At 39.8% G+C, this 72,089-nt stretch overlaps 1 pseudogene; it reads left to right on the forward strand.

Moving 5' to 3' along the window:
• The first annotated feature begins 25,329 nt into the window (after positions 1-25,329).
• LOC126453915 (corepressor interacting with RBPJ 1-like) lies at positions 25,330-38,399 on the forward strand (annotated as a pseudogene).
• The last annotated feature ends 33,690 nt before the right edge of the window (positions 38,400-72,089 follow it).

Below are 72,089 nucleotides of genomic sequence, written 5' to 3' on the forward strand. Positions count from 1 at the left end.
CACACTAATCAGGGAGCTTAAATATCTGCCACATTATTGTTATTAGTCCATAGATCGTATTATTTACTCGTATTGCCTGTATTAATACTCACTGATTTTAATATTATCTGTCATATGAAAATAGTTATTTCTTAGGTACTATGATGTAAAAAGATGTTGTGAGTGTGAAACCACTGTCCGATGTAAGAGAAGGTCTGATGACCCTAATCATGTCAGGTTAAATGAATTAACAAAAAAGGGAAATACATCAATAGCCATCATCCAGGCTTGAAGACTTTGTAACTAAAAGTATAAGAAGCCGACCGTGCCTAGGGCATTGGACGGATCGTGGGTGGCGGATTGTGAATGTACCTCCAGATATGATGGACAGCTGCGAATACAGATTAAGGAGTCCCAGAGAAAGGCAAAATAAAGCTAAATCCACTTGGCGTCTGTCTTGTAGCAAGCAGCAAAGACGTCAGTGTCTGTTCACCAGTAGTGCAGCTGGAATTTGCATTTTGGAACTAACCCTTCCAGTAACTAACACTCTGAGTTCACTCAATGAGTCTACCCAAGCACACCTGACTCAAGGCAAAAATCATCGTGGAGAATTTTGATAATCACTGTATTACCCCAGGTGGTCCATCGACCGCCAGTATTACCTGTGGCCAACTTGAAAACAAAAGAAATACTTTTTTGCAGCACTTAACATACAAACACTTTTGCGACCAAGTAAACTCCATAACTTGGGAGAGACATTAAAAGAACAGAAGATTCAAATATTAGCACTTCAAGAAACACAAATGACAGACAATAAAGCTGTGGATTTCGGTGATTATTGTCTTTTTAAAAGTAAAACTGATAAAAGAATACGTGATAATACACCAAAATTGGGAGTTGTTTTTGCAGTCTCGAAAAATATTTTAAATTCAAAACCCATTAATACTAGACTAATGACAATTTCCCTTAAATGTGTAAATAAGGCCTACTCTTGCCAGTCAATGAGAATAACTGCAAGAACCTGAAGAAGTTAACAAAACCTGGGAAACGTTAGAAAGAATCATCTCAAAAATTCCCTAAAACCAAGCTGCAATTTTAATGGGTGATTTTAATGTTCCATTAGGTAAAGAGAAAAAAATATAGGTAAAAGGTGGGTGCATTTCCTGCACATAAATGGACAAACCAAAACAAACCAAACTGATTAGAGACTTTTTGAAATGTGCTAAAATTTTAATCTGTATATCATCTCAACACGCTTTGAAAAGAAACTTCCTAAACAAAAAACTTGGTGGGCACCCAATACATTTACTGGGGATTTTCTAATAGATCATATAACAATTTCATACCCTAACTACAAAGAAATTTTATTTGTCCAGGTTAGGAAAGGGGATAATATAGATTATGTCCATAATTTAATGCTAATAAAAGTAAAACTTCAACCTCAAAAATCTTCAAAACAAAAATATTTCCCGAAATTTCACACTGCTGAAATAACCCCAGCTCTAACAAGCTAACTTGACTAAAAATAATCCAAAAATTGGCAAAGCCTAAAAGAAAAGTTCATCACAACAGCACAAAACTGAATTCTGCCTCGAAAGAAACAAACGCCATTGGTGGAAAGCGGATTGTGAAGCACGAGCTAAGTCTAGGCATGAGGCATTCAAAAACTGAAGTAGTAACAAAACTGATAACACATACAACACCTTTCTAACTGTAAGAGGAGAAACATATAAATTAATCTGACAGACTGACAGAAACTACGAAAATGTCCGTCTCTTAGAAACTGAAAAAGACTTCCAAAAGAAGAATACAAGAAACTTTTATAAAATATTCAAAACAAAATTGACTTCTTAGCAACATCAAAGTCTTTCCTTCAAAAATCAAAATGGCTGTTTGGCTCTTAACATCCAGGAAACTTGTAAGGTACTTGCTAATTATTTTGAACATCTATTAAATATCCAGAACAGCGAATAAATTCCAGCCACAGCAAACTAATAACACCAAACCCAACTCTAAAGTATCTGACAAAATCGAAAGAATTAAATCATTTGAGAGATTTAAAAACAATGTAGCATCCAGAGAAGAATGTATAATTGCAGAACTACTAAAATCATCTGGCCTTAATACAATAGCAGTGGTCACTCAACTAATAGGACATATCTGGCGAACTGAGAAAATACTCAGGGACTGGAAATGTGCCGTAATTCATCCACTGCATAAATAAGGGGATAGAACCGATGTTAATAATTACCAAGGAATCTCTCTTCTACAAAATTCGCTCACGTTGTTTCTGTGATCTAGCACAAGAACAGTCAGAACCTAAAACTGGTGAATACCAAGCAGGCTTAGACCAAACACATCCTATCCAGAACAGATTCTTAACTTAAAACTAATCGTTAGGCACCAAAGGATTTCTGGTAACAATAGCGTATGTGGATTTGTGGATTTTAAATAGGCCTATGATTCAATTGATCGTGAATCTCTTTTCCAGGTTTTAAAGAAGATAAGGCTAGATAAAAAACACCAACACTGATTAAGGAAATGTTAACTGACACTGACTCTAAAGTTATATTCGTGGGAGAAATTTCTGAACGATTTGATATAAAGACTGGTGTTAGACAGGGAGATGGGTTCTGTGTTTTGTAAAAGGTGATTACAGAATGGCGAGAGCCAAAGTCGAGTCAAAATATAGATCAATCAATCAAGTTAGACAGAAGTAATATTAGAGTAGATTGCCTTGCCTTTGCAGATGATTAGACAATTTTAGCTAGGGATGTTACCACAGATCAAAAACAAATTAAAATTCTTAAAGAAACGGAATATATGACATACCACAAAAAAGCACCATAGTATTTGAACACAACATATAGAAAAATAAAAGGGATTTCTCAGTTTAAATGCTTAGGGGAAATCACACAAGAAAACATCTGGAAAGAGCTGCAAATGAAGATTGCTCTCAAAAAGTAATAACTGCATTCAGATTAACACAAAATATTTATAATAAAAATCACTTTCTAAATTCAGTAAACTTAAACAATGGAAAATCCAGTATGGAATGTAACAATATTATGAAAATGAAAGTTGTAACTCACCATATAGTGGAGCTGCTCTGCTGAATCACAGATAGTCACAGCAAAAAGACTCTCACGAGCCAAGCTTTTGGCCATTAAGGCCTTCTTCAACAATACAAAACATACATACATACACCCCCCCCCCAAACACACACACAAACGCAAGTCACACACACAACTGCAGTCTCAAGTAACAGAAAACACACTGGCAGTGTGGTTTCAGTGTGGCAGTGTGTTTTCAGTTGCCTGAGACTGCAGTCATGTGTCTGAGTTGTGTTTCTGTGTGTGTGTGTGTGTGTGTGTGTGTGTGTGTGAGTGTATGCCTGTCGTCTATTGTTGATGAAAACCTTAGTGTCTGAAACCTTTTATTGTGAGAGTCTTTTTGTTGTGCCTATCTGCAACTCAGCATCTCCACTATGTGGTGAGTAGTAACTTTTCGTTTCATAAAATTGTTCAGTATAGTTAGGCACCACAGTAGTTTATTCACACCTAATTGTCTTCGTGGAGCACAAACTTTAATTTTAAATACAAAGAGCGCTACTGAAGAAATTCAAAAGTAGGAGGGAAACAGTATTAGGAAAATATTAGGGTCAAGAAGAACTTATGGGGGAACTTATAGGCTGAGAAAGAATTAGCAAATAGAAGGAAATACAGACATACATGATGGCATGAGAATAAGGAGACTTGAATTTTATGGACACATTAAAAGAATGGCACGCACTAGGTTCACAAAACAAATAGTACAGATCTACAAAAACAGAGTTAAGGACAAAACTGTGCCAATTAAAGGAACTGATGCAATTAAGGAGTATCTTAATGTAGAGAGAATAACTCAGGCAGGCTTTACTGACAGAAAAACATACGGGCAAAAGATGTTTGCTTGGAAAGTTGGTCAGAGGAAAATTAGAAAATGTCCTGAAACACCATTGTCTGATAAACAAAAAGAGTTCATTACGCAAGGTTGAAAGAAATTTGTACGCAAAATAAGGCGAACCATAGAAAGTGTCATTCAAGGATTGTACCTCGCATGATGCTATTGGGCTCATAATTGAATAATAATAATAAATAGCCATTATACGTTCTGAATTTGGGAGTCATAAATAGTTATCGTTTACTAAAGCAAGAGCTATGAAGTAGGTATGAGCGATGAGAATTTCGCGAATCGATAGTGACCATCAGGTTTCTATGAGTAGGTGTATCATTTGGGACTTGTGATTTCCCAAATATGTCAGCAGCAAATATTCTTGAATATGTTTGAGGACTCACAATAATTAATGTTATTTGACCTCTGGAACTTCTCTGCGACTATTTGTGAGGGATTGAACTTGTGATTATTAACTGGTTTGCAAATGTGGAACTTTGATTTAAAAACATACCATGAATGAACTTTAATTTCTGTTCGAGTTTGTACTGCAAATTATTACATGATACATAACGCGATATACTGCTCTGGTTTTCTTTAAGATCTCATACAGGTGTACCTAATTCAGTGACAGAGAATTATTAAGCTCAGTGTTAAGGGGCAGTGAATAAACTCACTTCTATTTCAGTCATAAAATATTGTGACTTGTGAACAATGTTTTTCACCACATATTCCTGCCTGGATATTTTTGAACTTTTGTAAATAGTTTTTGAGGGTGAACATGACAAATATACTTGATCGGCCCCTGGACACTAGTGTAGCCAGATTATAAAAATCCAATGACATATTCTGAACCCCAGGAACATCATTATTTCAACTACTAATTCGTGCCGTCGCAAATGGGGGCTTAAGAGCTAAAGCAGAACAATTTATGTAGCACATTAATTTTTTAAATAACATCTGTACAATCATAGTATGGCTGGTCTCTCCCAGTAGCATTTGTACTTTATTTAATGTCAGTCATGTCACAACAAGTCTCCTGGTGTCGAATGTTAGCGTATGACACAGATCGGCAATGGCGAACTGCACTCGATTAAAAATCAAGCAGACTTTATGCCAGCCATTACTGACTTTTGTCAGCAACTTAGTGCATGACTAAACGATTTTCTTACAAAACCGAATGCACAAGTACTCTAACACAGTTCAGTAACTAAAGTGACAGAGAAGAACTAAAAAATTTTGCTATTGAAGATGAATACGAAAATATTCCAACTCAGTTCAAAAAATAAATACAAATTTTGCTATTGCTGCAGAAGATTATCGTAACAACATATGTAACATCAATCCAACTCTTTATTATGCTTTAGACAGATGTTGTGTTCTAGAAATGAAGGTATGAGATAAACAAGTACATGAGTTTAGATTTAACATAGGGCATGAAGTACAGAAGCATGTATTTTGGTACGCTTTCACACTGAATATGTTTTTTATTGTAGATACTGAATTTACATTTAACAATCGTTATATCGCAATAGGTTATTCTCGTGTTAAAATATATGAAATAAATAATAATGGTCAATGACAGTTAATAAAGGAAATTTTCTAAATGTAAGCAATTAAACGTTAATATTTATCTCAACCTATAGCTGTAAGAATAATTTAATTTGGTGAAATTTAATATATGTAAACGGATGATCATATCTGTGTTTTAAGTGAAAAATATTATAGTGATACATCCCCTTTAAAGAGTAACAACTGAAAATGGAAGACAAAGAAGTGCAGATCTTTGCACAGTAGTGAAAACTAAATGAATTCTGGCAGTTTGAAGGAATTTCTAAAATAAATAATGGTTATATATATTTAACAAGTGTAAGTGATGTTTTCGAAAATTTTCTTAGGCTATCCAGAGAAGGATAAAAAATAAAAATAGTGTTGAAAGAAATTTTAAAAGAACTAAACAATTAATGCTAAAGAATTCTCTAGTAAAGATTTTGAAGAACTTGTGAAAAAATGTAATATTAATCATTACTCAACATTTACTGTATTCAAAGTATCTGTTGTGATAGATCTAACAGGACACTTAAAAAGATAAAATGTGGTAAACGTTTGGCTTACAAGGAAATATATATAGCACTAGTTGAAAACCTGCTTGCTGAATACAATATACAAAATATTTAACAATAAAACTGAACCCAATAGAGGTTAGTGAAAAAAATTTGAAACAGCTGTCATTATATCTAAACTGAACCTAAATATGAAGTTGGAATAAAGTTATAGTCATCAAATTTATGGAATTCTTAAAAATGTTACACATCTAATTGAATTTTGGAAATTGAAGATGTTATTCCCTCTAATCCAATCACATAAATTAAAGTCACTGGATGGAGAAAAAAGTAAAAGAAAATTCTTATGAATGTGAACTACAGTATCCTGAAATATATCTTAATGAGAAAGTTTTGAGAAAGAAAGGCGGATCTGGTAATGCACATAGCAGTTGGGTTGTTAAGGACAATGTTATTCTATAAACAATTTCTTACATTTTGTGAAAGTTGTTGCTGAATGTACCCATTATGTAGAAATTAATATACTGATTCAATTCTCCTTTCATTTTATTGTAAAAATTAATTGAGTTTGGGTCATGTTCTGTTATTCTTATTTCTCCACAGTTTGGATGTATATCTACAAGTAGATATAACTGTGTTTGAAGCTTTCTTCTTTGACGTCTAATCACATAGTAATCATACAAAAAGACATCATTGAATAATTGAAGAATAATGAATTGTTTCTCATAACAGTATTTTCAGTTGGAAGAACTTTATGTGCATGATAGTACTTCGTTCTACAGGCAGTTCTTCATATCTTTTTAAGTTTTGAATTTTTTCTCATATTTTCTTCAGCACACAGACACACACACACACACACACACACACACACACACACACACACACACACACACACACATGTAACCATTCTTTATCATTTTGTAAATTTTCAATTTGCTCTTGTAAATTTACAGTTGTTGATTTTAGCTTATATTAAATATGTTTTCTATTTGATGGTAAAACCTCTTCATAAAACCAATCTTGGAATTGTTCAGGTAATTTCAGTTTTGACTTACTAATTAATGAATACAGTTCTGGTTCATTAACAAATATAGTGTGTAGTTGCATGTTTCAAGGGGAGCAAATCTTTGTGCCCTTTGTATTTATAATTTTTGCTTTATTTTTCTCTCACATTAGATAAAATTGCTTCATTTGTGTTCTTAAATTCTAAAATTTCAACCACATCCTTAGCTTTAATCAAGGATTATTCTCTTTATCAATTATCACCGCTACTGATGTGTTATTATAAGCAATTCTGCTGTTATTCTGAAATATATTCATTAACGGTGTTTCTCATCTAGAGATAGCTGAAGCAGATGTACTTGGAAGTGATTCCATTACATTTTTATACACTGTAGGGCCAAAGAAACTGGTATACCTGCCTAATATTTTGTAGGGCCTCTGCAAGCACACTGAAGTGCCACAACACAACATTACATGGACTTGACTTATGTCTTAAGTAGTGCTGGAGGTAACCGACATCATGAATCCATAAGAGTTCAAGGGGGTGGAAATATCTTGCGAGCAGCACGTTGCAAGGATCCCACATATGCTCAGTAATGGTCATGTCTGGGGGCTCGGTGGCCATCAGAAGTGTTAATACTCATAATAGTGTTCCTGGAGCCACTCTGTAGCAATTGTGGACGTGTGGGGTGTCGTATTATCCTGCTGGAATTGCACAAGTCCGTCGGAATACCCAGCAGGAATGAATAGATGCAGGTGATCAGACAGGATGGTTGTATATGTGTGACCTGTTAGAGTCATATCTAGATATATCAGCAGTCCCACTCCAACTGCACATGCCCCAAGCCATTACAAAACCTCCACCAGCTTGAACACTCCCCTGCTCACATGCAGGGTCCATGGATTCATGAGGTTGTCTCCATACCTCTACACATCCATCAACGCAATAGAATTTGAAACAAGACTTGTCTAAACAGGCAACACATTTCCAGTGGTCAACAATCCAATGTCGGTGCTGACAGGCCGGGTTGGGAGTAAAGCTTTGTGTTATGCAGTCATCAAGGGATCACAACTGGGCCTCCAAAAGCCTATATCGATGATGTTTCGTTGAATGGGTCTCACACTGACACTTGCTGATGGCCCAGCACCGAAACGTGCAGCAATTTGTGGAAGGTTCGCACTTCTGTCACATTGAATGATTCACTTCAGTTATCGTTGCTTACATTCTTGCACAAACTTATTCCACCACTGTAATGTTGTAGATTTGATGTTTTACTGGATTCCTGATATTCACAGTACACTCGTGAAATGGTCATATGGGAAAATCCCCCCTTCATTGCTACCTTGGAGGTGTTGTGTCTCATTGCCCTTAGGACAACTATAATGTCACATACAAACTCACTTAAATCTTGATAATCTGCAATTGCAGCAGCAGTAATCAATCTAAAAAGTGTGGAACTGTGTCAGCCATTTATTGTCTTTTACAGGCGCTGCTGACAGCAGCGCCTTGTTCTGCTGGTTGACATATCTCTGTATTTGAACATGTATGCCTATACCAGTTTCTTTGGCACTTCAGTGTATATATACAAGAAGGATGAGTAAATGAACACTATATGCATGTTATCCTAATGATGGTGATATATCCATATCATAGATCACTTAACTGATAAGAATGTGATTTACTTATACAATCTGAACAGAGGAGAAACATGTATTTTTTATGAACACTTTAATAAGGAATGTAAGTAATTAAAATTTATTTGAGCTTCTCTTATAATAAGAGATATAAATCACATTTATTTTTAAATATAGTGTTTAGATCGATCTTCCAGTGTTGATATTTTCCACCAACTGCTTAATTTTTTACTGTTCCTGAAATACTTTCCCTTGAAATGGAGTATTATAGCAACTCAAAAATGAGCATATCCTAAAACACTTGATTTGCATATATTGATGATGTATTCTTTCTATCAATAATAATACACACTTGTTTATTGTTACATTGAAGCTTGTTGTTGACAAGATGTACGACTGATGCCATTTAATAAAAATAATTTTTGTTAGAAATACAAATTTTTTCGATTTTATAATTTTTTAAGTCAATATAAATGAAGGAACTTTTATTATCATTGATTGTGAAAATAGTAGCTGGACATGACAGGTGTAGTGCAATAATATATTTAAATGCTTCCAGCAACAGAGGAAAGAGCTTGAGTGAGTGATGTATTTAGATAAGCATTAATGATATTTCAGGACACACAAATTCTTGAAATCTGGTGAGTGAGGTGAAGAATATTTAAATTTTAATTATAAGTGTAGTTGTATCATAAAAGATATACATACCGACTATAGATTTAGTATGTATAAATTGAATATAAAAAATATGAAATGGTGTTGTAAAAGGGCAACTGAAAAGGTATTACAGGTAACAAAGGCAACATGTCGTTTATTTACGGAAAAAGTATGTTCACAATTCATTGCATCAAAATATTATTAATTTTTTCATTAAATCTGTAATCTGAAAAAGCTCAACAACACCAACAATACTATTTATTTAAAATATTAGTCAGCTACAAGTAAATGTATTCTGCATCATTACACTTTATGAATATTAAAGTATTAGACATGGATAAAAAATATGTTTGGTACTAAATAATGATTTTAAAATTATTTTATCAGACAGATATTTGCATTTAATTAGGCACTGGGATTTTTAATTACTTGAAGGTGGCAATTTTAAACTGAGACATAAAGGGAACTATATACTTGAAAATAATGATAAATTTCATGATCTGGAAATTTTCATTTGCACAGTAATTTAGTGTTACATGATCATTCAACCGAATTTGATACACCAAAATGAGATTTAGAAAAATTAATTTTACTGTACTGAAATGCCTGTTCCTTTCAACATAAATTTTATTTCATCTTCTTAACATTATTTCTGGATTTTAAAAAGTTATTATTAGAAATCAGCTGTAATATTTAATGTACTCAAATATGGTTTGAATTTTTATGTATAGGCATAAGTGTGTTAAGCATATTGACATATTTCTAATGCACAACCTTTTTCAGATTAGTTGTATTGTATGACAGAATTAATCTAATTTAATTAGTTTACAACATGGTTGTGTATTAAGAACATGCCAAGTGTTGCCAATGTTCCCATTTTCTACTCACAAAATAAACACATACACAGATAAACACACACAATTGAGTGTTTATAAAGTAGTATGTGGTATATGTAGAGGTCTCCATGTAGGCTTAAGTCCGAGAGACTTCCAGAAAAGATACAATAAACATATAAATGTCTATCACACCAGCAAGCATAATAAATCAGCAAAAGCCACCCACATAAACCACAGTAGTCATCTACTCCATGATACTGTATATGAGTATATATTACATAAAATAGACAAGAGAGACCGAACAGACTAATATGAAGAATTAGAAATTTTCGTTCATGGCACATTACATGGTGACACATGCCCAAATGATAGTATAGAAAACTACCAAATTAATTTCTTCAAGATTGTCTCCAATGCAGAATGCTAGAGAAATTGACTTTACCACATTAACATTTATCTATTTTGTGTCACAACATATATACATCAAATTTATGAAGGTTTCATCTTCACTATATGCTACACCTTAGCAATTAAAACTATTATATCTTATCAATGAAGACTATTTGGAATGATATGAAGATCAGTATGTGTGTTAAGCTGTGATGTGTTTGTTACTATGCTCTGGAAACTGGACAACTAAATTTCCAACAAAGGTGTGAGTAAATGGACTAATTAAATGATCTAAACAAGCAAATCACTGAATCAATACTGTTAAAGTACATGTGTTTATCTGTACAGGATTGTCTTTCACCTTATAATCTTACTGGCACACACAAGAAAGAAAATAATCACACTTCAAGTTAATATAATGTACATGTAACTGAAATGCACATGACAGTGGCCGCATGCTGTCAAAACGTGTTCTGTTAATTAAATATCAGCAAAAATGTGACTGAAGCAGCAGAAATTATTTCACAAATTTACAGTACATTCGCAGTCTTCAAAACAATCTATATAATATGGCTAATTTTGACGACTAATCTGACATTTTGCACATACAATAGGGTGACATTTTGCAGGTACAAAAGTGCATATTGGCCTAAATGAGTAGATTACAGTTAAAGTATGTGTCAACATCTTCAAAAAGGTATTGTAACATGGGAAAAGACATCCTGACAGGGCACACATTGGGTCAAATCCAGATTAGTAGAAGGAACACGACAAACAATCATTAAAGCAGTACAACTGGAGCATACTATCAACGAACTTAGTTCAACTGAATTAGATTTTTGGAGCATTCTGGTGATCCTACTATTTCGTTTAATGACCTGTGTACCTTGATGTGAGATATTGTATCAAGTAACTGATATTAGACAATCTTTTTTAGCAAAGAATGTAAATCATGTCTTTGTGTCATAATGTGGTGCAGGTTTGCAATATTGGCCTGTGTGACAGACCACAGTGTGCAGAAGCTGTAAGTTATATTCTTGTGTAAGTTTGTAATTCATAAATTGTGGGTTTATAGAATACAGTACATCGAATACTTTATTTGAACATTCAAAACGACACTCAGTTTATGTGAATGATCCATTGTTTTGAGTGCTATAAAATACTGTAATGAAATTTGCACATATTCCTAAACGATGTTATTATTTTACTTCTCACTGAAAACACTAATGGTTAACTTTCCCCAGCGAATATGGACAGGGCATATAGCAGGGCCTGATGCTGGGCATTGCAATATGGAAAACATGCCTCAGTTATACTTTACTGGAGTGTTTGGGATTTACAAACTGTGTATTATGCTATCTGTGATCTTTGGACAAATGCAAAATTAATTTTGTATGATTTCCTTATTTTCTTTGGAAACACTCAACAATCTTGTTGAGCAACAGTAACAGTTACCTGGTCGAAAGTCATTAATTATGTTAGCAGGCTTTCAGCATTGGAGGAGAGTTAGGGTTTAGATATTCGATTAATATCTTACGACTGCGGGAACCAAACTGCAGCTAACTCGTACAATGGGACTTCCCTGTCAGAAACGCTGACACAATGGAGAAAAGAGGCGCAAGGGTTTGATCGATCTATTCAGAAAGGTTTCGAGTTCTTCACCCTTGCAACAGCTTCGCCTGTAGCCCTTCTGAGATCGTCCTCCTGTGCTCTGGCAGTAGCCATACGACGCTGCGACGCGGAAATTACCAGATATCAGTTTTCACATAGGGTTGTAATGCATCAGTAACCATGTCAAATGGAAGGGAGTGGAGTAATGCTCCCAGCATAACGCTTCACTGATGGCTTCAAGTAATATTGTCACTATGAAATCCAGTTCTTCGAGAATCTGGTACTAATATTTTCTTTCATTTTGTAATGCCGGAAATGCATATCCTCCTATTTCCATCTATTGCACTGCAAATTTTTTCCTTATTTTGTTACTTGAAGAGATGACATTTCTGTGTCTTTATAAATTGTAATTGTTTTACTATATGTATATATTTATTTATGCATCTATGTCGATGTATAATTGGTTTGTTTTGTAAATATTATTTATATTTTTACGCTGGGTCTGGCCTAGGGAAAAGTATGCTATCGAACGATTACAACGATAGGTTGTGTGGAGAACCAAAGTGTGTAGGATCTTTGGGAGTGTTAACTCTGCCGCGTGGAGCGCGGGCAGAGCAGCGGGAATCTGGCTGGGGTGGTGCAGTGGAGCAGGTGTGTTGTGTGACACTCCCACGAGTAGCCGCACTTTCGGGGTTGGGCAGCATGTAATTGCGCTCGACTTGCTATGATAGTTTCTGACACGGTGTCGTGGACGGGAAGCACTAGCTGGCATACATCAAGAGCCCGTTTCGCCTGGTGACCATGTCGAGAAGAAGGCGCGCCAACATCCAGCTTCTGCAACAGCGACGGCCGACAATAAGTGACTGTCGCCACCTCCTCGATCGACGGCTTCAAACCTTCAATCAAGCAACAAGGAAGACTGGAAGTACGTGAAGTTTTAGAACTGTATGGCAGACCTCAGCTTTTCAAACTGATCCATTTTCGTAACTAAATGACAGCAACGTAGCATGAACCTTTGTTGCTCATTGTCCCAATTGCATTACCATGCAGGGTCCCTTCCTTTTCCGGAATGAACCCGAGTGTCGTTGAAATTCAAACGCCAGCATCATTCGATTTCACTGCTTTAATTTCAAAGTTCAGTTAAGGTATTCATAGCTGGCTACAAATTTAGATTACACAAGCACAAATTAAGAGTGCGAGTTTTGTTACCGCATGTTAGTTTACCTGTGACTGCAGCTCAGCTTGGTACATACTAAATTTTACTATTGTTAATTGTTCAGAATCATTTAATTCAAGTTCAAAGATAAATCTCTTATTTCTAAATTGCGTAGATTCAAGTTGCTTTTGAAATGATTGTTGAGGTAGTCCAAGACTAACCGTATTTTACTGAATTTCGATGTGGTTCACAAAGAGAGCTCACTATTGATTTCAGTCACTAAATTAACTTTCGGTTGTCCGGTTTTATTAATTCTTTTGCTAAATTATGTCAAAGTGTAGCGAAATTTATTACTTCTGACAGACTTTCAGTGTTGACACTACACGTGTCAACCTTCAGTTGCCACGCTTCTAGTGCTAATTATATGTGTAATAACCTTTCTTTTTCAGTTACTATAGTAATTGTCCTTAGGACTGGCGACCGTAATTTCCCCCAAATCTCAAATATCGAATTACCGCTAGTTAAATGTTAACGTAACGGCCGCACATTTACTTTCTTTATTTACTTTACCCCTTTTCCAAATTAATTTCCACCAGTTTCATTTGCATTTTTCCTTTTCATTTAGATGTAACCCTTTCCTCCATCTTTACTGACAGATTAACTTCGGTGACCATTGCTTTTCCCAAATTTCCATTAGGTACACACGGTTCAATTTTTCACTGTCATTAAGGTCGATAAGTGAGGGGGAGGTTACACATGGCGACCTGGTGACAGGACAATCTTCGGATTTGAGGTTGTTCTGGACACGAATTTTGCATTGTGCAAATCTCGTAACAAAGTACTGGTTACGTAATGGCCGATACGTCAGCGAGAATATTACTGTGAGGAATCCTAATTAGATTTGAGATTTGGCATTTATATTGAACATTATTAAAATGAGTGAAGGCAACAATTACCAAAATTTGGTAAACTTGAATATGGAACAATCGGTCGAGCAGTGGGAAAGGCGCACCGCGGTACCCATTGTTCATGGGCAGGCTGCTAGCATTAAAGACGCGACCGCCGAAACGCAACAAAGAGTAGAAATGGAATTCCAAACTTCAGAAAATATTTCAGATTCGGAAGTGAAAATCATATGTGAATTCCTTGATGATGAATACGGGGGGACAACTAAAGAGGAAGCAGCTACGGAAGTAAAACCGGTAGTTTCCGGGAATTTAACTGATTTATTGAATGTTTTGATTAACGAAATCACGAGTCAGTCTGAAAAAACTGAACGGAAGCTAGACAATCAGAACAAAGCTATTAATGTTGTTAACAACAGTCTTGGAGTTGTTAACACAAAAGTTGATAAAATCAAAGAAGATATTGTTGTGATTAATACCGAAGTCGGTAATCTTAAACAGGAAATGATAGGCGTTCAGGCGGAAGTTGCGAGCATAAATACTCGTTTTTATTCCGAAATTAGGAGAATCGAGAAAAGTGTAGGAGAAGCAGTTGCTCTGATCATAGAAAGTAAGGTGACGGAACAAGTAGAAACGCTTGCGACAACCACTTGCCAAGTAATTACGAGAGTGTCGGAATTAGAAAAGAAAATTGACGAAAAACAGAGCTATGTGCCAATCTGTGCACATAGTTCGGAACTGTTGACGAAAGAGGAGCGGTTCGACTCCTTGAAAAAAGGCGGTATAAACGCGACGGATTTAATTAAAATTGTGAAAGAGTTTTACCCAGATCATGGACTAATGGGAGAAAAATTAATGCGGTTATTGATGTGTTGGCTGGTGATGCCAAGCGTTGGGGCTTAAACCTCAACATTACCAACCTGACTTTTGACGAGTTTAAAAATTTGTTTCTGGCTGAATACTGGTCAGAGCAAAAACAGCAAAGTGTCTGGCGTGAATTTCTCGTATCGAGGCCTTTCGATGCGAATTCCCGCGGCTCGATGAAGGAGTTTTGTGAGGGCTGGATCCGCAGGTTGGAATATTTGCGTGATCGCCGCACGGAATCCGAAATAGTCTGGGAACTCTAGAAGAAACTTCCAGATGATACAAATCGCTACATAGGAAGCAATTAGAGGGCAATCAATGATTTCCTGGAAAGAGTTGAGGACGAGGACAATTGGCGCAATAATCGCGATAGTGGTAGAGGCCGTGGTAACAACAACGGGTACCACAGCAACCACAACAACGATAACCATGGGAATAATGCATACCGAAACCATGGCAGCAATATCAATAATGGTTCGGACCGTAATAACAATCGGTACAATGCAAATAATAACAGGAATGACGGAAACCAGTATCATACTAACGTGATACGGGCTTCACAGAATAGTAATAACGCCAGAGGGTGTGACCAGCCGCCTCAGCAGTATCTGGGAAGCGTATCTGCTGGGACGAGACAGGGAAACCATTAGCCGCGCCGGTGAGGGGCCGACCGGGCGTGGAGAAATTTTGGCGGCCCAATAACAGGAGAAAACCCAGGTGTCGTCGTTATGAAAATTCCGTGTGGAATAATCAACGGCGGGAGAGTGTGCCAGTGTTAGGAGAAAGGAGTGCGCCCACAAGTAGCAGATCAGCTGTAGACACGGCGGTAGAAAATACATTCACTGTCAGTGAGAACAATTTAAGTAGTGTTCCGGAAAACGATTATAAAGTGGCAGCTGTAACACCCACAGCGGAAATGGAGATTGGGTTTAAGAATGATTCACAATTGTTGAGAGAAGATCAGATGTCGGATAACACGTCCGTCATCGAGCGAGGGGATGCAGAGAGGGATGAGGTCTGGTTAAGGCAGTTCGGTCGCTTATACGACGAACGAAGAGATTATAGGGGCCAGTACGGGAGAAGTGTTTATGGGGAGCGCGGGCAGGATTTGCCGCGTCTCGTCCCGCAGGAAGGTGGTGTTTGTGAAGTGATAGAAAGTTCTGGCCCTAACTGGCAGACTTTACCAGAAATAGTTGATGTTAATTGGGGGCACGAGCATGATTCGTCGTGTTTCGTCCCGCAAGAGTTGGATGTTGAAGTAGTAACGGAAAGTTCTGGCCCTGACCGGCAGACTTTACCGAAAGTTATAGTGGGAGAAGTGGCCGACCCATCCGACGCAAAACTCCAGTTTAAACGTTGCGAAAGTATTAAGGAGAAATATTACGAGAACTGTAGTGATAGCCGGACACGATTGGTAGAAAAGCACGTAGATTACAGCGTGTATGAGGTTAGAACTGACGTTACACGGTCGGACGATAGCAATGTGGGTTGCGTAGATCCAGAGGAAGTAATTGCAGATACTACTGGGCACATTCCTCCAGGTAGATTGGCAGATGAGATCAGTCTGGCCAAAGATGAATCAACGAAGGTGACAATTAGTGAACTGATAGCAAAGCCACACTCAATGGTTGACGAGTTACAGGAAAAGATTTCGGTATTGGAGGCGATGCTACAGACTAAGCCTCAGGACAAACATGTTGAAATTAAAACTGTATGTGAACGGAGGCCGAAAAAGCCGCCAGATAAGCCGGATTTAGGATCAAAGCCAGATGGTTTTTTCTGGAATGATCTGGATATAGACGAGGATTTACTGTGGGAAAATAAAGAAACAGTCGAGGACAAGTGTAAGCAGATAGTAGTGTCTGTTAATATGCACGACCTACAACTAAACGTGTTGATTGACACCGGTGCAGAATTGATTGCTGTATCTGGGAAAATATTTGAGTTACTGAAAGACAGACCTGGCATCGTAGTTATGCCAGTAACAGGAGTGAAAATTATCGGTGCTACTGGGAAGGCCAGTAAACCGGTCACAAAACGGATTTTTGTCAACTTCGGGATATGTGGGGCAAGATTTGAACAAGAGTTTGTCGTCGTGCCAGACTTAACTACGGAAATAATTATCCGGTTAGATTGGCTATTAAAGTATCGTGCAGTGATTAATTGCGATAGCAAAACTTTGACATGTACGTCACAAGATAAAACAATAGTAGTTAGTTTTGACGAGGCAGGAGACGGTGTGCATAGGCAATACCAGCCTATACACATTGTTAACTGGCCGGGTGCTATTGACGTAGGTGTGAATTTGAACTACTGTAATGCGAGGAATCTCGGCATTGACAATAGCGTAGAAAGTGAATTGGATAGTATTGTAGACGGTGTGTCAAACGTAACACACGAACAAAGACGAGGCCTGTATGAAGTAATAATGAGGACTAAGAGTGTGTTTTCAGACAAACCGGGACTTGTGGAAGGATATAAATGCAAGTTGCATGTAATTCCGCACGAACCATTCTTCGTGAGACCGTATGCTATACCGCTGTCCAAAAAGGAAGCAATGCAACGGGAGATAGATAAGATGATCGAATGGGGAGTGACTGAAAGAAGTACGAGTCCATACAATAACGGTTTGGTCATTGTAGCAAAACGGGATGGTAGTGTGCGTATTGTGATTGACGCACGCACGTTGAATAGGGTCGTTCAACGTGAAACAGAGAGACCAGAGAGTATGGAGGAGATCTTGCAACTTTTTCATGACGTTAAGTTCATGACTAGCCTCGATCTGACTAGTTACTGGCAAATATAAATCGAAGAAGAATCTAGGCCATACACCGCCTTCTTGTTTGCGGGCAGGTGTTATCAGTATAGAGTACTGCCGTTTGGACTTAATATATCTGTGTCCGTATTCATCAGGGCCCTAGATGAAGTGTTAGGAGCGGCTTTGAGTTCAAGATTAACTGTATATGTTGACGACCTATTGTTGGCCAATGCCACCTGGCATGACCATTGTGACCTTTTAGATGAAGTTTTTAGAGCATTGCGCCGTGGCGGAATGACTCTAAAGCTAAAGAAATGCGAATTTGTGAAGCAGGAACTGAAATTTTTAGGGCATGTAATTACCACTGCTGGTATTACGAAGGACCCAGAGAAACTAGAGGCAATAAGGGATTGCCCTCCACCCAAGTCTAGGAAACAGTTAAAAAGTTTTCTAGGGCTAACAGGATTTTACCGTAAATTTGTAAAAGCACTTGTGTTTAATGATGAAAATTTGAATAACCTCTTACGCAAAAATGTTCGGTTTGTGTGGACCGACGGGTGTCAGGCCGCTTTCGAGAGATTAAAAGACGAGTTGTTAAGATCTAACATACTATTTCAACCTGATTTATCGCTACCTTTCCATCTGGGAACGGATTCGTCGAATTACGGGGTGGGGGTAGGACTGTTCCAAGAAGTTGGTAAAGGAGAGGGTAAGGAACACCGGACGATAGCGTTCGCGAGACGAACTTTATCAAAAAGTGAGCGAAACTACACGATTTCTGAGAAAGAGTGTCTCGCTATCGTGTGGGGATTCAAGAAGTTCAAGGGTTACCTATGGGACCGTAAGGTGATTATTCATACATCTACATCTACATCTACATCTATACTCCGCGAGCCACCTTACGGTGTGTGGCGGAGGGTACTTATTGTACCACTATCTGATCCCCCCTTCCCTGTTCCATTCACGAATTGTGCGTGGGAAGAACGACTGCTTGTAAGTCTCCGTATTTGCTCTAATTTCTCGGATCTTTTCGTTGTGATCATTACGCGAGATATATGTGGGCGGTAGTAATATGTTGCCCATCTCTTCCCGGAATGTGCTCTCTCGTAATTTCGATAATAAACCTCTCCGTATTGCGTAACGCCTTTCTTGAAGTGTCCGCCACTGGAGCTTGTTCAGCATCTCCGTAACGCTCTCGCGCTGACTAAATGTCCCCATGACGAATCGCGCTGCTTTTCGCTGGATCATGTCTATCTCTTCTATTAATCCAACCTGGTAAGGGTCCCATACTGATGAGCAATACTCAAGAATCGGACGAACAAGCGTTTTGTAAGCTACTTCTTTCGTCGATGAGTCACATTTTCTTAGAATTCTTCCTATGAATCTCAACCTGGCGCCTGCTTTTCCCACTATTTGTTTTATGTGATCATTTCACTTCAGATCGCTCCGGATAGTAACTCCTAAGTATTTTACGGTCGTTACCGCTTCCAATGATTTACCACCTATGGCATAATCGTACTGGAATGGATTTCTGCCCCTATGTATGCGCATTATATTACATTTATCTACGTTTAGGGAAAGCTGCCAGCTGTCGCACCATGCATTAATCCTCTGCAGGTCCTCCTGGAGTACGTACGAGTCTTCTGATGTTGCTACTTTCTTGTAGACAACCGTGTCATCTGCAAATAGCCTCACGGAGCTACCGATGTTGTCAACTAAGTCATTTATGTATATTGTAAACAATAAAGGTCCTATCACGCTTCCCTGCGGTACTCCCGAAATTACCTCTACATCTGCAGATTTTGAACCGTTAAGAATGACATGTTGTGTTCTTTCTTCTAGGAAATCCTGAATCCAATCACAAACCTGGTCCGATATTCCGTAAGCTCGTATTTTTTTCACTAAACGTAAGTGCGGAACCGTATCAAATGCCTTCCTGAAGTCCAGGAATACGGCATCAATCTGCTCGCCAGTGTCTACGGCACTGTGAATTTCTTGGGCAAATAGGGCGAGCTGAGTTTCACATGATCTCTGTTTGCGGAATCCATGTTGGTTATGATGAAGGAGATTTGTATTATCTAAGAACGTCATAATACGAGAACACAAAACATGTTCCATTATTCTACAACAGATTGACGTAAGCGAAATAGGCCTATAATTATTCGCATCTGATTTATGACCCTTCTTGAAAATGGGAACGACCTGCGCTTTCTTCCAGTCGCTAGGTACTTTACGTTCTTCCAGCGATCTACGATAAATTGCTGATAGCAATAGCACGAGCTTTCTGATGCACGAGGTTAAAAACTCATGCACGAGGTTAAAAACTCCGTCTTCCCTTTTTGAATTAGATTTTCGGTCGTTTGCCTGAATCATCAGGGAATAATATGATTGTTCCTTCGAATGATCGCGGATGACTTTCCTCTTAATTGTTGTCCATTCCGAGCACGTGTGTTGGTTTAATGCTATGTCTATTGACACTAATTTTTAAGTGCCCTGTCAGTCTTTCATATAGTATACCCCAAAATACAGTACATATATCGTCACATCAGCTGTTGGATCAAAAAGCTGCTATGGCAGCGAAGGAACCCACACGAAATAAATAAGCTTCAATCTTGTAAAGCTCCAGTTTTTTGCTATAACAACATTTTTGTTAGAACAGCGTCGCGATCGCCTTGCCGTTTAAGCGGGGAGTATCTTACGCAACAATAATCGTATGAATGGAATTTTCGTATTATTATTGAAAGCTGTTGTCAGCTACACAATGATTACCTCAGAAATGAGGAAAATATGTAGATCGAGTTTAATCCCTTAAAACGACCGACTTCAGCACAATATTGTTCAATGCTATCTAAAAATTTTATGTAGACTTCGGAATCAATGAGATTTTTAATGATTGTTCTTTAATCTTATTTTGAAGCAACTGAAAACTAAATGTCGGCATATGTACAATTTTCTGAAATGTAGTGTGTAGAAGAAAATTAACACCTGCGTTCTGAACTGTGTTCCTCTGTAAGTTTCCAGACAGCTGCTCCTACACATTCAAAAGCACTGTGCGCTGGCGTTGGATTTCTTCCCAGTTGGCGGAATGTACTCTGGTAACATTGTGCTGATAACTGATATGGTGCTGGCGTGTATAAGAGACGACTAAAAGTTGGAGAGATTACACTATCTGGTGTTTCCTTACAGACTCCTGTGCCATGGAAATCAAATTTCCAACTCGTTATGATGCTCCCAGACTGCTTGTAAGAATACAAGTTGAAGCAGATGTAAAACTATCTCTCCCTCTCCCCCATGTCGCTGTTGGATATGCCGACGAATCTCCCATTATCAAAATGTAACAAAAATACGGACCATAAGGCGCTCACTTATCTGAATCAACTGTACGAATCGTGGTCCTATGCAAAAAATAAGGCCTAACGACGCCTTTGAATTACTGTGCGTGGACTTGTACGGACCTATGCCCAAGTCATCAGGAAACTTTGCCTACATTTTAGTAGTGCTAGAAGCTTTCTCCAATTTCATCAAACCATACCCGATTAGGAAAGCTACAGCCAAAGCGGTCTATAGCAAGCTTGTGAACGATTATTTTGTTCATATTGGTAAGCCCAAGGCGATTCTATCAGACAATGGGGCACAATTTACTTCAAAGTTGTGGAATGAAGGCATGGAAAGTAATGGGGTCGAGGTGATCCATATTTCAGCTTATTGTCCGGCTGGGAATCCTGCTGAGAGGTATATGCGCGAGCTAGGCCGACATTGCCGTACCTATTGCCATCACAACCATAGGGCATGGGGCAAATGTATAGCAGTATTTGAGAGAATTATGAACACCTTGAGACATGAATCAACGGGATTTTCTCCAGAGGAAATCCTGTTGGATGACAGAAGTAAAAGTTTAGTGGAAGAGATAATCAAATTCCCTCCACGGATTGACATTAGTATTGGTGTGAAAAAAGATCGTTTGTGAGAAGTAATGACGCTAAAAGCCGATGCTCGCATACGTCGTCATGACGCTAAAGCGCGTTTTGCTAAGTTTGCAATCGGAGACTTAGTACTTGTAAAAGCTCATGAGAAATCGAGCGAGATAGACAATGAAATCTCTAAATTTAAGTTTGTTTATAATGGACCATATAAAGTCATTGGTATACCTCACACAAATGCTTACTGCTTAGAGTATCCAAGCTCTGGAAAACTTTTAAGTATACAGACCATTGTAGACTTGAAATTGTACCAACCTAGGATTGATTAATACCAGAGAATGGGTAATTTGTACAGTATGTAAATATAGAGTGTAAGATTTAAACGATTTGCTAGATTGCCATGCTTTTGCCCGACCAAGAGGACATTAAAGAAGTTGTAATTAATAAGTAATTCATTTTTACTAAATGAGAGAGTGATTATTTATCAATTGAAAAATCCAAGCTGCTAGTTTAAGTTTTCAGCTGAGTCACAGTAAATTAAGCAATGTAAATATGATTTTGTAACTAGCTGTAAAATTTCATGAATATGTGTTTTACTAGTCATTGCCGATGTACTTAGACGCTGTTTTAAGTTTCAGGTTAGTACATGCGTGTGATGATGGACAGTGTTGAGTTATCAACTGTGATAGTGTTAATGGACTCCTTGAGATTAATCGGGAGTGGGTTTTTCCGAAATAATTCAGTGAAACGGACGTTCTGGAAATGCCGTTACAAGGGCGAGTGAGACCAAGCGTGCCGCACAGGCGGGCGCAACAATACTGGCGAGGCGGAGCCGCTGTCGGCTCTTGTGCCGCTGTCGGCTCTTGTGCCGCTGTCGGCATTCTTTGTAGTTGCGGGTACGGAAGGCGGAATTGTATTTCTTCCCGGACAGCTGATGTGAAAGAATTCTGCTGTCAATATTTATGCATTTGTCGATCTGCTGTATATTATTTTCTTGTTTAGCGTTAAGTGGACTCTCATGACGAGAATATTAATTATAAAAAGGTTATATAAAATGTGTATTCTATGTAATTAATTAGTAATTTGCGTATTTTGATATACCTGTTTTTTATGACCATGTACTCGGATTAATTTATAAATAGTAGTACATTTCTTGATGCTGTTAAGAATTTTGATTTTTTGAATAGCTAAACCATTTTCTATGTTTTCTATGAATCTTAATATGTTGTCAACCTGTTTTATTTTGTGTAAGATGACAGAGTGGAATAAGATTAGGAGTGTCTCCACTCAATTACTATGGTAAAAAAATTGGTTTATGGTTAATTAGCCTATTGCTAAATTTCTTGATGTTTTGATCATATGCATTTCTGCTGCTTTTTTTTCCTTTTTGGGACATTTTCTGAGTCTGTTTAGGTTACACGAACATCCTCTGACAATGTGGGGCACGTGTAACGCCGGAAATGCGTCTCCTCCTATTTCCATCTATTGCACTGCAAATTTTTTTCCTTATTTTGTTACCTGAAGAGATGACATTTCTGTGTCTTTATATGTTGTAATTGTTTTACTATTTGTATATGTTTACTTATGAATTTATGTCGATGCATAATTGGTTTGTTTTGTAAATATTATTTATATTTTTACGCTGCATCTGGCCTAGGGAAAACTATGCTATCGAATGATTACATCGATAGGTCGTGTGGAGAACCAAAGTGTGTAGGATCTTTGGGAGTGTTAACTCTGCTGCGTGGAGCACGGGCAGAGCAGCGGGATTCTGGCTGGGATGGTGCAGTGAGGCAGGTGTGTTGTGTGACACTCCCGCGAGTTGCCGCACTTTTGGGGTTAGGCAGCATGTAATTGCGCTCGACTTGCTATGATAGTTTCTGACACGGTGTCGCGGACGGGAAGCATTAGCTGGCGCACATCAAGAGCCCGTTTTGCCTGGTGACCGTGTCGAGAAGAAGGCGCGCCAACACCCACTTCTGCAACAGCGACGGCCGACAATGAGTGACTGTCACCACCTCCTCGATCGACGGCTTCAAACCTTCAATCAGCCAACAAGGAAGACTGGAAGCACGTAAAGTTTTAGAAATGTATGGCAGATCTCAGCTTTTCAAACTGATCCATTTTCATAACTAAATGACAGCAACGTAGCATGAACCTTTGTTGCTCATTGTCCCAATTGCATTACCATGCAGGGTCCCTTCCTTATCCGGAATGAACCCGAGTGTCTTTGAAATTCAAACGCCAGCATCATTTGATTTCACTGCTTTAATTTCAAAGTTTAGTTAAGGTATTCATAGCTGGCTACAATATTTAGATTACACAAGCTCAAATTTAGAGTGCGAGTTTTGTTACCACATGTTAGTTTACCTGTGACTGCAGCTCAGCTTGGTACATACAAAATTTTACTATTGTTAATTGTTCAGAATCATTTAATTCAAGTTCAAAGTAAAATCTCTTATTTCTAAATTGCGTAGATTCAAGTGGCTTTTGAAATGATTGTTTAGGTATTCCAAGACTAACCGTATTTTACTGAATTTCGATGTGGTTCACAAAGAAAGCTCACTATTAACCTCAGTCACTAAATTAACTTTCGATTTTCCGGTTTTATTAATTCTTTTGCTAAATTAAGTCAGAGTGTAGCGAAATTTATTACTTCTGACAAACTTTCAGTTTTCACACTACATGTGTCGACCTCAGTTGCCACGCTTCTAGTGCTAATTATATGTGTAATAACCTTTCTTTTTCAGTTACTATAGTAATTGTCCTTAGGACTGGCGACCGTAATTTCCCCCAAATCTTAAATATCGAATTACCGCTAGTTAATTGTTAACATAACGGCCGCATATTTACTTTCTTTATTAACTTTACCCCTTTTCCAAATTAATTTCCACCATTTTCATTTGCATTTTTCCTTTTCATTTAGATGTAACCCTTTCCTCCATCTTTACCGACAGATTAACTTCAGTGACGATTGCTTTTCCCAAATTTCCATTAGGTACACACGGTTCAATTTTTCACTGTCATTAAGCTTGATAAGTGAGGGGGAGGTCACACTTTGAACAGATCATTTCAAAATTTGGTATTCACTTGTAATAAATGGGTTAATACTGTTACATCTGCTTAGTGTAGTTGAATTCTTTATCATTTCTGAGGAGCTCCACCTCTTGTATTTAATATTCAGAAATTTTTTCTGTATTTTCTGTTTTAATTTAATGAAACAAAATAGAGTACGGAAAGTGTTCCGTAGAGCGATGTGTTCATCTATATTTTAATTTTTTGTAAACGATTGCTGTAAGAATAAATGGTAATATTTCAGTGCAGCTAAGTAAATTACGAGAATACTCATGGACAACCAACGAAAATAATATTCTTCAATGAAAGTTAGTACAATTTTCGTGGTACTATTAGGTTGTAAAACTACAATAGAACTGGATGGACTTTCTTGCGAAGTTTGTATGTTACATCCGGTAGACGAGTGATGATGCAGTACTTTACTGTAAATTTATGCAAACAGGTTTGCATTTTTACCTCGAGGACAAAGTCATCCTTATCTTCTCGTAACTATTTCTTGAAGAACAGTCTAAATGTTTATGCAAAAACCTCTCATCCTTTGTGTCATGCACGACGACGACGACGATGACGACGAGGGCTCGGACGACTTGAGTAAAGCACCCTCTCAGAGCGAGAAACTCAGATATAAGGCAGAGAGATTATAAATGGGCTATAATTTAAAGTTAGGGTCCCACTGGGTTTCATAAGATCACACGTATAAATAAGGATTATGGCGGAGAACTCCCGCGAGACTGTCGCCAAAGAGAAGTGATAGCGCAGATAGTGCCGTTCCTGCACGCCAGCGCTGTCTGCCAGGCAGACGGCGAAACGGCTGCGCCAAAATAAACGCCACTGCTTATTCTCGTGCCAAGGATTTCCTCGTATTTGTACGACTTTCTTTCTTGTCCATCGCGTCTGCGAAAAGTAGAGTGAGCAACGATAATTAATGTTGAAGTGCCTGTGTTTATGCAGTAACTGCATTTATTACAATACGTTGTCCACGAGATATGTATGCATCTCCAAAGACATACTTCATCGTACTTCTTCACAACCCAAGTACAGCAATTTCGTACCCACTGTATTTGTTTCAAGTACATAGAGACTGTTGGCAGACTCACCCTGGCTTCTATAAATTTCGTTCCAACCCATCAATCTCTTACTTATTTCTCCATCGTGATCGTTCTAACTCTTTCCATTATTGATTTCTGAACCCTTTCTGACAAAACCTGTAAGGCAACCTAGAACGTTTTCTGTTTGGATGGTATTTTAACTATCTGTCAGAGCTATAATTGAATTTTACTGTCGCTGGAATGAAGACATATTTTCATCAAATTTCTTCTGGAATTTCTTCAGACAAAAAAATTTTGTGATGCGAGAAGTAGAGCTCCAAGATAGATCATAGTCATCGATACTCATGCCATTGTGGAGGATAGTATTTTTGTTTGGGTATTGGCGACAGAACAGCACTTTTCATTTCATGAAGTTTATAGCAGACTGCGCCTCCTAACAGACGCAATCTGAGATTACCAGTAACGTAATTTGCTGAACTACTTGTTTATAACATGAAGTGTAACGGCGCTGTGACTCGTCTATGAGACACGGCAGAATTTACTTGCATGTTCGAGGGTGAGCCTCCAGAATACCTTCTGCCTCGTCAGTAGGCCATCGAAAATGTAGTGCAGAATTGAATTACAAACTTTCGAAGTCAAGAGATTTGCTTAATCAGTACACGCTTGGATGAAACCTTTCTAACAGAAAATTGTGTCATTTAACGAATGTGAAAAAACTGGATTAAAGATTTCTGTTAACTGCTTTTCAAAACACACTAGATTTTGTTGGATATAAATCAGTTTTTCTCTCACTGACTAGGTGATATACTAATATTCGCCATGATCTGTGTACTCCAAGTGCGAAGAAAACTTTTTCGTGTTAGCAGAAAAACTGCTACGTGTTTAATGCTGACGCATGAAACTTCATGAGTATACTCGAAAAATGACGCTAATTTCCCTGTAACTGTTCCGCTGTAGCTTTTTTGAGATGGAGTAGGTGATAAGAAACTTCCCCATTATGTTAGACAACGAGAAACATCACATAAACCCTACCAGGCGTAGGCTTACGGTGTACCTGATGCTGACATCAATTCAATGAGTTCTTTGTTGTTGCAGCACTGCCGCTTACGGCCCAAATCCCACTATTCACATTCAAAACAACGACGCAACGCTGCCATTGTTCTCATTTGGAGAGCTTTGTTGCTGTCGGTCAGTGCTATGCACCATTAACAACGGGCGTCGAAAAGAGCACTTCTACCGGCCAGGCAACAGAATGGGGTTAGCGCGCTGAATTCCCAACGGCAGTTCTTTATGCGGTCGCTGGAAAGGGAGAGTTGAGGGATACATCGAAGTACACACGGTAATTCCTAGTCTATGATACAAACGATACGATTCGCGGAAACATTGTATTCTGTTGCCGGTATTGCGTTTCCCGATCACTCTGTTTCATTATTAATTGCCTGACTTATAGGTTGTCAGCACGGTACCTCAGAGCATTTGGTCAGCGAAAGACTACCTTCGGTAACTAAAAAAAAAAAGTTTTCCTCTATAGAACGCGGAAGATTTCGTGATACATACACATAGGACCACTGACGAGAAACGACGAAGAAACAGATGGAAAGAAAGAAGACCAAAAGAAAGTCTCGCTCCTTTCGGATATCGGAGTCCTGCGTTCGATTACCTGCGAGGTCAAACATATTTCTTTGCTCAAGGACTCTGTGTTAGTGATGTGTCACTAATTTTACCTCATCTTCATCAAAGCGCAAGCCATCGAAGTGATCGAACAACTCCAGAGAGGGTGTCTCCGCTAGTAGCTCCATACGGTCATTTACCTGGGCAAAAAATCATCGGATTGCAGATTGAAGTAGTGTTTTCCGGCACGATCTCTGGCACCATGGACACGGGCATGTCTTTTTTCTTGGTAATTTTGAAGGTGTCGGGCAGTGTAAGAACGTAGAAATGCTTCTGGGGCAGACACACTTCCGCAGGTAGCAAACGGATTCGACCCGGCGACCTGTAAGATAAAATTAGCGAACGTTTCCTGATATTCTTTAGTTCACCCATGTTGATCATTCATACTCGCAAGCGTTGTCAGAGATGGATTAAGACTATCGAAAGGTGGGAGTTGTTTATGTCGAGCAATAATCCATGTTTCTGTTAACAAATACCTTGTGTGAATACTGGTGTGTGTCATATCACGAAGTTTCGCATATTATTTGTTGTACAGGGCTAGGATTAAATATACTCATTTTACTGGAATTCTGTAAATTCTCCCCTCCCCTCACCATCTTCCCTCTCCCCACCCACCCTCGTCGCCCACCTCCTTGTCGTTTAGTTTATCTTTAAATGCGTATGTGAAGTTAAATCCACGTGAATATATCTCTGGGATCGGGTTCCATAGGCGGCGCTCCAGGAACCAATACGCGAGGTGAATGTATTTCACAGTAGCATTGTTTCAGATAGCTTTTGAGCGTACGGCAAGAGAGGGCAGCTACCAATGTAATTTCGTATCGAATTGCACCAGAGATCGGAATAGACTCGTATTTGCCCCCCAGTAGTCCATGCTGGGGCTAAAATTTCAAGACCCTTAAGATGACAGGTTTAGGTACAGGCATGCTTAAACCTATCATCTTAAGGGTCATTTATAATTACAGGCAATCAACCAACGAATATCACTTGCCAATCTTCAGTCTCCTGTTCTGATTAAAGTTAGTGGCCTTTCTGTCGCCTGTTACGATGACAGCATCGAGAGAAATGTTTTATCGTAAGTTCACATGAACTAGAAAGAAAACTTCGAGATGCGAGAGATACGGTACTGGAAGATGAAGAATTACTTTAAAGAAAACTCTCAGGTTCTAGGTAAGCAATTTATCGAATAAGGAAGTAATGACTGTTACAGGACGTGCAGAGCATCAACTATTTAAATATTACGTACAGTTTGGAGGATACTTTTGGAAAATCACGGAAACCTCTAGCCCTGGTTATCTAAATCGAGTGAGTAAATAAACAATGTTAGAATCGTACTGTTACGTTTTACATCGCCCTGATAGTGTCTGTCTCAGAAGTAAGACCGACAGCACATAAGAAAAGGAGATGGCGTAAAGGGAAGAACCTAGAACCGACAGGATGAAAGACTAACTACATGTTGTAAACCAAAGAGGTGCATAAGATAGCTCATATCAGCGTATAAGTATTATAAAGAAAAAAATAATCATATGCATTTACATATTTGGCTCCTTTCCAACAGTTATTGTGAATTTGACTAAAAGCTAGTGACGATGCATACTTTCACTCTATGTTTACAATAATTTAAAAATTTAGACGGGAGTCTCTAGCTCGATCCAGTTTTAATGTCTGACAGATTGACCGCGACCTAGAACTGCTTGCAATCGCTAACGCAGAGGCCACTGCCTAGAGAAATCATTACAGAAGAGGAACAGAAACAGGCAGACAGAGTCAATGCTCCTGCACCAGCGCCCTCGGTTAATCCCCTCCGCGGTCATACAGTAGCGTCGGCAACAATTAAAGTAAACTACTCAAGCACTTAGTCGCATGTCCATTGTTTCCGTTTAGCTTTCTGTTTACTTGTACACAATTAAACGTGTTTACGACCTGTAGTGTAAAGTGTTGGGTGCCATGCCACCCGAAAAAGAAACGTCGTTTCGTGTATAGCTGACCATCCTGGGACATTTACATTTGACGGAGTTGTTTTATTTTTTTGAGTTACCGAGAAAAACGTTTGTTGCAAAAAAAAGTTTCAAATAGACCAGCATGTCAAGACAAGTCTTCATATCGCAAGGAATGCTGAAGAAAGGAGCACGACAACAACTACTGACAGCAGCGAGTTGCACTAGCAGGGATTTGTCCAAGGGTAACCAAAAAAGTCGGTTTAACATGGATCTATGTGAAGCATTCATTGAAAGCAATATTCCTCTTCACAAACTTACAAACCCTGTACTCGAAGGCTTCCTGCGCTAATATTGGTTACATCAAAATATACCCGATGAATCAACATTGCGTAAAAATTAGATTCCGACAATTTACGTAAATGTTCTGGAAGAAATACGCAATGAAATTAGGAACAGCATTATCTGGATTTCAGTTGACGAAACTACAGACACTTGTGGCCATTACATTGCAAATTTAATTGTTGGTGTTTTAAAAGAAGAGCTTTGTTCCTCCTATCTAGCGGCCGGCAAATAACTTGAAAAAGTAAATAACTCTACCTTGCCAGATTTGTGAATGAGGGTATTAGAAAAATATGTCCATAATCTTCTGCAGATGAAAGGGTGTTTGTGTTTATTTCAGATGCTGCTCCCAATATGATCAAAGTAGGAAAAGCATTCCTAGTATTTTCTCAAAATTTGATTAATGTGACGTGCTTTGCTCGTGGAGTACACCGCGTTGCCGAAGAAGTACGTTCCACGTTTGTGAATTTAAATAAACTAATTTGATCGACAACGAAAGTGTTTCTAAAGGTTTCTTCTCACGTCAAGTCCTGCAAAGAAAAACTACCAAAAGTGCCTTTACCTCCAGAACCAGTGGTAACTCGCTGGAGTACCGGGGTCGAGGCTGTGTTGTTTTACAATGAACATTTCGAGGCCATTAGAAGGGTATTAAACGATTTCGATACTGCAGAGGCTTTGGCAGTTTGCCAGTGCAAGGAAGCTTTTAATGATTCCGATATTAAAAAGACATTACTGTGATTAGCACTCATTTTCCCCATACATTTCCAAGTAAGGCTTGAAACTCAAGGTTTGGCGTTGAATAAAACTATTCAGCTAACGAATAAAATTATTCTAGTGATCTCCTCACTGCCGGGGTTATTCCCAAGAAAATTTAAAGAACAGTTTGAAAATATTTTAAACAATAACCCATGATTTGAACCCTTGTGTCAAGTTGATAGTTTTATTAATGGGAAGTATGAACTTTCACCACAAACAATAAGTGTCAACATATCACCCAAATTCAAATACTGCCCAGTTACCTCAGTTAATGTAGAACGGTCCTTTCCTGCTTATAAAAATATATCGAGTGATCGAAGACACAATCTTACCACCGAAAATTTGGGACAGTGCTTGGTCGTTTACGTTTACAGTAATATAAAAATATAAAATAAATTGTAAATTACGCTTTGGTCCAATAGTATTAACTAAATGTTAATGCTGTTCAAAAAATTCATGATTGTATGTTGTTTTTTAAATAAAATATTATGGAATATCTGAGCGTGCCCTAAGCGTGCGATATATCTCGAAGTTGCCGCGCGGAGTGGCCGCGCGGTTTGAGGCATAATGTCGTGGACTGTGCGGCCCCTTCTGCCGGAGGTTCGCGTCCTCCATCGGGCATCGGTGTGTGTTGTTCTTAGCATAAGTTAGTTTAAGTAGTGTATAAGTCTAAAACAATTTCAATACAACTTCTTATGTTAAAAGATCTCAAGTGGCAGTACCCATCAGTTGCGAAAGGCGTATGTTTAGGAGCGTTGTACATAGTATCTAAAGCACTAAGAAAATTTATCTGAACAACGTAAAACCATTTCACCAAATTTCTTCGTTAAAGGTAAAAAACAAAGAGCCCCTCCCCCTTTTCGACGAACAAATCCACCCCAAGATATGTTATCCCTCCAGATATTACGCTGTGCTCTTCATCCGTGTGATATTCTATATTGTTTGCTACGACTGGCGAATCATCTGGATTTTGTTGCTACAGTATCAGATTCTTTAACGTATAAATTGCAAATGAAGGTTTGCCAACACTCTGCCAGCTAAGAGAGCTCAATGTGCTTGGGAAATAGGGTTAACTCGTAAAGGAGCGCGAATATGTCAAAATGTTCTGATTTAAACGTCTTTAATGCTATCAGACAGGTTGAAAATAAGTTCCTCTGTCTTAAATTCCTAACTCTGTCCAGGACATACTCGCCTTTTTTGTGCCATGATACGAGAATTTTTCATTCTGGTTCTCAAATTTTACACCACCATAATTCTGATATCTGACCGCCATAGCTTGGCAACTGATGCTGCTTTTTGTTGACTTGGGCGACGACTGATCCAGTACAGGTTTTTTTTTAATTTTGTTTCGAATCATGTTGTCTGAGTTCGGCATCTGTACACTGGCTCCTCTATAGTTAGGGGCGGTATGGCTGTAGCCTGCTGCGTCCTACGACCACACAAGCCTCACCACAACATGTAGGTCACATGCCTACCGGATATTTTTAGTTTTTTTATTACTTTTCGAATTTCAATTTTTCATTTTTACACCTTTGTTACTTTGCTATTATTTTATCTTTTTATTTTATTTATTTTTTTATTTTTTTATTTATTATTTAACTGTCAAACATTTTGTTCATATGCGCATGAGACTGCATACGAAAACGTAAGAAAAATAGCCATGAGTAGTTAATACAGTGCACAGCGTAACAGCAAACTTAAATACGATACAGAACGAAATATTAAATACTCTGCGAAGTTTATGACAATAGTGTGTATAAATGGTTTATATTGCATAGATAGACTTACGATACGTCCGTGTTACATACAGAAATTCACGATGCAAATGAAAATGTAGAATGATTGTACAAAAGAGGATGTTTCATGTGAAGCAGCTACTTCGAAAGTTAGAAAGTTTTTTTAATCTCCTCCTGTTCACAGAGCGCTGTTTTGTCAGATAGCGTTGGGACGGCTAAACGCTTAATTTAACAGCATCATAAGACTGTAGAATATTGTAGTTCTTAAAAGTAGTTATAAAGTAACCCACGCCATCATCTGACCAACCTGGTAATGAACTGCTGCATTATGTTTCAAAAGCCAAAATGTAATGATGATTAATACATTTATCTGATGAAAATATCCGGATATCGCCATATAATGCGAAACTAACCAAAAGAGGTCACCAAGGGCGGGCTCGGAAGCTAAAAAAGAGGCTGGGAGTATTTTGTTCTCGGTAGGGAAATAGTAAAAGCTAAATGAGTCGGTCAGGAGAGGTCAATCAGTTTGAGCGTGGACTAACCACTAGGTATCACCTGAGTAACATATCCATCAGGGCCATTTCTGCCTTTCTAAACCTGCTAGTGTTGATGTGATTGTGATGTGGAAACGCTAGAGAACGAATCAAACGGCGCAGAATACGGGGATATAGGGAGTGGTGAGCGAGAAAACCTAATCAAGATTCCACAATTATATTTAGCACCAATAATTTACATAAGGCGCACGCTGGAAGACTGAGAACGTCTAATTATTCACATAAGAAAATGCAGATTATTATCAGTCTGTCTACCATATATCAATTGCTATACACATGAAAAAGGTGCCAGTGAAACCCAACATTTTTTTATTATTTTGAGCTTTCCTCAGTACAGAGGCTTCTCTACAACATAATAATTTACTTGGAAATTACAATACAGACAATAAACGTTCTTAAACTATATTTTCAAAATATTCCTCCAGATGTTTCGATCTTGTGTGTCCTCTTCCTCTGCGCCCATTCTCCTCATTGTGTGTTGTACATTTTGGAGCCAGTTGGTCATTGGTCGTTTTCTTCTTCTCCTCTCCGGTTCCCACTCCAGTATCAATTTTGGTATTCTGGTTTTCTCCATTCGTCGTACATGCCCATACCACTTTAACTTCTTCCTATCCATAACGTCATATATTCTTTCTTTTATTTCCATTCTCCTTATTATTTCGGTGTTCCTTACCTTTTCTTTCCTGGAGATTCTTGCCGATCTTCTCCAGAAGTGCATCTCTAGAGCTTGTAATTTTTTAATGTGCTTCATGTTAATTTCCAGGTCTCCGTTCCATACAGAACTACACTTTCTAATATGGATTTGTATATTAATTTTTTAGTTCTGCTCATTACATTTCTGCTCCATAAAACTGAGTTAAGCATCCCAATGACCCTCCGTCCGCTACTAATTCTTTTATTGATTTCTGACTCTGATTTTCCCTCGATTTCTAAAATGGATCTCAAATAACAAAACCCCTATATTCACAGCGACAATAATAAGATAAATATTGCTACAATTAATACAGTGGGGCATTATAAATTGTGAATGTATATTAATAATGAATCACGATGCGCGAGCAACAAACCGCTGACTCTTCGACTTCGAGTGACGAGACGATGCAATAAGAATCAACTGACAGTTTAATTAATTTGTCTAATTGACAAGACATTTGACTATTTAAGTAGTTGAGGATTGAGACTGTTGATTTAAACCAAAATATTCGCAACTTACGAGGAAACCTACCGATCTGCGGTTAAAACTTCTTCAGATGGTTCAAATGGCTCCAAGCACTATGGGACTTGAAATCTGAGGTCATCAGTCCCCTAGACTTAGATCTACTTAAACCTAACCAACCTAAGGACATAACACAGAAAATGGGAAAAGCGATTAATGCTATTTTAATAACAATGCCGACAGAAACGAGCAATAAACACATGGCATAAAAATTGGAACAGCGTTACTGAGCCAGTAATGTATCTGTTTCCCAGTAATGTGGCCTATTAAATTCCTAATTCCAGCTATTGTCCACAATTAGCAAAATCTTTTATGATAAATTTGGGGGGAGCGAAATTCTTGAAACTGAAATTATCCCACTTTAGGTCCTCATGATTGCAGAGTTTTTGTTGTTACGTTAATATACAGGGTGATCCATTGATCGTGACTGGGCCAAATATCTCTCGAAATAAGCGTCAAACGAAAAAACTACAAAGATCGAAACTTGTCTAGCTTGAGGGGGGAAACCAGATGGCGCTATGGTTGGCCCGGTAGATGGCGCTGCCATAGGTCAAACTTCGTTTCTTTAAATAGAAAATCCCATTTCGTATTACATACTCGTGTAGTGCGTAAAGAAATATGAATGTCTTAGTTGGACCACTTTCTTCGCTTTGTGGTAGGAGACGCTGTAATAGTCACAACCATATGGATCACAATTTTAGACGAACAGTTGGTAACAGGTAGGTTTTTTAAAATTAAAATACAGAACGTAGGTACGTTTTATGTCGGTTGTTCCAATGTGATACATGTACCTTTGTGAAATTATCATTACTGAGAATGCACGCTGTTACAGCGTGATTACCTGTAAACACCACATTAATTAAATAAATCCTCAAAATGATGTCCGTCAACCTAAATGCATTTGGCAATACGTGTAACAACATTCCTCCCAACAGCGAGTAGTTCGCCTTTCGTAATGTCCGCACATGCATTGACAATGCGCTGACGCATGTTGGCAGTCGTTGTCGGTGAATCACGATAGCAAATATCCTTCAACTTTCCCCACAGAAAGATATCCGGGGGCGTCAGACCCACTGAACGAGCGGGCCATGGTATGGTGTTTCGATGACCAATCTACCTGTCATGAAATATGCTGTTCAATACCGCTTCAGCCGTACGCGAGCTATGTGCCGGACATCTATCATGCTGGAAGTACATCGCCATTCTGTCATACAGTGAAAAACATCTTGTAGTAACATCGGTAGAACATTACGTAGGAAATCTGCATACATTGCACCACTGAGATAGACATCTATAAAATGGGGGCCAATTATCCTTCGTCAATAACGCCGCACCATACATTAACACGCCAAGGTCGCTGATGTTCCACTTGTCGCAGCCATCGTAGATTTTCCGTTGCCCAATAGTGCATATTATGCCTGTTTACGTTACCGCTGTTGGTGAATGACGCTTCGTCGCTAAATAGAACGCCTGCAAAAAAATTTGTCATCGTCCCGTAATATCTCTTGTGCCCAGTGGCAGAACTGCACACGACGTTCAAATTCGTCGCCATGCGATTCCTGGGGCATAGACATATGGTACGGGTGCAATCGATGTTGATGTAGCATTCTCAACACCGACGTTTTTGAGATTCCCGATTGTCGCGCAATTTGTCTGCTACTGATGTTGCGGATTAGCCGCGACAGCAGTTAAAACACCTACATGGGCATCATCATCTGTTGCAGGTCGTGGTTGAGGTTTCACATGTGGCTGAACATTTCCTGTTTCCTGAAATAACGTAACTATCCGGCGAACGGTCGGGACACTTGGATGATGTCGTCCAGGATACCGAGCAGCACAAATAGCACATTCCCGTTGGGCATTTTGATCACAATTGCCATACATCTACACGATATGACCTTTACCGAAATTGGTAAATGGTCCATTTTAACACGGGTAATGTATCACGAAGAAAATACCATCCGCACTGGCGGAATGTTACGTGATACCACGTACTTATACGTTTGTGACTATTACAGCGCCATCTATTACAAAGCGAGAAAAGTGGTCCAACTAAAACATTCATATTTCTTTACGTACTACACGAGTATGTAATAAAAATGAGGGCTCCTATTTAAAAAAGCAAACGCAGTTGATATCCGTTTGACCTATGGCAGCGCCATCTAGCGGGCCAACTATAGCGCCATCTGGTTTCCCCTTTCAAGCTAGACGAGTTTCGTTCTTTGTAGTTTTTTCGTTTGATGCTTATTTCGTGAGATATTTGGCCGGGTCACTATCAATGGACCACCCCGTTTTTGTCACATTTTAGCACGTCATACAGTCTTTTGAATTTTCACATTGTTGTTGTTGTGGTCTTCAGTCCTGAGACTGGTTTGATGCAGCTCTAATCATACAGTAAAGCTGCATGCCCTCGGGAAAAATTACGGCTGTAGTTTCCCCACATTAACAAAGCCGAAATTACATTGTTCTCTCATAATACATAAATACGTCCAATCACATGAGAGGCATGCTTGCTACTGCTTCACTCTGCGGTAGTTACCTTATTCCAAAGGGTTTACAACAGTCTTGACAAATGAATTTCTATTAATTCCGATTATTAATTCATAAATAAATCAAGCAGTAAACACAATAAACAACACTAGATTGCGCAATTAATAATAAAAATTTTAAGTGTGCGACATAATTCGTAATTTCAAATGTTTCCCAAAAAAGAAGTGCAACTGTACATTCAGAGCTTGTACTTATCGATTGTAACATCGAAAATAAAGTAATTCCTTTTTATAAATTTTAGCTGGAGATATAACATATTGTGTATATAATTATACGAAAGTTTTCAGAAAAGCAGCTGAGATAATATTGACCAGTTCAAGATTCGAAAAAAATACTGGTATCGACAACGACTGTTGAGGAAAAGTAATCCTAGAGGAGGATGTTCCGTTACAATGGTACATGTGTGAACGCAGTGTGCAAGATTTGCCCCACCTGCTCTGTGTTTTACTTTCTCACAGTCGTCGTCGGACAGCAATTGTATTACGGAATGTCACCGTAGCTAGTCTGGAAGTATTTTACAAACTGCGGTATCAGTGAAATGCAATACTCCATTTTCTGCAAAAGATTAAAAACGGGAAGCGTCACAACAAACTTGCTTAACAGTTCGTTCATAGCTTACCATTAAAAATAGAAAATAGCTGATTTGCTACGTGGGTGTACACAATATGCCTCTACCTGCTCGCAGTTCTCGAAAATGGACAAATTAGAACGGAAAATAGAGTTCTTCAATCTCAGTTTTCACCCTTCAGCATTGACTATTTGTAATGCCCAAATAGTGGTAGCATCCTCAATTATAACACGATATTTGAGGGTAGATTCAAAAATTTAGAAACACTAAGCGAATAATGGTGGTTTTACTGTAGTATTCAACCACGTATCTTATTTTAAAGAATAGCAGAGAATAGTGTATGGGCTAAGTCTAATTTATTTGCGTATTTAATATAATATTTTGATTCTATGCATCTTGAACTGAGATAGTCCTAATTTTTCAGACTTTGTTTCATTTCTCCGTTTGTTACACGAAGTTACAGAAATAAAAAACCGAAAATCAGATATTTCAGAAACAAGTTTTTTGAACGGTTGTAAAAGGAGGTTAAACTGGCGTTTAAACAAAATGATATAATCGAAAACCGGTTGTTTCAGCGATAACCACTTTCCCTATGAAGAGAATGATATGCAGTAGTTTTTATCTTGTGTATCTTTGCTGTGTGTTGTGACCAGTGTTAGTAGTAAAACACAAATGGAATTTGGGGAAAGGATTTAATAGTTGCATATGTAAAAGGTTTTTCCGTCCTGGTTCTCGAGACAAACTGCAAGATAGTATGGACTCTAGGGCAGAAAGCTGATTCTTACAGGAAGAACTTTGACCACAATGGGGAAATGAAGAGCATTTGTACACTAACAAGGCACTGTCGAGCAAGGAGAACAAGGAAAACCTTAGAGTCAGTTTTATGTATCAACCATATACAGGAACTAAAAAAGAACGTGAAAGAGAAGACGATGAACAAGAGTACAAAACTGCATGGCGGCGAAACTTCAGTGACCCAAGACAAGACTACCGTAATGGTGAGTCAGAAATTCACAAATAACCATTTGGTATACAAGTGCGTAATGTAAAGTACATTAAATGTGGGGACACAGTAACACAGATAAAGAATGTCCTCTATATAATCAGTCATGAATTGCTGTAAACATAACTTCTTCTTTTGATACTAATTCGTCACTGAAGCGGATGAAGGAGGATGGACTTAGGATGGAAAAGAACGCACTTTCTTTCACAGAGCTCAGTGAATGTGGAGTCAAATGATAATAAGCTGAAGTCTTCGATACTGAGATGCTGAAATCTATCTAAATAAGAGAATAAAAAGTTTTTGAGAGGATTACATGAATTGGACAAAATGGAAACTGGGCATTCAAAGATAAGAAGAAAGAAAAGCAAAATTCATTCAGAACACAACAAAGACGATGTTACACACCGTTATTAATTCAGCATGAGAAGAAGAAAAAGAAATAAGAGAAAACAGCAAGCAAGAAACTTCCTGATGACTACGAGAAGAAACGCAACTAAAAATCTGGCCAACCGAAACCTACAGTTGTCTTCTTCTGCCTCAAGATTAAGCAATAGTAGTGAAGGCAATAGCAGTGGAGCAAAATCAAAAGCAAAACAAGATTCAAAACATTACCATTAAAACATGGAATCTGAAAATAAAACACACTTACACAATGATGAACAATCCCCCTGAAAATCGAGAAAGTCAGAAGAAAATTAAGCAGAAAAGAAGCAATGTATGATATTATGGACAAGTAACGTTTACAGTAGTTTTCTTTACAGATCCTTTATTTTTAATTGACATTGATTTATATGCTCTCCGTGATTTATGTTTGTTAAAAAATGTAATGCGTGATGCCATTCTACGATAATTTTTGTGTATTAATTTCATACGTTGCTGTTATGTTAATTATTTTTAGCGATACTTTGTGATATCTTTTCCATTTGTGAAACTGAAGCAACCACACACTTTACAAATCCAGATTTGTGATTCATTCGAGAGTGCAGGTAGCACTCTGCTAGATACAACGTTTTCTTTTACTGTAGGATAAACTGTACAAAAGGAGCTTATGAAATAAGATTTATAATGACTTGTGAAAAAAGAATTTAAATAAAAAATCGGTCGAAGTGGCTGACTGCCAAGAGACGTGACCCGAATCAATTCCTGGTCTTCCCTAATGGCGGACTCAAAAGTCTGTAAAGCCTATGTCGGTCAGGAGAGCAGTGTGCTGATCTCATAACCGCAAGCCATTTAGAGTCACTAGTCTTCTGACTGGTTTGATGCAGAATTCCTCTTCTGTGGCGACCTTTTCTTCTTAGAGTAGCACTTGAAACATAGGTCCCCAATTATTTTCTGGGTGTATTTCAATCTCTGTACAGTTTGTACGCTTTTTGACCTCTACAGCTCCCTCCAGTACCATGATAGTTATTCCCTCAAGTCTTACCAGATGTCCTATCATCCTGTCCTTTCTTCTTGACAGCGTTTTCATGTATTACTCTCTTCGGGGATTCGAAGGATAACCTCCTGATTTCTTACATCATAAGTCAACCTAATTTTCTACATTCTTCTGTGGCACCACATCTCAAATGCTTAGTGTCTGTTCTGTTCTGCTTTCCCAAAAGTCCATGTTTCACTATTATACGATGATGAGCTCCAAACGTACATTCTCGGAAATTTCTTCCTCAAATTAACGCTTATGTTTGATACTTGTAGACTTCTCATAGTGATTATGAATGCCGTATCTGCCAGTACTATCTGACTTTTATGGCCTCCTTCCTCCGTTCGTTATGTGTTATTTTACTCTGTACGTAGCAACACACATCTACATCGTCATCACTATTTCTTACGTTCAATTTGTCCCTATTCTCAATTCTGCAACTTCTCATTATTTTCGTCGTTTTGTACTCAAACCATATTCCGTACTCAATAGACAGTCCGCACCATTCAGCTTGTCCTGTAAGTCTCCTTCACTATCGCTCAAGCTAGTAATGTCGTAAGCAAATCAAATCATACATATTCTATGTTGTTCGCCCCGGTAGCTGCCTAGGTAGCAGAATTCCTTAACTTCATTGACTTCGTCACCATCAATCCTGATGTTAAGTTTCTCGCTGTTCTCATTTCTGCTACTTCTCAATACCTTCGTCTTTCTCCGATTTACTCTCAAACCATGCTGTGTACTCATTAGACTGTTCATTCCATTCAGCAGATCATTTAATTTTTCTTCACTTTCACTCAGGATAGCAATGTCATCAGCGAATCGTATCCTAAGGGCCCGGGTTCGATTTCCAGCTGGGTTGGAAATTTTCTCCGCTCAGGGACTGGGTGTTGTGTTGTCCTAATCATCATCATTTCATCCCCATCGACACGCAGGTCGCCGAAGTGGCGTCAAATCGAAAGACTTGCACCAGGCGAACGGTCTACCCGACGGGAGGCCCTAGCCACACGACATTTCCAACTGGAATATTAATTCCACTCTTGAACTTTTCTTTTACTTTCGTCATTTCTTTTTTTTTTTTTTGGTCATCAGTCTACTGACTGGTTTGATGCGGCCCGCCACGAATTCCTTTCCTGTGCTAACCTCTTCATCTCAGAGCAGCAATTGCAACCTACGTCCTCAATTATTTCCTTGACGTATTCCAATCTCTGTCTTCCTCTAAAGTTTTTGCCCTCTACAGCTCCCTCTAGTATCATGGAAGTTATTCCCCCATGTCTTAGCAGATGTCCTGTCCATTCTCCTTATCAGTGTTTCCCACCTATTCCTTTCCTCTCCGATTCTGCGTAGAACCTCCTCATTCCTTACCTTATCAGTCCATCTAATTTTCAACATTCGTCTATAGCACCACATCTCAAATGCTTCGATTCTCATCTATTCCGGTTTTCCCACAGTCCATGTTTCACTACCATACAATGCTGTACTCCAGACGTACATCCTCAGAAATTTCTTCTCAAATTAAGGCCGGTATTTGATATCAGTAGATTTCTCTTGGCCAGAAATGCCTTTTTTGCCATAGCGAGTCTGCTTTTGATGTCCTCCTTGCTCCGTCCGTCATTGGTTATTTTACTGCCTACGTAGCAGAATTCCTTAACTTCATTGACTTCGTGACCATCAATCCTGATGTTAAATTTCTCGCTGTTCTCATTTCTGCTACTTCTCATTACCTTCGTCTTTCTCCGATTTACTCTCAAACCATACTGTGTACTCATTAGACTGTTCATTCCATTCAGCAGACCATTTAATTTTTCTTCACATTCACTCAGGATAGCAATGCCATCAGCGACTCGTATCATTGATAGCCTTTCACCTTGTACTTTAATTCAACTCCTGAACCTTTCTTTTATTTCCATCATTGCTTCCTCGATGTACAGATTGAAGAGTAGGGGCGAAAGGCTACAGCCTTGTCTTACACCCTTCTTAATACGAGCACTTCGTTCTTGATCGTCTATTAGATTTTCGTCCCCCTTTACATACTGCATTACCCTTTCAATATCTTCATACACTTCCTCTATCTGTTCATCTTCAGCTTGCGACGTCGGTATGTATACTTGAAATATCGTTGTTGGTGTTGCTCTGCTTTCGATTCTGATTAGAACAACCCGGTCACTGAACTGTTCACAGTAACACACCCTCTGCCGTACCTTCCTATGCATAACGAATCCTACACCAGTTATACCATTTTCTGCTGCTGTTGATATTACCCGATACTCATCTAACCAGAAATACTTGTCTTCCTTCCATATCACTTCACTGACCCCTACTATATCTAGATTGAGCCTTTGCATTTCCCTTGTCAGATTTTCTAATTTCCCTACCACGTTCAAGCTTCTGACATTCCACGCCCCGACTCGAAGAACGTTATCCTTTCGTTGATTATTCAATCTTTTTCTGATGGTAACCTGCCCCTTGGCAGTCCCCTCCCGGAGATCCGAATGGGGGACTATTCCGGAATCTTTTGCCAGTGGAGAGATCATCATGACACTTCTTCAATTACAGGCCACATGTCCTGTGGATACACGTTACGTGTCTTTAATGCAGTGGTTTCCTTTGCCTTCTGCATCCTCATGTCGTTGATCATTGCTGATTCTTCCGCCTTTAGGGGCAATTTCCCACCCCTAGGACAAGAGAGTGCCCTGAACCTCTATCCGTTCCTCCGCCCTCTTTGACAAGGCCGTTGGCAGAATGAGGCTGACTTCTTATGCCGGAAATCTTCGGCCGCCAATGCTGATTATTTATCAAAATTTAGGCAGTGGCGGGGATCGAACCGGGGACCGAAGACGGTTTGATGCTGAATCAAAGACGCTACCCGTAGACCACGGGTCCAAGTCGTTATCACTTCTTCGATCTGCAGATTGAAAAGTACCGATAAAAGACCACATACCTCTCTTAAATCCATTTTAATCCGACAGCTTCGTTTTCTGTCTCCCACTCTTATTAATCACTCTTCGTTCTTGTACACTACAGCTTGTACTATTTTTCTCAGAATTTCGAACATCTTGCACCATTTTGCAATTACCAACTTCCAGCACGCTGGGATTGCTGTGAGAGAGCAACTTCTGTTAATCGGTACAAACAAAAACTAGCCTAAAGTAACAAATTTCACTTTTTTTGTTCACTCGATGACTAATTTCGTGCTGAGACTCATTTCCAATCGTAACATAGTCAAAAAAGATATTACTGAAGATGTGTAAACCATGTCAGAAATGTGAAGCGAACAGCGAAACTTCTATATTAAAATTTTTTTCTACTTCTATTGCTGAACGAAATGAGGAGTTGAAGCTTCTACGTTATTTAATTCTGAATCAGCCGAGTAAAACTGAACGTACTCAGCCTACCTTCTCTTTACTTATTCTTATTATGTCAACACTGACCCACAATATTGTAGCGCAAAGCAATCTGACTGCTCAAAAAAAGGATAACGTGACTTCAAATAATTAATCCAAAAGAATGGCACTGACTAAAAAGAAATCCTAACAATAACCTATACATATAATTAAGCACTTACCTAACAAAAATCTTCATTACGCGAACTACTGCAACACAGTGGGCGTTAATACTGCCAGCTAAATAAAAGATTCTAACTACTAAGGCCACCAACTATTAATTGGCATGTGGTTAGCAAAGGGAAGACTTTTTACCTTGGTAACGTGACATCCACTTCAGACACGAATAAATCGTTATTGACATCTAGTACAAAGGTGTATAATCACGAATAATACTCAGTCTCCAAGTAGAACATGTACAGATCGTGAGCCTGCGCTAACACTTCAGATCTCTACCCCCCATCACTGCTGGCTGTTCACCTCCGACTGCCCAACAGCACTTCCATCACTGCTGGCGACTACCTTCCAAAACAACAAGTCCAAACAGCCACAGAGTCTCTTATAAAGAAAGCGCAGTCAGAGATCCAATGCAAAGCGCCACACAGCGCTGCCAACACACAAGCACCTGACTTACATAGGTCCCCCCGCCTTGCTCCCCACAAAACAATTTTACTAATTATTTTTGGCAGTGGCCAGGATCAATTTGTAAAAAATGTTTATATTAACAATATGAAATAGATCAAATGCACACAATTATTAACGCACTGTTCGTCAAAACCAAATATTGTCCTCACAGTCCCTAAAGACAGTTCTAATCATCTATCAGAGTAGTAGTCTATGACAGTTTTATGCACAAAGTCTGAGCAATAATAGAAAATGCACACACAAGTAGTGGATCTCCTTGCAGTCTTGAAGAAGTGTTGTCCTCCCAACGGAAACACAGTGCTGGCTCTTGATATGAAGGTTGGTAATGGGCCACAACAGAGCAAACCCATAGCAGAGTCAGTAGAAGTTTTGAAGAATACTGGTAGAATTAGTAGGTCACCACAGAGGAGACCCACAGTATTTCTTGTAGACTATGGTAGTGGTGGGCCACCAAGGGTGCAGACACACTGCAGTCCTTGTAGAGATTATGGTAGCGGTGGGCCGCCAAGGATGCAGACCCATTGCAATCCTTGTAGAGATTATGTTAGTAGTGGGCCACCGAGGGTGCAGACCCACTGTAGTTTTTGTAGAGATTATGGTAGTAGTGGGTCACCAAAGGTGCAGACCCACTGCCACACGCATGGTACACAAAGTACGCGTGTACCCCCATGAGGGTTAATGTAATTATACCCTCAGATGTTACAGATAACAACAACGGAATGAAATGTGTCGCTGGAAATCACCTCTGTATCATAGTGGTTCTAAAATTTTCTAAAAGTATTCCGAGTACGAAAGATAATCATGTAGTGCTAAACTACGCGTCTTGCTGTAGATAATTTCTGTCATTGGCTAACGGTAAAAAGGTGCCAAGTGTCGTAGTTATCGTCGTTCATAAGCTAAGTTCTCCAGAAGTCAGTATACATACCTTGTCATACACAAAAGTAAAAATGCTATGCCAACAGGTGTCGAAGTTATTATGTACCGGGTGATCAAAAAGTCAGTATAAATTTCAAAACTTAATAAACCACGGAATAATGTAGACAGAGAGGTTAAAAATTGACACACCTGCTTGGAATGACATGGGGTTTTATTAGAACAAAAAAAAAAAAAAAACCAAGTATTGCTAGACGCGTGAAAGTTCTCTTGCGCGCGTCGTTTGGTGATGATCGTGTGCTCAGCCGCCACTTTCGTCATGCTTGGCCTCCCAGGTCCCCAGACGTCAGTCCGTGCGATTATTGGCTTTGGGGTTACCTGAAGGTTTCAAGTGTATCGTGATCTACCGACATCTCTTGGGATGCTGAAAGACAACGTCCGACGCCAATGCCTTACCATAACTCTGGACATGCTTTATAGTGCTGTTCACAACATTATTCCTCGACTACAGCTATTGTTGAGGAATGATGATGGACATATTGAGCATTTCCTGTAAAGAACATAATCTTTGCTTTGTCTTACTGTGTTGAACTAATTATTGCTATTCTGATCAGATGAAGCGCCATCTGTCGGATATTTTTTTAACTTTTTTTTTTTTTGCTTCTAATAAAACCCAATGTCATTTGTACCTCTCTATCTACATTATTCCGTGACTTATTCAGATTTCAAATTAATACTGACTTTTTGATCACCTGGTACATTACTGTGACCAAGAAAGTACTGTACTATAGCATATTGTTATTTTATGAAAAATACCTGTCTTACTGTAGCTACGTCGTAAGAGTCGTTACGAAAATATGTTTTACTTTCCAGAAGAACGCAAAAATAATAATAAAAACTGTGTCACTCATTAATAGCGTAGTAGTATAATCATGTAGTTGTCAAACAAACCAATTACTCGGTCATTTGTAATATCTCATAAAGTACTTTCAGTAAAATATGTCTTTTCAAATAAACCAATACATTGCAGTAAAATCTCATTAGCAGTTTATGCTCCAAGTATGTAAGCCTTGTAGCCGTTACATAATCCTGCAACCAACAAACAAAAACGTACACACACGGAGACTGTGTCGTCTGTTCCCTATAAAAATGGACTCGTAAAATTACTGTCTTAGTAAGTCCCATAGTTTCTTGATTGGATAGTTAACTTCAAAACATTGATACATGTTTACAGTTTCTAAGTGTGACAAAGCGCAATAGTAACGTGAAGTAAAAAAAAAAAATTATAGCAAAGACTAAGTCAGAAAGCAAATTATCTCTCAATAAACGGTTTTACATGAGAAATGTGGTGTAGTCCATTACTTTTCTTAGTATGCAGGGTTTCAACTTCAACACAATTATCACGAAGTATACGTCAGATCCTATAAGGTCCCTTGTAAATCAGAAAGAGTTTGTGACTCAAATTCCAATGGGACAATGAACGGCCTTTAATGAGAATTTTCTGAGCAATATGTAGTTTCTTTGCATTTGTCTTACCTTGTAGTTTTATCCTTTTGTCTGCAGCAGAATTTATATTTTTAATAGCCATATCAATTATGTATTTATGTCGAACTTAATGTGTATTTGGAAAACGTACAAGCTCTCTAATTCTCTTCAGTGGTTCCTCATTCTTCAGTGCAATAATAGGTGGCAAAGCAGTGCAGTCATGAGGCATTTCATTGATCACATTTTGAAATAAGTGTAAGTATCTGTTCCAATACTGATGCTTCCTGTGACAATAAAGAGTGCAAAGCTTATTGAATTCTATAATACCGTTCAGACAGGTTACAATGTGGTGAGTACAATGAAATAAAAACAGATTTGATTTTACGATTCCGAAGCATGCATGACCAAAACGCAGATCTGAATTGCGGTCCATTATCTGAAATAACTTTAGCAACGTGTCCAACTTCACGTAAGGAATCTTTAACAAAGGCACTGGATACAGACCGTCCAGTGGCTTTGCATAACGTTGTGAAAGAAACATATTTTGAAGTAAGTTCCACAGCGACTGGAACGTACGAAAATCCATTAGATGTTCTGACAAGGGGTCCCAAGAGATCAACAGCAGCAAATTCTTTTACTTTAGAAGGAATGATAGGAAACAACGGAGCACGATGTGAGATGGTTTAGCTTTTTCACAAAGCCTACAAATAGACAAGACCCTCCAAATTCTTTTTTCCATATTGTTAAAATAACAAGTCGCTCGAAGAATATGATAACATTTTCGTGGGCCAAAGTGTGCGTAGCTGAAATGAATGTACCAGATGAGCTTTTCAACAACATCGTCAGGAATACAAAGTACCCATAACTTATCATCAACAGTGTAACGTTTGAAGAGTATGTTGTTTGTATCCAGATAATAATGACGAATCTTCGTGTGTGTCTTTTCATGCAATTTACGTTTGATATCTTTCCAAACTGGTTGTTTGTCTTGTTCATAAGCAATGTCCTTTAAAGAAGCAGTGACGAAGTTTTCAAAGGCTACTTTAAGAATGTAAATAATACTGAAATTTTTCTCAGTGTTAGCTTCTCTGTTGCTTTTCTCAAGGCCAGCCGGCGCACGTGGCTGCCTGCTGTGCAAGTCATTGTCAAGTATCTCTTTGTAGTCGAGCTTCGTTACTGGGATTTGGAGATCTAACTTCTACAATTTCAATTTGTCGTGAGGGCTCTCCCGCCAGTTATGATTAAATTCAGATCAGTCGTCATGATTATAGCGTCTGTCGTCATGTTGGTAAATTCTGCAATTTCCTTCTTGTCACTCACGTGGTGGAGAATTTCTCCCTGAATCGTAATAACGAGGTGGGCTGTTGCGTCTGAAGTCATTTTGTCTCCGTTGATAATAATTGTTCTGGTTCCCATATTGTCTGTTTCTATGGTTGTCTCTGTCATATTCATTACCACGGAAAGGTGATCTTTCCCTGTAACTATTGTTATTCTGCCAACAGTTATCGTATGGGTGGTGTCTATTTGCATTATTATAAAAGTAGTCTTGTCGTGTCCGGTTGTTATTTCTGTCGTAATGGAATTGTGTCAGATGGGACCTGTAATTGTCATTTTCCTGTCTTCACATCCCGTGACAGTCTGTGTCGATTTCCAGTTCTTGTAACAGTCCATCAAAAGCTTCAATGTCATCTTTACAAACTCCTGCCAAAATAACATGTCTCAAATGTTCAGGAAATTTATTTAAGAAAATACAGAGGAGTTCTGATGGGCTGTATGAGTCTGACAAATACTGATTTTTGTGCAACATATCTTCAAAATATTTTACTCGGCTGGAGAATTCAGACTGTTCAGAATGTTTCATCATTATAATGCTGTGTTTTACTCCATCTGGAGTAGCCCGAGACCAATATGCAGAAAGGAAGGCATGATAGAAATCTCCTTCACTGTGGCAGTCGGGAATACCCGAACGCATTCTAACTGCTGTTTATTTTCTTGATAACCACACATAATTTCTAATCTGAACTCCAATGACCAATTAGGAGGAGAGCAATGAGCAAACTGATGAAGCCAAGCTTGTGGAATTTTTGAATTTTTTAAATTTACGCATTGTAATGAAGAGCTTATAGTAAAAATCATCGTGTCGGCGAGTTGCAAATCGGTCATTGTTACGTCGTTTCGGTGGTTTCATCTCAAGAACCGGTGCACGTTGGCAACTCCTTTCAAAATCTCTAAAATACCCTGTGTTGTTACTTTGTGACTTTTCCTTATTTCTGAATCCCTCTTCCCGTGATGGAGTGCGAGTGTCCTCTGAAATATGTAATTCCTGTATTACGTGAGCCAACTGATCTTGTACTTCCCGAATTTCTCTTTTGTACTGTGTATTGATTTGTTTCTCATTTTGTTTGAATTTCCTGATTTGCTCGTACACTTCTGTGTCAGTAAATGCTACCGGTCTTGAGTCATTCAGATCATCATCTACCTTCCTAGATAAATTAGTTAGCTGATTCGAAAATTAGACTACTTTTTCGGATTCTGTACTAATTTCCTCATTGTGTTTTTGTGAACCAAGTTTTAAACTGTCCATCTGTGTCGACAGCGTATCTACTGTGTCCCTTAAGTTTTACTGAGTTTGAACAAGTTCCGTGACCGTATCGGTAGACGCAACTGAGTAAATTTTAGCCTGCAAGATGTCGTGATTTTCGTGAACAATAGTCTGCAGTTCTTTTATTGGGGCTTCATGATTCTGTATTGTGTTTTCACGCCGCGAAAAAATAGGCTGAAATTGCCCACAAATTAGCGTTTTTACGTCTTTACAAACTTTTTGACATTTAGATTCGATTTTAAGTAACTGAGCAGTTAAACCTTCGCGTATTTGTTCAAGCATTGTGTCTAACTTTTGAAGATTTTTTTTCCATTGTGTCTAACTTTTGAAGCATTTGTGCCATTTGTTGCATAAATTGCAATAACAATGTATTAGTGTCAGAAACATTTTCCTTTGTGTTTTCCGTCAGTGCGTTTGCAACGGCAGCATTCGCATTTTGAAAAGCAGAGAGTGAGTCTTGACTTAATTGAGAATAGGGCAAGTACGTAAAACCTGAATCTACGGTATTTGCAATATTTTGTTCTGTCATTTCGCATTCCTGAGGCAAGCTATTGTCTACCGATCGATCGACAACACTTCACTGTTCACTAACTGTTTCACTATCTACAACGTTATTGACTGTGTGGTCCATTTCCCTATGCACATTTACCAAATTATTATGGACATTTGTCACTTCAGAACAATGTATGGCTAACACGCTACTCTCGTCTTCACTCTCACTTCTCAATTTACTTCGATCCTATTGTCGCTTTCCACACGCCATATTTATCACAGAATTTCCCGCGATATCACAGAAAAACACAATTTTAAGAGCAAAAATAAGAAAACGCATTAAAAATAGCATTAAAATAATATCTAATTAATTGCAAACGCGACTGCGAAATACTTGGTGCAACTTCACAAGCATGCCACAACGGCTTTGCTCGTTACAATATTGCACAAAAATGAAAAACTACAACTACAAAGGAAATTCTCTATCCAGTTATGCGAAGGCAGTAACAATAACTAATTACTAATAATGCACTAATAATTCAAAATATGACAAAAATCAGAAGATTCCAGTGAGGTATCCTCGTATAAGGGTCGACAGATGAAACTTCTTTATTGAAATTTTTTTCTGCTTCTATTGCTGAATGAAATGGGGAGTTGAGGCTTCTACGTTATTCAATTCTGAAACAGCTGAGTAAAACTGAACGTACTGAGCCTACTTTCTCTTTACTCATTCTTATCATGTCAACACTGACCCACAATATTCTAGCGCAAAGCAATCTGACTGCTCAAATAAAGAATAACCTGACTTCAAATAATTAATTCAAAAGAATGGCCCTGACTAAAAATAAATCCTAACAATAACCTATACATTTCATTAAGCACTTATCTCACAAAAATCTTCATTACGCGAACTGGTGCAATGCAGCTAGCGTCAATACTGCCAGGTAAATAAAACACTCTATCTACTAAAGCCACTAACTACTAATATGCATGTGGTTAGCAAAGGAAAGGTTTTGTTGCAAACGAAATAATGTATTTTTTACCTTAATGATGTGACATCCACTTCAGACACGAATAGATCGTCATTGACGTCTAGTACACAGGTATATAATCATGAATAACATTCAATCTCCAAGTCGAACATGTAGAGATTGATGGCCTACGCTAACACTTCAGACCTCTACCCTCCATCAATGCTAACTTGTCACATCTAACATCCATTACTGCTGGCTGTTCACCTCCAACTGCCCAACAGTACTTCCATCACTGCTGGTGACTAACTTCCAACAACGAATTCAAACAGCCACAGAGTCTCTTACAAAGGAAGCGCAGTTAGAGGTCCAATGCAAAGCGCTACTCTGCGCTGCGAACACAGATGCTGCCTACTTACAACAGTTACAAGCATGCAGATACATTTAATTGTATCGAAGGCTTTTCTCCAGGTCACAAATTCTGTGAATGTGTCTTTATTTTTCTTCAGTCTTGCTTCCATTTGCAACTGTAACGTCAGAAGTGACTCTCTGGGCACTGTACCTTTGCAATACCAACGTGAATTGTCGTTTTGTTGCCACTTCCCCGTTTATTTTAGAATTTCATAGGGAATATTATCCATCCTTTCTGCTGATTTGATGTTAACTCTTCAATGTTCTTTTAAATTGTAATATCTATTCTTCTCTATCAATTTCTGTTCCCTCTTCTTTCGCGTCATCAGGCAAGTCCTTTCCATTATAGAGTTGTTATTTTTTCCCTTTCCCCCTATTCGCCCTATCCTCTGCATTAACAGTGGAATTCTCATTGCATTCTTAATGTTACCACCCTTGCTTTTAGTTTCGCCGATGATTGTTTTGACTTTTCTACATGCTGAGTCAGTCATGCCGACAACCACTTCGTTTTCGGTTTCTTCATATTTTTCGTACAGCCATTTCGCCGTAGCTTCCCGACACTTACCATTTATTTCTCTCATATTGCCTGAGAGAGAGGGAGAGAGAGAGAGAGAGAGAGAGAGAGAGAGAATGTCTCACCAAAGAAGACAGACAAGCTAAAGCAACACAACAAAGAAAGGACTCAAAGAGTTTGCACAGTTAATCGATACTGATTACTGGACGGTCTCGCTGAATACAGCACACACTATTTCGTGTCGTAAAGCAAGTCAACAGCTGTAAGTAAAAATGAAAGTGCAATGTAACACCCATCTTTCATTCTCACAACACAAGAACCAGAACTGTAAGTATTTCCAGCACAACATAGCCAATTTAGTGCCAGAACATTTAAAGAGCTCTACAGAATAGAGCGTCCGTGTTGGCTGGCTTCAATTTAGTACTAGACTAATAACAAGACAGCACCACGAAATACAACGAATAGAGAGGAAACAGATGACACATAGACAAATATTTTTGCTTTTGATAAATATTACCTTAATTTAGGTGATTTTTCTTCATTTTCACTGTCCTGAGGACAAACACTTAGTTACCTAATATTTTTTGAATGGTAAGCTTTTCTTCATGTTTTTCGTTCAGTAATTATAGATGGAGAAGTTTTTCATCAATGAGTAGACTGTCTGTCTTTCCTCTTCCATTGTGTTCCATTTTTAATAAGTTGTCCACTAGAGGTTCGACAAAAAGCTGTGTTTAGTACAATATAAGCTGTTCAGAAAATAATGACCGTCGCAAACATTAGAATAGATAAGGCTCAACGCAGTAGCCAATAAATCAAGCAATAAATTCTTCATACCGGATTTTTAAACGTGAGATGATTGACACAGGACATTCAGAATGACAGAAGTTCAATTCCCCATCCTACCATCCACATTTAAATATTACGTCGTGTTCCTGAATGCCTTAAGGTAAATGTCAGTACAATTCCTTTCATAATCGTGGAGGCTTTCTTTCCCCTGCCTTCTGAAATTACGGTCCCATCATCGACATAATGTTCAACTCTAATATTTCTCCAAAGGAACAACCAGCGCTATTGAACATGGCTGGTTCAAATGGCTCTAAGCACTAAGGACTTAACATCGGAGGTCATCAGTCCCCTAGACTTAGAACTAATTAAATCTAACTAACCTAAGGACATCACACACATACATGCCCGAGGCAGGATTCGAACCTGCGACCGTAGCAGCAGCGCTGTTCCGGACTGAAGCGTCTATAACCACTCGGCCACAGAGGCGGGCTATTGAACGTTGTACTGATTTCTCTGATAAGTCTTCTGTCACCCCCGAGATAAATTTGCTTAAAGATAAAGAGATTCGCTATTTAGAATAACTTCTATTTGCCCTCCTTCAATAGCAATGTAGGTACCACAGCTACTCAAGGGACTGCGGCAGATTTTTAAAATTTTTTTCTTTTTGCTGGCATTTACAAATGACCTGACACCTAGTTACTAAGACAGGTCGTATTTCCACAATACGAGATTGTATTTGTACAGAACACGAAACTTATTTGATATTTATTATTTGTAATACGGGTTAATAAAATTGCAAAGTTAAATACTTATAGACTTAAAAGTAATTAAGAATCGAAGATCTGAAAATTAACGATTTGTGAATAAAAGATAGGAATTTAGGAAGACGGAAAAGAGGTTACGGTATTTCATAGCCTTATGGCATATTAAAATTCGGAAGGATGTTCTGAAATTACAAGACTTTTGCTTTCAAGAAGGAGAAATAAAATATAATAGGAATTTACAGAGATTTCCTTTAGTGATCCCAGCACCTAGCTATGTCGGATATGAGGGCTCGGCAAATCATCGAGCCTCTCAAATTCGTGGTAGCGTGCACAATATATCTATTGGATAAATTTGTTTGGAAAGTCCTTTGTGTGTATTACTCCGGTACCACATTTATTATGGGTCATATGTGATTTATACAGGGGATAATCGGTACATTATTTGTGTATCCTCGACTTTCTTATTTCTAAGTGTTGTGTGTATGGTGTTTGTACTGTCTGTAAGGTTAAACCTCACCTAGGATTAGTAAGCATTTGCATCATTTTCACTACAGGTACCTAAGCTTGATAAACACTTACATAATATAAATTACACATATTACTAAAGACGTTTCTACATATATTAAAATATTTTAAGACAGCTGATCGATTTCTGTCTTCCTGAATTTACTCTTATCTTACATCTAGCTCTGTATATTACTCTCACTGTTTGTATCTGTTTCAGCATCTGGGTCTGATTCCGTGTCTATGTCAATCCAAGTATCATGTTCCCGTTTATGTATGTTAGCTCATATTTGTGTATGTGATTGCTCTTGTTTGTATAATTCGTGTAAGGTACGCGAGACATTATCGTTTACGTCATTCAGTGAGCACCAATCATCAAGCTGTTTTAGAATTTTTCATTTATTGCCATATGTAATTCAGGGCCATATGTATCCATAGCCCGTGAGGAAATGAACCAAGCCAGTTGCGGTATCTATATGTTTTTAGCATCATTCGTTCCTTGATGTTTGGGAAAAAAGGGTATGGATTTGACGCACCTTTTCTATCGAATTCCGTACTCACTACAGGGTATCATTTCACTAGCGGTTTAGTTGAAGTCTTTTTGTCACGTCCTCTCCTATAGTTTCAAACTCCTCGTCGCGTCTGTCTTTCTTCAACCAGTAAACTGCTGCTTTTTGATGGATGGTGATGTCAATGGGGCACAGTCCCGTTACCATGCACAGTGCCTCCACCGGTGTTGTGCTGAAGGCATCCATCTTGAGCAGAGACGCTTCTTCGGCAGCATTTCACAACGAATTTACATGTTTTAAGCCTCAGACGATGCGTCCCGGCGCTCACTGCAAAGCGTACTATGGACTCGAATGGTTGGTTGGTTGGTTGATTTGGGGGGAGGGGACCAAACAGCGAGGTGATCGGTCCTTCGAATTAGGGAAGGATGTCGACCGTGCCTTTTCAATGGAATCATCCCTGAATTCGCCTGACTCGAAGGATAATCTTTCAATTGTTTCAAATGGGTCTGAGCACTATGGGACTCAACATCTGAGGTCATTAGTTTCCTAGAACTACTTAAACCTAATTAACCTAAGGACATCACACACATCCATGCTCGAGGCAGGATTTGAACCTGCGACCGTAGCGGTCGCGCGGTTCCAGACTGAGGCGCCTAGAACCACTCGGCCACCCTGGCCGGCGCAGATGTTTAAACATTTTATGGTGAACTGCTTGCAACCTATGGCAAAGAACGTATTTGTTCTAAAAAAAAAAAACAATTCGCGGCCGACAAAAAGAAGGGAAGCTACAAGTTGTTCAGTCTGTCGTGTCATTTATGGTCAACAGCAACAGCTGCGTCTGTGCCCCTGGGGAAATTCTCCCTTACCCAGTCGGCTGAATGGCAGTTTCGAGTGGAGCTTTTCGTGTTGGCCTCTGCTGCCGTGACACCAGGGATGCCGAGATAACAAGCACAGCCGCGGGCCGCAGCCCGCTGCTGCCGGTGCGACATTCATCCCCGCGAGGGGAGGACGCCCGCCGCAGGTGGCTGTCATTACTGCTGAAAGCCGTGGATTCCTCGCCGTCACTTACCCCGCCCTTTCCGGCCTCCAAGAGAAGCACCAGCGAGAAAGTACGCTTCAAATGCGCTCTTTCTAATCTCGCCTGAAGTTTGTAGACCTGCGAGGATACTGAATGCACGTATACTTCCGACGGTACTGTGTCGGAGCAATTGCTTCTGGTCCAAACAAAACACTAAGAATTCTGAGATATCAATGGCGTTCTGTGACATTAACGTCAAGGAAGTTGGTTCGTAAGTAACTACTGCCAGGATTTCAATGCCTGAGCCGGCCGGAGTGGCCGTGCGGTTCTAGGCGCCACAGTCTGGAGCCGAGTGACCGCTCCGGTCGCAGGTTCGAATCCTGCCTCGGGCATGGATGTGTGTGATGTCCTTAGGTTAGTTAGGTTCACGTAGTTCTAAGTTATGGGCGACTGATGACCTCAGAAGTTAAGTCCCATAGTGCTCAGAGCCATTTGAAGCCATCAATGCCTGAGACATTTTTCCTGTAGTATTCAATGAAGCCACACCAAAGTGAAAGTTAATTTCTACACAAAAATCTGTTGCATTGCATCTGCCACTTAAACCAAATAAAATGGCAGAATTAGTACAATACGAGAGTACGATGGCTCAAATGGCTCTGAGCACTATGGGACTTTACATCTGTGGTCATCAGTCCCCTAGAACTTACAACTAATAAAAGCTAACTAACCTAAGGACAACACACATATCCACGCCCGAGGCAGGATTCGAACCTGCGACCGTAGCAACAGCGCGGTTCTGGACTGAAGCGCCTAGAACCGCTTGGCCATAGCGGCCGGCTCACAATAAAATTGTTGCATTTGATTACTCAGTTTTTAATAACTAAAAATTGTTTTTTTTTTTTTAGATGGCTATCATATTTTTCATAATAACGTACTTACGTAATGAATGTCTTCGTTTGAAAGACGAATACAATATGGATTCATTCAAAATTAAACTATCAACATTATCTACCTGCATTGTTTGTAACGGAGCATTTACTTTCGTCAGTTCCATGGAAGGATATTTTTATGTAAAACATCAACACTGTATGCGCGTGCGTAGGTGTGTGCCATATCAGGTAGGCCCATTCTTAAGTATCATCACAAGCGACCATCTCGAATCACAGTACGTATTCGTAAACATCAGCGTCTCTCAACCTTTTAGTATTCAACACCGAAACATCGATCATAATTTTCATTGCGCACGCCTTCCTCATATTATATATTTTGAATAGTTTGACGCTAACTCTTCAAATTACAAACCTTACGAATGACAAAGAATGAGCACATTTGTTGCTGTTTCGCAACTCCGATCCGCTACATTGCAAAGGCGGAATCGAAGGCCCTCTATTGCTCTGTGTCTTAGAGAGAGCGCGCTAAAAGTTGACATATTTCCTCAGGGGAATGCTGTTTACAGAGGAGAGCTAGCATGCTTACCGTAGGATCAGTGGGCATTAGAGGGGTGAGGGGGAGGGAGGGAACGTTTCCCTGTTTCTATCCAGTGCTGAGAATTTACGGGTGTGCGCGACTCCTACAGACGAGCTTCAGTAGTATAGATCACACACTAAGTAACACTGATTCGTGAATGCATGTTTCGGAGGCAATCAGCTTCAAATGTGCCCTTAAATGGTAACTCTTTATTTAAGTCAGTTACGTGACACAAAACTTTGAGTCGATCCAAACGTTCCTATGTCATTTCTGATTATGTAGAAGCCCAAATCTTGTGCGTATGTTGGTCACTTGCACAGTGATCAAAGAGCGAAAGCTTTTCACTCGAGGCCGCACCAATTCCCGCGAAACTGTTCATGAAAATGAAGGAAATTCCGCGAGCTGCTGAGTCTTAAGTTTTTTATTTGTTATAGGGCTGGGAGTAATCATTAAAATGAACAACTCTATTTACATGCTTGCTTGCTATCACAGTATTAAAGTGCACATTTGTAAGTTCTATTTCGGACGAAATGTCAATGTTCCAATGAATACAAGTCAAAACTAAGTTTTTTGCGGATGAAAGTGTTAAGACTAACAAAACTGAATATTAAACTTGTAACACTGTTGTTGTAACAATTCAAAATCATTTAGCCATTCTGGAAAATAATTTTAGAGAGTATTTACTTTCTGATTAAAAGCTGGTAGCACGTTACGTGTTCGTTAGGGATTTATTTCAAAATACTGACGAAGAAGAAATTTTCATAGACTTCACGGCAAGTGGATGCATGAGATCTCAGTTTAGTAACTGGATTTTATCCGATCTACTTTTCTCAAGGGCCCTGATGACAATATATTGTGACATCGAAATCGGCAACTTGATAAAGGGTTCAAAATTTACAGCTGTAGGTGTACTGCTGCTTATTTCAAATTGGCCAGTGGATGTCCCAATCACCACCCTATACAAAGATGGACATACAAAAGCTCTGTAAGAATCCGTTGCCTGAATTCTGTGCAGGGGTGGATTAAACATTTTCTACACTGAAAACAAGAACAATTCATATACAATTACCGTTCTCAGCATCCTATCTTTGCGGGTTTTCTGTGCTAGCTGCTTTGAAGGCGGACTAAGGATTTCAGCTAAAAGTAGTAAAACGACTCAAGATACCTGTTTATAATTTTACACCCTCTTTCGAAAAACTTTGCTCGTAAGCCAGACCCAAGGGAGTCACTATGAATTACTAGACATGTTGTCGATCTAGTACTTCAAATTTAATTATTAAATGCACTGTGCAGTATCGATGGAGTTCTACTTGTGAGTGCATTATATCAGTGCAAACGTGAACTTAAATTTTTATGCTATCAGGACGTATTTTTCTTTGTGTTTCTTTCAACAAATTAATCAATTTTTGCATTCATATTTTTTTCTATCCAAGAAGCTCGCGCCCCCGTTTAGTCTTATTAAGCCGCCCTATGGAGGCGCATCGCATAGCTTGAGAATAGCTGCTGTACACTACAATGTGAGAAGCTAGTAATATTGGGGACGAAGGTTACGCAGTAAGAAATATTTCGCATAAAGTAGTTTACTGAAACAGTCCGTATACTTCTTTTCCACTTTTCTTTACGATTAAAAATTATTGAGTCTTGGACAATGACAAACATTTCAGACCAAAACTGTAAACTGCTTACTAAAGTAGGGAGGAAGACAGCAAATATGCAGCAAACGGTCAACAATGACACGCTAAAATTATGAAAATATCTTAGTACCTTGAAGGCAAGTGACATTTTCGGTATTGTGGAGTCCAGTTCGCACCGAATGCCGTTAATGTCATTACCTTACAACGTCACTTAGTTAACATACGAAATACATGTGATAATTTAGTTCTACAGCCGGAAATTCCAAACCCTGCAAAAGTTACGTAAATGGAACGGGGCGACTGATTTAGAAACTTTTCAACTATTATTTCAAATGATTCTGATATTACTAACTCTTTTCTCATGAATGCTAAGATCTGCAGCTTTATGTTCCTCTGTGAAGATTGGCCCTTAGCGAGATACCCGTCTCCCTCCGTATAGATCTGCCGAAACTGTCGAAATGGGCACGCATCACTGACAGCAGAAATTATTATTGGGTTTGACAATCCGTGACACTCGTTTCCCGCCGCCGTCGGTTATCATATACCAATAACCACTGTAATCGCGACGTGTTACATAGCTGTGACTGGTACAGCGTGCAAACACCCTGCCACCTTGTCACGTCCCCATGTCGACCAATCTTCCTGTGCGATTCAAAACCACCAAGTGACAATTTCCGTGGACATACAACTTACTGCTGTGACTTAAGTTGGAGATGAAGAGTCACTTGACGGCCCTGTGTCACTTCTACACCAACTCCAATCCGTCAGTTAACATATTTTACATATTCTCAATCAATAATGTCATATGGAATAATGTTTTGGTGTAACTCATCTTTGAGAAAGAACGTCTTTCATTGCTTAGACACTTGCTGTGAGAGTAATACGTGATGGACCCCCACGATTGTCTGGTAGACATCAGTTTAAGGAATTTGGCATTCTATCTACTGCTTCACAGTATATGTGTTTATTCCGTCATGAACTTAGTCGTAAATAATACATCGCACTTCAAAAGGAACAATGATGGACATAATTACACCATAAGCAAAAATGACTTTCATTGTTCCAGATTAAGGTCGTCTTTAGCTAAAAAGGTGTGCACTATGCTGCAACTAACATTTTAGATAACCTTACAAGTGATGTTAAACGTAGGACGGATAGCAAAGTAATATTTGATAACAAGCTGAAAATGTATTTCCTTACAACTCTTACAGCAGAAAAACTTTTATTGCTATAATGTGTAAAAGATGGAGTGTAGGAATTGCTAACTGACGCCTGTATATTATCTTTAAAAAAAACACACCTTTATAAATGTTTAGAATGTATCCAAGTTTAAAAATAATTTTGCGATGTTCATGTAAAATGACTCGTCCCACATCAAAGCATCCCTGGAACATGAAGGTAACTAACTAACCAAAGTCACATAGTGACAAATACATTGTCCAGTGAATCTAGACTATTCTAAGACATGAGAGGGGATCAACAAGTTTCCGTTTTTAATGTTTTGCTGCAGAGTATATGCAACGTGGTACAGGCAACGTAGTGTGACTATGTCATAGTCAAGGGATTAGTGTGGCATTCGTGTCTGTCCGATGTGCGTGTGGGAAATGCAGAAACGTGAACTACAGTGACGTTATTACCAAATGAGTCCAAACAGGACCAGCGTGCTGTTATTCCTATCTTGGCTGTCGAAGCACAAAAACCGGTCGGAGAATGAAGAATGTGAATGAGGCAGCATATCTGTCGAAAACCACCGTTGTGGAATTGTGGGCCAAATTCCTTATTGACCGCAACTTGAAACAAGATACTGGTCGATCTGGAAGGCGAGTCACATTCATTATGGACCAACTCAAGTGGGAGATACTCGACCAGCTGCGCTGTAGTCCTCTCCCCATGGCATTAATCACACCTTCGGTCCCTTAGGTCTTGAAGGTCGACGATGATGTGTATCAGAAAGTTACGGCCCTCTTCACGAAGCAGAACATGGCGTTTTTTCAAGCGGTGTGTCAGTGGGATGACTTCCTCAGTGCTTAGCGTGATATTGCCTGAATGGCATACCGATTATGGGCTGTGGGGCTTTCGAACGGAAACATTTTGATCGCCCCTTGTAGGAACATGAAGTAATCTGTGGGAATAGTTGCTACTTATTGATGAGAGGTTACGCTCTCTGAAGCAAAATACTTTGACCACTGTTAGTATTTAAATCTTTCTATTCGGCGACTCGCTTTGTAGAAAAGTTCCAGGATATGATTCTAAGAAAATAGGAAACACCTAGTAATGATCCTAGCTCCTATCGAAGTAATCCCCTTGACTATCTGTATACACTGCCAACATTTTCGAGGTCTTGGAAGGAAGTAGGAAAACTTTCAACTGCGATTCTCGGAAGCTTACAGCCCCTTAGATGTCTGCGATATCTTGATGAAGCTTTGCTTTCGGTCCCCTTTTCACTCATGGAAACAAGAAAAGATCACAAGGCGAGTGGGTGCGTGAATGTGATGGATGTGAGAGGCAATAACAGATTGTGTGGCCAGATACTCGGTAGAAGATAAAACAGTATGGGGCTTTGGGGTCTTGCATAGTCATGCACTAAGAACCACGCTGGAAGTAGGGACTAATAAGGGCGGCGAAGTCGAATTGCTTGTCGCAAACGTTTTATGACTTTCATATAAGGAGTTTGGTTCACTGTTTGACCTGGATGAACATACTTGTTTCGAACTGACTCTTTACTATCGACGAACGCGATCAACATTGTCTTTATCCTCGAAGGTTGTCGCTTGACTAACGTTGACACTTCATGCCAGGACATACTGGTAGCACCAACTTTCATCTGCTGCAATAATTTTTGACAGAAGTGTGGGATTACGTCGGGCTGCATCTAGTGGTTCAGCAGACTTTTTCATCTTTACTGTTTCTGGTTCGTCTTTTAGTGTGTGAGGGACGAGTTTTGAATTAAGTTCCTGTTTCTTTTAATCTTCGCGTAAAATCTTATGACACACATAACGATTCAAATTAAGTTCTTCTAATGCTGTACGCACAATTACAGGAATGTCTTCTCGCAATAACTGCCTTACACGCTCCACGTTTGCATCGGTATTTGCTGTAGACGGGCGAAAAGCTGTGGGATCATTCTGCACTGGATCTCTGCCTTCACAAAACCTGTTGTGTCATTCGAGAACACGACTTCGTAAATGTGCCCCACCTCCATATTCTTATTTAATAACTTTCCTCGTTACGGCAGGGTTTTCCGGAGCTTTACTCAAAACTAAATATTTACTTTTTGCTCACTATTAGCATCCATTGTGTCGTTGGCGCCGGTCGGAGTGGCCGTGCGGTTCTAGGCGCTACAGTCTGGAACCGAGCGACCGCTACGGTCGCAGGTTCGAATCCTGCCTCGGGCATGGATGTGTGTGATGTCCTTAAGTTACTTAGGTTTAATTAGTTCTAAGTTCTAGGCGACTGATGACCTCAGAAGTTAAGTCGCATAGTGCTCAGAGCCATTTTTCGTCATTGGCGTAACGCAAGCGCCAAAAACACAACAGTGTATCGCAAAACACAGCCCTGACAGCTAGTGAAATTTCCTGGAGACATGGAAAAGGTCATTTTAAGTACGCACACATATCAGGTAACGTAAAACCAACATTTTTTCGTGTTCAGTATCGCAAATTCAGAAATGAAAGACCTATCCTGCAATTTTTCTGACAAAGGAAGTATTTTATCAATAAGCAATACAGTAACGTGGTGCTTTTCTCTGCATCTCCAGCATACGCCATCACTGAGCAATTTTACATTTCTTCTCTTAAAGCGGACTCATGTACAGAAAATTTAAAAATCATAAAATTTCTTGCACAATCTGTGCAGCTGGTTTAAGCCTACCAAATTACAGAGGCACCATAGGCTCTTTTGTTTAGTTATCAGAACGTACTTGAAGTATACTCCTTTTTCTAACAACCAAAGGATACAAACTATCTCCTTTTTACGGAATACGGGCAGCCTATCTTGGAATTAACTGCTTGGCATACATTCTTTCCGACAGTACTTATGATACTGTCTCAGTTGGCGCAATGCTTGAATCAGAGGACAAGACATCTAGAAGGACTCAGCACAAAACCGTGTCATCCGCATCTGATTCGGCTTCTGTGTCAGGTTGGATTGATATTGGAGTGGTTCACTAATTAAACCCAATGGTGAATATACCCGGAACTTTTTCAGTTAAGTTAATCTCTAATGACCTGGATGTAAATGACATTTAATATTTATTTGCAATGAAGAGCCCAGTCATTATGCTCCCTGCCCACCTCAAGAATGCCGACATGCGACGATGTGGGCCATTGAACGGAAATCCACTGACATACGCAACTTTAACAAAGGGCAGTTTGTTGTAATGGCCTGGCGTCTCAGAAGGAGGATCTCGGAAACGCCGCAGCATGTCGGTTATTCAATTCCTACTGTAATGAGCATTTATGGGAAGTGATTGAAGAATGGTGAGACCACTAGTAAGTGACAAGATGTTGGACGTCAATGCATAATCACATGAAGTAGGAGGGCGCTGTCAGATGACAATAGCTGTGACATACTGGTCTGTAGTTACGAGGTGCTAAGCACATGTCCCAAAAAATACACCATTATATGAAGAAAATTACATAATTCCAGCTTGCAACGAATGCTGTTCAGCAGAAAACATTGGAAAATGACCTGAAAATTCGGCAACTGCTCCTCTCGCGTGACGCAGATATCTCTGAGAGAGTTTACACAACAACAAATGTTCTGAATCAACTGCTCCAAATATCAATGGTAAATTCCTGACGCAAAAGTAATTCCGTACGGCAAGCGTATAAACTGATAGAGCCTAAAGGGATGCTGAACAATAAAAATTTCGAGAAGTGGCTTCCAACGGCATCTGCGGTTATGCTTCGTGCAATCGAAGTGAGAAAAATGCGTGCCTCCTGACAACTTTGGCAACAACATCTCCGTCTGCCGAATTGCCTTATCAGTCGACCTAATTTTCAACATCCGTCTGTAGCATCACATCTCATATTCTTCGATTCTCCTCTGTTCCGTTTTTCCGACTTCCATGTTTCAGTACCTAACAAATCTGTGCTGCAAAGGTAAATTCTCAGAAATTTCTTTCTCATATTAGGCCTATGTTTGTTACTAGTAGATTTCTCTTGGCCAGAAATGCCCTTTTTGCCAGTGCTAGTCTGCTTTTGATGTCCTCCTTTCTCCGTCCGTAATTGGTCAGTTTGCTGCCTAGGTTGTAGGGCTCGTTAACTTCATCTACTTCGTGACTATCAATTCTGGTGTAAGTTTCTCGCTGTTCTCATTTCTGCTACTTCTCCTTAGTTTAGTCTTTTTTTTTTATTTACTCTCAGTCCGTATTCTGTACTCATTAGATTGCTCATTCCCTTCAGCAGATCCAATAATATTCTTCACTTTCACCTAGGATATCAATTTCATCAGCAAATCGTATCATTGATGCCCTTTCACCTTGAATTTTTATTCAACTCCTGAAACTTTCTTTCATTTCTGTCATTGTTTCTTCGATGTACCGACTGAACAGTAGGGGCGGAAGACTACATCCCTGTATTACACTCTTTTTAAGCCGAACACTTCGTCCTTGACCGCCCACTCTTATTATTCCCTCTTGGCTGTTGAACACATAGTGTATTAACTATATCTCCCTATGGCTTACCCCTATTTTTCTCGGAATTTCGAACACTTTCACATTTTCGAACGCTTTTTCCAAGTCGACAAATCCTATGAACATGTCCTGATTTTTCTTTAGACTTGCTTCCATTATCAACCTCAACGACATAGCTGCCTCTCTGGTGACTTTACCTTTCCTACATCCTAACTGATCGTCATCTAACACGTTCACAGTTTTCTTTTCCATTCTTCTGTATATTATCCTTGGTAAAAACTTGGATCAATGAGCTTTTAACCTGATCGTGCGATAATTCTCGCACTTGTCAGCTCTTGGAGTCTGCGGAATTATGTGGATGATACTTTTCCGAAAGTCAGATGGAATGTCGCCAGACTCACACATTCTACCCACCTTGTCTTGAAAAACAAACCCCGTCTTATCCACAAATACTTTGCGCCATCGGTAAATTTATCATTAACAACATATGTTGCCATTCCACATTCTTATGAGATGCATAAATGGATAATTGTCCTCAGAAACTAATACACTGCTTACCATAAGACAAATGAACGTAACGGCTGTTGCAATCAGGGCTGCCCAATAGTATTTATGTTTCCAAGCTAATTAGGTCCAGTTTCGTATGCAATGAGGTCCTAGATATACAGACAGGGTGGTCCATTGATAGTGACCGAGCCAAATGTCTCACGAGATACGTATCAAACGAAAAAACTACAAAGAACGAAACTCGTCTAGCTTGAAGGGGGAAACAAGATGGCGCTATGGTTGGCCCGCTAGATGGCGCTGCCATAGGTCAAACGGATATCAACTGCGCTTTTTTAAGTGGGAACCTCCATTTTTTATCACATATTCGTGTAGTACGTAAAGAAATATGAATGTCTTAGTTGAACCACTTTTTTCACTTTGTGATAGATGGCGCTGTAATAGTCACAAATATATGGCTCACAATTTTAGACGAACAGTTGGTAAAAGGTAGGTATTTTAAATTAAAATACAGAACGCAGGTACGTTTGAAAGTTTTATTTCGGTTGTTCCAATGTGATACATGTACATTTGTGAACTTATGATTCTGAGAACGCATGCTGTTACAGCGCTATTACCTGTAAATACCACATTAATGCAATAAATGCTCAAAATGATGTCCGTCAATCTCAATGCATTTGGCAATTCGTGTAACGACATTCCTCTCACCAGCGAGTAGTTCGCCTTCCATAACGTTCGCACATGCATTGACAATGCGCTGAAGCGTGTTGTCAGGCACGGAAAGATTTAGGTGTTCGTTTTTTCCACCCGCTATTAGAGATTTGAGTAATAGAGAACTTTGTGAATGTGTCCGCCCCGATAGCTGAATGGTCAGCGTGACGGACTGCCGTCCTACGGGGCACGGGTTCGATTCCCGACTGGGTGGCACAGTGGGTAACGTTGTGGTTTTTGATTTTGCGGCCATTGTTGGAAACTTGATTATTACTTTTATTTTTGGTTTTCATTATATACCCATGCTTGTAGAAGATTACTATATGAATGTTTTCCAGTATATATTTATATAACGTTGTCGCTATTCGTCTACTGACTGTACGAAAGATGAATGAATTTTTTTAAAAAAATGAGAAAATCATTTGAAACTGTTTTAGGTGGAATTCCTGTATTGTAGCGCCAGTTTTCGAAAAAGGTATCCTTTACGCATGGTCCGGCGCGAAATTATTGCCAGAGCACCAAATCTTCGCCGCTGTTAACCACATTTCTTTCCCGATATTCATACGAAGAAAAGTCACTGTGGCAACCCTGCATTCGCACGTTGCTCGTGGTTTTCGGAATATTTGTGTTTGGAATGTATCTGTGATAGGTATCATCCAAGAGAATACAGCAAATTTTCTTAAAGAATAAACACGTGAATAAAATATGAGAGTTAATACAACAATTGATACGAGAATGAAACATCAGGATATGAGAATTAAAAAAGATTGTAACGCCTCAACGTACACTCCTGGAAATGGAAAAAAGAACACATTGACACCGGTGTGTCAGACCCACCATACTTGCTCCGGACACTGCGAGAGGGCTGTACAAGCAATGATCACACGCACGGCACAGCGGACACACCAGGAACCGCGGTGTTGGCCGTCGAATGGCGCTAGCTGCGCAGTATTTGTGCACCGCCGCCGTCAGTGTCAGCCAGTTTGCCGTGGCATACGGAGCTCCATCGCAGTCTTTTACACTGGTAGCATGCCGCGACAGCATGGACGTGAACCGTATGTGCAGTTGACGGACTTTGAGCGAGGGCGTATAGTGGGCATGCGGGAGGCCTGGTGGACGTACCGCCGAATTGCTCAACACGTGGGGCGTGAGGTCTCCACAGTACATCGATGTTGTCGCCAGTGGTCGGCGGAAGGTGCACGTGCCCGTCGACCTGGGACCGGACCGCAGCGACGCACGGATGCACGCCAAGACCGTAGGATCCTACGCAGTGCCGTAGGGGACCGCACCGCCACTTCCAAGCAAATTAGGGACACTGTTGCTCCTGGGGTATCGGCGAGGACCATTCGCAACCGTCTCCATGAAGCTGGGCTACGGTCCCGCACACCGTTAGGCCGTCTTCCGCTCACGCCCCAACATCGTGCAGCCCGCCTCCAGTGGTGTTGCGACAGGCGTGAATGGAGGGACGAATGGAGACGTGTCGTCTTCAGCGATGAGAGTCGCTTCTGCCTTGGTGCCAATGATGGTCGTATGCGTGTTTGGCGCCGTGCAGGTGAGCGCCACATTCAGTACTGCATACGACCGAGGCACACAGGGCCAACACCCGGCATCATGGTGTGGGGAGCGATCTCCTACACTGGCCGTACACCACTGGTGATCGTCGAGGGGCACTGAATAGTGCACGGTACATCCAAACCATCATCGAACCCATCGTTCTACCATTCCTAGACCGGCAAGGGAACTTGTTCCAACAGGACAATGCACGTCCGCATGTATCCCGTGCCACCCAACGTGCTATAGAAGCTGTAAGTCAACTACCTTGGCCAGCAAGATCTCCGGATCTGTCCCCCATTGAGCATGTTTGGGACTGGAGGAAGCGTCGTCTCACGCGGTCTGCACGTCCAGCACGAACGCTGGTCCAACTGAGGCGCCAGGTGGAAATGGCATGGCAAGCCGTTCCACAGGACTACATCCAGCATCTCTACGATCGTCTCCATGGGAGAATAGCAGCCTGCATTGCTGCGAAAGGTGGATATACACTGTACTAGTGCCGACATTGTGCATGCTCTGTTGCCTGTGTCTATGTGCCTGTGGTTCTGTCAGTGTGATCATGTGATGTATCTGACCCCAGGAATGTGTCAATAAAGTTTCCCCTTCCTGGGACAATGAATTCACGGTGTTCGTATTTCAATATCCAGGAGTGTATCATACACACATATACTGTATAATAAATATGGAATCCAGTTGTAATTTTACAATGAATATGAAGTCCTTTCATTCCCAAATTTGGTAAGAAACATTCATATAGTAACCTTCTACGGACATGAGTACATAAATGAAAACAATAAAAGTAAAATAAGATAAATATAGACAATAATCGGTTTTTGAACACCGGGTTCAAAGTTAAGAAGCCGCGACGCTCACCACAGAGCCACAGTTTCGTCTCAGGCTACATTGCGGTAAAGGGCACGTAAAGTACCTTGACAATACTTCGAACGCTTTGAATGTCGTTTGTTTTCAGAATTATCTACTGAAGACGAGACTCTTACTCGCTTACATTGACTCCTCTACCAGTGAATTGATATTATGGGAAATCGCGTATGCCACTTGCCGTGTTCTCCTCGTAGGTATCTACGGCGTAGAGTTATGATGAGAAATCAAAGAACGATGATAGGTAGACACCTATGTGTAAATTCCACTACTTAAGAAGCACATGTCGCTTGCTGGTGTACTGCAGCGCCTAAAGGCTTGAGCAGACTTCGCGATAGCAACCCTTTAACAATGCAACCCGTGCATCAAAGGCTGCACTTCACCTCATTTGTCGGCAGGCCGGTCGCGCCAGCGCGCTGGGAGTTACAAATTCCGTGCAGCAGTTCCTGAGAATGGCCTATTTAAGACAGACAGAAAAAAATACACTCCGTCGTCAGGCTACGAGTGGCCTGCCGGGACCATCCTACCGCCGTGTCATCCTCAGTGGAGGATGCGAATAGGAGGGGCGTGGGGTCAGCACACTGCTCTCCCGGTCGTTATGATGGTATTCTTGACCGAAGCCGCTACTATTCGGTCAGGTATCTCCTCAATTGGTATCACGAGGCTGAGTGCACCCCGGAAAATGACAACAGCGCATGGCGGCCTGGATAGTCACCCATCCTAGCGCCGACCACGCCAGAGTGCGCTTAACTTCGATGCTCTCACGGGACCGGTGCAGCTACTGCAGTAAGGCCGTTGCCACTCAAGACAGACAGGGGGTGTAATTCATCATTCAGCCAATCAACACCAAAGGTGTATAATTTGTGTATAGGAATCTTCCAGGTGGATCAATGTTACCAAAATCCATACAGTGATTTCTGGGATTAGTCATCACGTATAGGCAGAAAGGGGCTTCATAATATATATAAACGAAAATGTACGTATATATGTATAGATTCTTTCGTGTGGTTCGCCAGCTGGGGTGGCCGAGTGGTTCAAGGCGCTACAGTCTGCAAACGCGCGACCGCTACGGTCGCAGGTTCGAATCCTGCCTCGGGCATAGATGTGTGTGATGTCCTTAGGTTAGTTAGGTTTAAGTAGTTCTAAGTTCTAGGGGACTGATGACCTCAGAAGTTGAGTCCGATAGTGCTCAGAGCCATTTGAATCATTTTTTTCGTGTGGTTCAATGTCCTCATGCAAGTATCTTCAACTGGGCGTCCGTCCAGTGAAATGCGTCTCCCTGCTCAGTTATACACCTGGAAAAAAGGTGACCTGCAGTTTATAGTGGTTTCCGAAACATCCTTGTCATTGAGGGTTGAATGATAGGTTAAAAAAAAAAGCTAAAATTTCGTGGTTCAATCAGCATTCGATCCAACGAAGTTTCAGCTACCAAGCACGCATTTGTATCTACACCACCTAGTCGGACTCCGACTGCACTCTTGAAAATGACACCTACAGTTTAATGTGGACTCTGTACGCCGTTCTTCCTCTTTCTTATGTCCACATCATTGAGAGGTGAATGAAAAATCCACGGTGCTATGGTGATTCGATCCCGCAAACATTCAAGCACGCACTTCAGCAGATTTTTTTTATTTCTGTTAATTTTTTTATATCAGCGTGACTTTGTACTTTCATGATAATTCAGACAACTCCAGTCAAAATCATCATGTAATATCAACTTCAAATTGCGAATACAAAAAATTGTAAGTAACAACACAAAAAGAAATAATCTGAGCAACCCGGAAAGTAACTCAAGGCGTAAAGTCTTATTTTTTTAATTTCATTAATTTAACAATTGTAAATTTCTTATGTTTTCATTTTTAACTGTATTAGAAAGAATTGGAACCAGAAACAGGGAGGAATCAGAGAGCACTTGGGAACTTAACCAACAGCCTGTCAATTAAAAACAAGGAAAGGCACATTTTCAAATAGTGCTCGATGACGTGGAAGCCGCAGCCACTCCCAAACCGCGCTCTCCAGATACTGGTGAAAGAAATGGGTGTCAGGGCTGTTCCCTCCATCAACAACGTAGTGAATTTAGTGACCCAGGAGCAAGGCGATCGCACTCCTTTTCATCTGGGTAGGAAAGGATACGTCCAGACGAAAAACGGGATTCACGTCCTCGGAAAAGAAAAGCCAACTATCGGTGAATCCAGAGCCAATGATCCCGTCCACAAGAGACGAATATCAGTGTGATGACATTCGTCACATATATCAGTGGGATAGAGGCCTGTCCGGAAAACACAGACGCCAGTCCGTATCAAAGTATGAATGACCATATATCACAACGAAGCAGTCTCCATCGGTACTAAAGGAAGATTAAGATGAGATCCGACCATTTTCCAGAGGTTGACGGGGAAGCTATTTCAGCAGGGGAGAGGCAAGATAGTTGACCTCAACGGGATAATAAGTCTGTAGTAGTGAAGTGCGTCTCTGAAAAACCATCAACACCTAAGAAACTGTCAGTTATAAAATATTTTACGGGTATGTCGCAGTTTTGGGTTAATCCACCCCACATCAACGGGAGGCGTCAGACTCACTGGTTGTAGATAAAGAAATGAAGAAGATATTTTGGAATGCGGGGTGTGTGTACATGTTAGGACACTTCGTCGTACAAAAAAAATGGACGCCTTCACTTTAATGTCGGGCAGACTTAACACTTCGAGCTTGTGTAATACTGAACTCTAAAGATGCGTCATTGTCACAAGAATCGACAGGCTAGTTGTTCGACTCTACGGTCCTTCGTCACGGGTAGCGAAATATCTGCGCGATGTAAACACTTTACTGAAAATGTAGGTGTCAAGACCTGGACTTAATGAAGAATGCCGTTAGTGTTCAAGAATTGCTCCCTGGAACCGAGTGGTAACATCTGACCAGTTAAGTGCCGCCATTTTGATCTGGTTGCGATCTAGTATGGTCCCTGCAGTCTTGAGGTGATCGACAACCGTCGCCTAAGGAATTAGCACTTAGTTAAAGCATGTCAGCGGTAAGAACGTGCATTTGGGATCATTAATTTGGGCACCAGCAACGCGACAAAAGGAATTCAAGGTATGCTTGAGCCATGAAATATCGTCAGCATTTCGTAACAAAACCATGACGTCATCGGCGTAAGAGCGGACCGAGTATCGTTCTCCCGCTATAGGCCAGCCACGTAGTTGCATGATGATAAACCAAAGCGCGGGTTCTAAGAACAAAACAAAGACCGACATGGATAAGGGGCTGCCCTGGGATAGACACCGTCGTATCAAAATCTGGTGAGTAAGGTGAATGTTCATAACTGAGGCATGTATACCACTGAAAAAATTGGGGGCGCGCGGGATTAGCCGAGCGGTCTTTGGCGCTGCAGTCATGGACTGTGCGGCTGGTCCCGGCGGAGGTTCGAGTCCTCCCTCGAGAATGGGCATGTGTGTTTGTTCTCAGGATAATTTAGGTTAAGTAATGTGCAAGCTTAGGGACTTATGACCTTAGAAGTTAAGTCCCATAAGATTTCACACACATTTGAACATTTTTTTTTTTAATTGGCTAGGTCCTGGCACGCGTCGTGAGTATAAACCAAAGCCGTTAAAAACTGTGACTGCTCGATCAAATGCCTTTTGGAAGTCGAGAAAAAGCGAGGCACCCGAGATCTTAGTGACTGCAGCCACAGAATGACATATCCACACTCGGTAATAGAATTTAGTGTCTTGCTTCCAGGCAGACAACTTTGGTGAACGGCTATGATTTTGTGGAGCACCTTAGAGAGATGGGTGTTTTTAGCTCAAGAGACAGTTTTATTCTCGAAGTTTAGAAGAGTAATCGTCGAAGTGAGTCAAGGTCAGGTCGACCCTTGGTTTCCGGGATAAGAATCGTTTTACCTTCTTTGAAAGGAGCAGGAAGCGAGACACCCCGCACCATTTCATTGAACATCGACGTTATTGTGTCACATACGCGAAGACAAAAATGAATATATAATTTTTTAGAAATACCATCTATTTCAGGTGAACTGCGTGATTGAGACCCTGTAATAGTATCACATACACCGTCGTTGTGGGAATCATTCAAAACAACGCCATTCAATTCAGGGTGACGACGCAGTCCAGCGTAGGGGAAATGTCGTGAGAAAACTTTCAACCGGAACGTGAGCATCACAAAGGTTCAGTAAGGCAGCGCGTATCCTTCGCTCCCGCATACTGATAAGATGGTAGAGTGAAGTCAGTTCATCTTGTAGAATGGAACATGGATGAGATTTTATTTGGAGTCCTTCCATCTGAAATAATTTTAACTGTAGCAATTTGTCTTTAATTCGCCGTACATCCATAACCCGCAGTGGAGCTTGCCTAGCGCTATCGCAAAGTTAATACGAGTATAATACGGAGTCACACCTTAGGAATCACACAGCCAGCCAGTTGCAAATAACTGTTTGGTACACTGACATAGGTTTCGACTCCTCTAAGGATGTATTCATCAGAATGGAATTTTAAGTAAAATTATAAAATAATCCATAGAAAATCAAGTTTGACAAAAATAGTAACCAAGATGACAACTGTCATAGCACACCAGAAATTAAATACGTAAAGTTAAATTACGAGAAAGCAATGGTCAAAGTCTCGAGCAGATATGTTGAAGTCAGAAATTAAAATTAAACACATTCAAGCCTTTGGCACGTATGCCTCGCTCGGAATAACATCAGACTGACCGGCCCTGTGGCTTACATTCGTGCCACGAAAACAAGTTGCGCCGCAAATCGGGTGCGGACAGTGACATGCGTCCATTTAGGACATTGTAACAGAAATAATTGAATTAAACAACGGTTAATTATAAAACAAAATACAAAGGAAGAGAGCTTAAAGTAATTTGCAAATATAGAAAAGGCGATCAAATGAAGTATAACAGAGCCATCCACACTGAAGCGCCAAAGAAATACAGAGATACGTAAACAGGCAGAATACGGTACTGCGGTCGGCAACGCGAATGTAAGACAAGTGTCTGGCGCACTTATTAGATCGGTTACTGATGCTACTTTGGCAGCTTATCAAGATCTGAGTGAGTTTGAACGTGTTGTTATAGTCGGTGCACGAGCGATGGGACACAGCATCTCCGAAGTAGCGATGAAGTGGGGATTTCCCCGTGCAACCATTTCACGAGTGTACCGTGAA

The sequence above is a fragment of the Schistocerca serialis genome, chromosome 1 (genome assembly GCF_023864345.2).
Source record: "Schistocerca serialis cubense isolate TAMUIC-IGC-003099 chromosome 1, iqSchSeri2.2, whole genome shotgun sequence".
In the NCBI taxonomy this organism is placed as follows: Eukaryota; Metazoa; Arthropoda; class Insecta; order Orthoptera; family Acrididae; genus Schistocerca; species Schistocerca serialis.